General features: G+C 37.9%; 2 protein-coding genes across 2 annotated transcripts in view; both read left to right on the top strand.

Annotated features, from left to right (window-relative positions):
* LOC121294872 (tyrosine 3-monooxygenase-like) overlaps positions 1 to 13,478 on the top strand; it is a 21,131-nt gene extending 7,653 nt beyond the window's left edge. The window contains exons 4-13 of the mRNA XM_041219021.1: positions 598 to 686; positions 1,258 to 1,325; positions 2,947 to 2,997; positions 3,616 to 3,761; positions 6,838 to 6,973; positions 8,308 to 8,377; positions 10,045 to 10,101; positions 11,892 to 11,987; positions 12,672 to 12,805; positions 13,114 to 13,478. Of these exons, the coding sequence (XP_041074955.1) occupies positions 598 to 686; positions 1,258 to 1,325; positions 2,947 to 2,997; positions 3,616 to 3,761; positions 6,838 to 6,973; positions 8,308 to 8,377; positions 10,045 to 10,101; positions 11,892 to 11,987; positions 12,672 to 12,805; positions 13,114 to 13,273 (1,007 nt within the window). The 3' untranslated portion in view covers positions 13,274 to 13,478. The remainder of the gene's footprint in view (positions 1 to 597; positions 687 to 1,257; positions 1,326 to 2,946; positions 2,998 to 3,615; positions 3,762 to 6,837; positions 6,974 to 8,307; positions 8,378 to 10,044; positions 10,102 to 11,891; positions 11,988 to 12,671; positions 12,806 to 13,113) is intronic.
* Positions 13,479 to 23,251: 9,773 nt separating this feature from the next.
* Positions 23,252 to 63,969, top strand: LOC121295123 (39S ribosomal protein L23, mitochondrial-like). The gene is made up of 5 exons (XM_041219536.1): positions 23,252 to 23,394; positions 25,056 to 25,178; positions 38,257 to 38,339; positions 40,421 to 40,494; positions 63,604 to 63,969. Exons 1-5 carry the CDS (start codon positions 23,378 to 23,380, stop codon positions 63,766 to 63,768), a joined length of 462 nt encoding a protein of 153 aa, XP_041075470.1. The 5' UTR covers positions 23,252 to 23,377; the 3' UTR covers positions 63,769 to 63,969.
* The last annotated feature ends 8,120 nt before the right edge of the window (positions 63,970 to 72,089 follow it).

Raw genomic sequence — 72,089 nt, 5'->3', positions numbered from 1 at the left:
CTCTAATTGTTGCTTGTTATTAGACAGCTAACACATTCCGGAGCTCTCGCCAGAGGCCAGCACAAACCCAGAAGAGCACTGCACTCATATCACCATAAATTGTATTTGCACCACATGCATTCCACTGAAAAACACTTGGTCATTAAAGGGTTAACAACAGTGCATGTGATTCTGTTTAGTGCATTTCTGTACTAAATTAGTATTAGTCATAGAGTAAGTATTGCAATTTCATTGGTAGAGGTGCATCCACATGTTGCTGCTGTGACCCATGGGAGACTCAAATGATGAATTGCAGACCTCAGTGCTCCCATAATGTAAATAATTGTTTAAAAAATGGGATCATCCATCAAGATTTATATATTTTTACAGACATGCGTATATCTTGACCTACATGCAGTACACAGTTAAAGGCACTTTCTTAAATGTTTGTCTTCTTGACTTAATTTCTTCTAAGTTTTCATACCTTGGTACACAAAGGGCATTAGATGATCTACAACTTTTTTCATCACTTTCAATAACTGCTTTATACTTGGGTCTCCTACTATAAATTGCTGCACTCATAACCTATAAACTCTTTTTTTTTTTTTTTTTTTTCAGTTCACTGGTTTCCCAAAAAAATTGCAGAGCTAGATAGATGTCACCACCTGGTAATGAAGTTCGACCCAGACCTTGACCAAGACCACCCAGTAAGTGAACAGCTAGGATGTATTTTTTCACTGATTGTGTGTCTAACAGAATATTTTTCTATTTATTATCCCATGATGTATGTTAAATTTAAATGACAGTCTCTAAGCTAGCCTGTACAAGATGGAATTCAGGATATCAAGTAGAACAAGACTTGATGCATTTGGCCTCTTGTCTGCTGTGCTTAGTGCAACAATTGCCTGATAGAAATTTGAGAGCGATCAGAGACTCCCACATATACAGCATAAGCCTAGGGGCTACTAGAGGTGGAGAAGGAAGAGATGGAAGGATGATGCTGCATGAGCGCTGCATGCTGACTGGAATACTGGGAACTACCCTGAGGGAAGTGATGAAGCACAGGGACTCTTCCCTAACTGATGAACAAGCACCATTTTCTGAATGATTTTGCCAAGAAGCAGAAGAAACGTAAATGTTGTTGAAAAATGTTTCAACAACTTTAAAGCTCGGATGGCACAATAACAGATAATACTTATGGTAGGTTGGGAAGAAGCTGTTGGCCATTAAAATTTGTTTTCAATGTTTCTAAATATGTTATTTAATTCATTTATATAGGGATTCTCTGATCCCGTTTACAGACAGCGCAGAAAAGCTATAGGTGATATAGCGTTCAACTACAAACAGTAAGTGGCCTGCCGCCTGTTTTTCTTTCCTAGCAGAAACCATAGTCTTAGTTTCCAAACTGCAAGTTAAAAGCAAGAACTATGCAAGGATAAGGATGGATTTCACACATATAATTTTGTGCAAAATGTGCATGATCCTTGCAGTCATTTTTTCTTACTTTTTCTCAAATTCATTGGGTGATTTATTCATCCCATGCATTATCCATGCAAAACCCTTTTTTTATTATTAAAGACAATCCTTCCTTATCCTGGAGTCACACTTGCATTCTTGCTTTAAATATACATTACCGGTGCTGCATGTCTAGCTGGCACTTTGCATGAATCTTATGTTTCTATTGGTCAAGGTCGCTTTTAACAAGTATGGATAGGGTGCAATTGAAACACTGTTGCTAAACGAATTGTTGCCTATGTCGCTCCATTTTTATAGAACCCTTTAAAAAACAAAAATTGTGACTCCAGTTGTTTACTAGTTCAATTCATATTTTCTTTTTGCCTATAAAAATCTAATTTCTAAGTACATTTTTCTATCCATTGTTTTTGGAAGTAATCGCCAGCCTTGCTTTGCAAACCTCATTTTGCACAGTGTAAGCAACAGGAAACGCAACCACTGAAGGGTTACAAAATTTCAGCAAAGTGCATTACTGTATACAAATATTTAAGATGAAATGCATGTTAAACAACATGAAACATTACTCTATGCAAACATATTGGACAACATTTTTTAATTCTTTTTTTTCATGTTTATTCTCAAGTCATGGGACATAAATTAAGTGGCAGATACAACCAAAAGCGGGTCTTAATTTATTACTTGGCAGCGTCCCACGTGGGAGAGGATTTGTTTTTTGTTATTACTGCTCTCTCCTGCTGCATTGATATGGAGAGCCAAAACTTGAGACATTGACCACTTTTGTGGGCAACAATAAACAAGTCCTAGTCACCAACTACTTTTAAAGTGCACTTTTAATAAGTTTAGTTCAGCACTGCTGGAAGTGCACTTTTCTTCTGTTCTAACTATACCAGACAGCACTGGTCACAAAATCCATCAAGCATAACTATTAAATACTTTTTCTTCCAAGTCTATATGGACCCAGGCCATAACCTCAACACAGCAACCAAACAGCAGCCTGCAAAACAGCGTTTCCCTTCCTTTTTATGCAGTGGCTAAGTGTGCACAGGGGTTTCAATTAGCTTGATAATTACCCCTTAGTCGCATTGAACAGTTACCCCAATTACATTCCCAAGAGGGCTGCCTTTTGCAGCCACCCTCACCAATGTGAATTTGTTTCCGAAACCGTCAGGATCCTAAAGCCTCCAAATTAGGGTCGGGAACACCTACGCTAAGATAAAGTGATGTATAGTAAACACTGAAAGATGTTATGTAACCCTGAAACTGTTGTTCCAGAAAAAGTGAAATTATGACAACAGTTTTTGCATTTTCATTTTTCATATTGTAAAAGAAAAAACTCAAACTGGTTAAGATTTATGGGCTGCCACATTGATATGGAGAGCCAAAACTTGAGACATTGACCACTTTTGTGGGCAACAGCACAAACTACTTTCATTGCAATAAAGGTTTTACAGTTTTTTTTGTTTGTTTGTTTTTTAATGGTTTTTCTCTCAGCGGTGACCCAATACCACGTGTAGAATACACAGAAGAAGAAATCGGCACATGGTCAGTGTGTTTTTATGAATGAAATGGACAACTTGATATGGTTTAGATTCCCTTTGATGGCAAATTCTGACAAATGTTTAAAACTCTAACACTCCCAGTAATGTCACCTATGAAAGTATCCCACAGTAAAAACATTCAGAAATGTCATGAAGCATAGTGAAAGCATAGGTAAGCATGTTAGAGTATAGCGCTAGTATTTAAAAACATGGCAATGTATTTAAAAAATAGTTTAACTTTAGGAAAAGCAAGATAATAGGCCTACTGCAAAATTACCATGCAAATGTAATAAATATTTATAAGGGATGTCTAAATATATCAAATTTCAAGGTAATTTAACAGTGAGGTAATTAATACATTAGGGACTGGAGATGGGGGGCCTTGTAATAAATATTGAATACAGGCGAGGTTTAAAATTGTTGGCTTTTCCTTGCTATCAATAGAAGCAAATTGGAACTGTAAAAAAAAAAAAAAAAAAAAAAAAAAAAAAAAAAAGGCCTTAACTGTGAGGAGCTCTCTATATGAAAGGTAGCCTTAGTGTGGTTTTAGTGTATATCTGGGATTAAGTTATACTATTTACATTTATTTATTTATTTAACACCTTCCTGTGCATTTCTGTAGGCACGAGGTATACTCAACCCTGAAGGGCCTCTACCCGACGCATGCCTGCAGTGAACATTTAGAGGCCTTTAGGCTTTTGGAAAGACACTGTGGCTACAGCGAGAACAACATTCCCCAGTTAGAAGACGTGTCGCGCTTTCTCAAGGGTGAGTTGCTTGAATTTCCTGGTTCTATATTTTGAAGGTTACACGGATACAGTGGCTTGCGAAAGTATTGACCCCCCTTGGCATTTTTCCTATTTTGTTGCCTTACAACCTGGAATTAAAATGGATTTTTATTTGGATTTCATATAATGGACATACACAAAATAGTCCAAATTGGTGAAGTGAAATGAAAAAAATAGCTTGTTTAAAAAAATTCTAAAAAATAAATAACGGAAAAGTGGTGCGTGCATATGTATTCACCCCCTTTGCTGTTAAGCCTCTAAATAAGATCTGGTGCAACCAGTTACCTTCAGAAGTCACATAATTAGTTAAATAAAGTCCACCTGTGTGCAATCTAAGTGTCACATGATCTGTCACATGATCTCAGTATATATACACCTGTTCTGAAAGGGCCCAGAGTCTGCAACACCACTAAGCAAGGGGCACCACCAAGCAAGCGGCACCATGAAGACCAAGGAGCTCTCCAAATAGGTCAGGGACAAAGTTTTGGAGAAGTACAGATCAGTGTTGGGTTATAAAAAAATATCAGAATCTTTGAACATCCCATGGAGCACCATTAAAGCCATTATTAAAAAATGGAAAGAATATGGCACCACAACAAACCTGGCAAGAGAGGGCCGCCCACCAAAACTCATGGACCAGGCAAGGAGGGCATTAAGCAGAGAGGCAATAAAGAGACCAAAGATAACCCTGAAGGAGCTGCAAAGCTCCACAGTGGAGATTGGAGTATCTGTCCATAGGACCACTTTAAGCCGTACACTCCACAGAGCTGGGCTTTACGGAAGAGTGGCCAGAAAAAAGCCATTGCTTAAAGAAAAAAATAAGCAAACACGTTTGGTGTTCGCCAAAAGGCATGTGGGAGACTCCCCAGACATATGGAAGAAGGTACTCTGGTCAGATGAGACTAAAATTGAGCTTTTTGGCCATCAAGGAAAACGCTATGTCTGGCGCAAACCCAACACCTTTCATCACCCCGAGAACACCATCCCCACAGTGAAGCATGGTGGTGCTTGGTGATGTTTTTCATCGGCAGGGACTGGGAAACTGGTCAGAATTGAAGGAATGATGGATGGTGCTAAATACAGGGAAATTCTTGAGGGAATCCTGTTTCAGTCTTCCAGAGATTTGAGACTGGGATGGAGGTTCACCTTCCAGCAGGACAATGACCCTAAGCATATTGTTAAAGCAACACTCGAGTGGTTTAAGGGGAAACATTTAAATGTCTTGGAATGGTCTAGTCAAACCCCAGACCTCAATCCAATTGAGATTCTGTGGTATGACTTAAAGATTGCTGTACATCAGCGGAACCCATCCAACTTGAAGGAGCTGGAGCAGTTTTGCCTTGAAGAATGGGCAAAAATCCCAGTGGCTAGATGTGCCAAGCTTATAGATATATACCCCAAGAGACTTGCAGCTGTAATTGCTGCAAAAGGTGGCTCTACAAAGTATTGACTTTGGGGGGGGGTGAATACTTATGCACGCTCGTTTTCTGTTTTTTGTCTTATTTCTTCACAATAAAAAATATCTAGCATCTTCAAAGTGGTAGGCATGCTGTGTAAATCAAATGATACAAACCCCCAAAAAATCAATTTTAATTCCAGGTTGTAAGGCAACAAAAGAGGAAAAATGCCAAGGGGGGTCAATACTTTCGCAAGCCACTGTATGTAATCTTTGTCAATGTCTTCTAACAAAATAATTCAATTTAAAACATATCTGGTAACACACAGGGCTTCAACAAATCTGTTTGCAGGCCTTGCTTTTACTGGACTTTCCTGGTAATTTCACCTCGAGAAATTGTCCACATCCCTTCAATGCCTTCTTTCCTGTTAATAACCAACCAGCTGCCTCCTTTAGGGACTGAAATGCTTTGTAGCCTGTAAGATTATTAGAATTATTATTATTATGTAATTATTTGGCAGATGCCTTTATCCAAGGTGACTTACAGGTGTTACAGGACAGTACGGGGTTACAATACAAGATTCATATTTAAATACAATACAGTTTACAGCAAGTGCAAATAATACTACTAAAATGCAATTAGTAGATCGAGTAACATGGTGCGTAGGTCAGGCAATTCCAATGCATATAGGAGGGTTAGATCAAGAGACCCTGATGACACTGCTTAGGCGAAACGACCTAGGAAGTACACATGCTACAGACTACAGGTACAGGTATTTCTTTATTTGAGATTATGAAATATTTGTCAAGCTAGAATTAATCCATCACTGCTAAGATGTATTCACATGCTACTTACAAGAAAAGTTGGTTGCGGGTTTAAAGATGTTTGTTTGATAGTTATCTAAAGTACTACCAGTATGTGTATATATTTTTGGTCCAGTTCTGGTAATGGTCCTATGAAAAGTACCAAGATGGTTCACCTCTTGGAAAATGAAGGAGAATAGGAATTGCACAGTATGTTTTTTGCATTGTCTTACAGATTCCCTGCCGTATCTTACAGAAGCTTTTAAGTTTAATGGAATGTGATTTGTCCTCTAGTCAGAGCAGGATGTACAGTATTATAGTATCCAATCAATTGAATAAAGACTTCTCTAGCTAGCAAAGATTTATGAAAATAAATGGGGGGCCGGGGAGGACTATGAACTGCAAATTGAAATCATCAGTAGCAAATGATGATATTTTACCATGGCACAGCAAAACACATAGGCCATATTTTTAAATAGTTTTCTCCAGTCTTTAAATTTTATTTTCTGAAAGGAAACACCTATTGACTTTACAAAACTATATCAATGATGAAAGTCTCTTGAGCACTCTCGTTGTTTGTTTCTTAATTTTGTACATTGCTTCTGCATTTTCGTCTTTCAAAAAGTAGGATTTAAAGACTGGAGTAAACACTTTGGAAAATATGGGACTATTCTCAAAGCCCTTCACAGAAAAGAGGGTTGAGAATGTGGCCCTTTGTGGTCATGAAAAAGTTTACATTCTATGCAGCTGACCAATAAAAAAAAGGTTATTAAATGTTTTATAAGCACTATTAAGTATTTTATCGACTGCTCATTAAATCATTGGATTGTCTTGATTGAGTACTTGTTTCCTGCAGAAAGAACTGGGTTCCAGTTGCGCCCTGTTGCCGGCCTCCTGTCAGCCCGAGATTTCCTGGCGAGTCTGGCGTTCCGTGTATTTCAGTGCACGCAGTACGTGCGCCATGCCTCCTCACCCATGCACTCCCCTGAGCCGTGAGTACTCGCATTCACGCTCCTCTAATCACCCATTGTCACAAAGACGGCCGGAGTGGGTGGCGTCAGACCAGAGCCAGGAAATAAACAAAGAGAGAGGCGGAGTTTGGTGGAGTTGAGAAAATGGCTTTGCTCAGCATTTAATGAGTGAACAGAACAGATAGAAAATAAACGGTGGTAACAAGCAAAAACACAAGGACACGGCACATTTGCCAAAACAAAAAAGATAAACAAAACTGACTATCACTAAACAAAACACGGTGAGCTTCTTTAACGATTATTATTTATTCTCATTACCTCCATCTCCAATCCCGTTTTCTACTCGCCGAACACACAACCCTGAGTATGAGAAAACATGCTGCTTTTATGCAGTTGTACCGAGACTCTACCTTCAATCATTCAATTGGAGTCGCGGTACAACTGCACGTGAATTAATAAAGTACAATTCCCTGTGCTCACATATTACATTTTACTTGCACGTGAAGTGCTGTGCAATCCTCGTGCCTAAATAAAAATATACATTTTTTAAAAACTCATGTTACACAGACCCATTTATATCCTGTGGACCAATGACTATACACCAACATTAAACACAGGGGCAGGCACTTCACACTTCACATATACTCCACAAGTCTATACAAGTCTCCAATTAAAATACTAGTCTATTAAATGGAAGAAACGGTAGTAGAACCATGAGCAGGCCACAGCATTGCACAGGGAATATTCAGTAAACAATATGATTTTGTTGTGTTAAATTAGGTCCCCTTGGTAGGGATGAATGATGTGCTTCATGGGCCAAGCGGCCTCTTCTCATTCCCAAACATTTCTTATGTTCACTACTAACAAAAACACAATGGATTTTGAATAAATATTTCATGGTGGAATTTCTTAACAGTGATACTGCTATGATATGAAGCTCATGCAATGGGTTACCAGCTTGCAATGGTTCCTACTATTATAATAGGATTGGTACAAAAATATGAAAATGCTATTACTGCAGTACCATTGTACCAATAGTTCAATGTTGGGCCAATTGGAGCACAGATAGCCAAAAGCACAAATCCAACCCAAGCCATTTAAATATACCCTCAACCACGCAGTTAAACTACAATAGTGTAATCATAGTCATGCAGTTATACTGCAGCATTATTACATTTGATACCCACCATGGCACTGGTCCTTTGACTTGCATTTGCAATGTGTAAATATCCCCTCAGTAACCAGGAACTTCTGCTTCATTATTCCATATGTAACACAGCAGTTGCAGATTTATACTTCTGTCCACCCTGGCAAGACAACTTAACTTACCTGGTATTTCTGTTTCTTCTTTATAGAGACTGCATTCATGAGCTTCTAGGCCATGTCCCCATCCTGGCTGACAAAACCTTTGCACAGTTCTCTCAGGTAATGCTGTTTTATTTGTTCTCCTCCCTTTATATAATGCTGTTTTTCATTAAAAGGGTAATAACCAAGGCTTAAACATGGTCCCATTAAGAAAACTTGTTATGTAGCTTCAAAAGCTGCCACTTATCTTTATAAAAACAAAAGCACTTAAGAAATTTCAAATGTTTGTTCATGACAAGTATTGGCACCTTTACATTAAGTCTGTCAAAATCATAGAACTAATTTAAAGATATGAATTAATTGAAAACCATTACAAAATAACTAAGCTGCATTATAAAGTCAATAGCCTGAAAAAGAAGTAATTATTTCCAGTATCTGTCGAAGAACAATGTTTTGGCAACACAGCAGATGATGGTCAAGAAAAGGAGTCAGATTCACATTTACGAAAAGCACTTGTAGCACACTACATCAAAAGAAATGGCTACAGAATAGTGTCAAAGAAATATGGAACACAAAAATCCACAATCCGAGCAGTAATAAAGAAGTACCACAGAACAAATTAAACTAAAATACTTGAAAGAAGTGGACATCCTAAGAAAATTACAGGTACAGCAGGTAGTCATCCAAGCAGCTAAAAAAAAATCCAAGATTAACAGCAAAGGCTAGAAGCGTCAGATGTAACGGTGCATGAAAGAACTGTACAAAGGCACCTAGACACAGAAGAGTAGTAAGCACGTAGACCTTGCTGCAAATCATATTTAAAGAAAATTCATAAAACAAACACTGTAAAATTTGCCAAGAAGTATGAACGGGGATCTGAAGAACTCTTCAGCAAAATTCTCTGGTCCAATGAGTCTAAAATATAACTTTTCCCCAAAAATGAACCATAGTATGTTTGGAGAAAAAAGGAAAATGCTTCAGTGAAGTAAACCTTGTTCTTACAGTTAAACATGGAGTTGTTTTGAACATGTTATGTTTTTTTTAGCAGTTCGGGGACTGCAGACATTCATGTGATTGAAGATCGAATGAATGCAGGCAATTATCAAAACATTCTACAAAGTACAATGATACCATCTGCTCATAGGCTGATTGGCAAACAGTTTATCTTCCAACACAACAATGACCCAAAGCATATGGCTAAGTCAAATCTATAGTTCTTGAAGAAAACAAAGGTTAAAGTTCTGGAATGTCCTTCACAATCGACAGATCTTAATCCAATAGAAATGCTTTGGACTGATCTGAAAAAAGATGTAGCCAAGCATTGTGTATCCAATCTGTCTGAGCTGAAGGAAATATGCAAGACAGAAAGGGTCCAGATTTCACCAGCAAGATGTACTGGTTAAGAATTATCATAAACATCTTAAAACCAGAATAAAAGCAAAAGCAGAACACAAAATACTAAAGCAGGGTTGCTTTTACTTGTCCTGAATAAATACTTTAAATGAAATACATGTTTGTTTTTTTGATAGATAATTTGATAAATTATTAGAAATTGTATTTGTTTGTTTTATCAGAAGGTGGTTAAAGTTAAGTAAATGCTTCTCCTTATCTGTTACCTTGAATTGTGTTATAATAAGCGTAGGGCACCAGTAGTTTTGTCTGTAACTGCACATGTTCAATTGATCCTATTAAAAATTACCAACAAAGTATTTTCTTTTAGAAAATCGCATCTGGATCTACAAAATTATAGCAATGTTGATGATGATTTTATTTTTCTATATTTTAAGAACATTGGTCTGGCTTCCATGGGAGCAACTGATGAAGAAATTGAAAAATTATCAACAGTAAGTACTGTACAGATGAAAACAGACTGGGCCAACTGCTGTCCTTTAGCCAAATGGTTTTCATTATAACTCAGGTACTGCTATTCTTATCATAGCTTTAAAGACATACCAGAAAATAAAACAAAACTAACCGATGAAGACAATTGACTTAAATGCAGTTCTATTTAGTTGCTGTTTTGTTTAGTAATTATTTAATTCTGCTAAAAGGGTAGCACTGCTGTAATTGAAATGTATTCCCAGCCTAATATTTCCCTGTTAATAGTAACATCCAATCAACTTTACCAGATATGTGTTTTCATCAAGGGCTTATCAAATGCTACCACAAGAAGTTTCCTATTTGATTGTATAACCCTGGGTGGTAAAGTGGTAATTAGTCAAGCATGTGTACTGCAGGTGCGGTGCTTGTGCAGTAATCCCAAGAAACCGACAGTAAAGTACGGATGAAATGGTTTGTTTAATGGTTTTATAATCCAATGGTCTGAACAGTCAGTAATAGTCTGATGACAGTCAGTAAACAATGAGCTTGCAGTACACAACAATGTGTATTGCACAGTGGTGAAAAGGCTTGCAGTCCCGCAAATAAAAACAATACTAAAACACACAATTAGGCACACACACGATCACAGGTCCAAAGTGAGTGCTGTCAGTGCTTGTGGTGAATTACAATATAAATATGTGCTACAGTAGTGAAGTGTTATCCGGGTTTATTGCTGGCCTATAGCGACAGCTCCGGAACATGTTAGCCATCTATAAACACACTAGTAACAGTTATAGACAAGACAAACAAAACAAACACTCACGAGTATTTATTTCGCGCACTGCACGGGTCCTTCCAGGTTAGGTTTCGTAACCAAAGCGAAGGAAAAGATTTACGATTCTCTGACCCCTTTTTATGCTATCACACATGATCCCTTGGTAAATGATTGCAGCTGTCTCTATTGCTTACAGCTGCTACCTCATTTACCTTCCGGTTCAACACATTCCTGCAACTGAGTCTCGCCTTCTTCCAGGCTGACCGACTTCCCAACCCAGGAAATGAACTGTCAGGCCAGCCCATCCAAAGACTTCCCCTTTCGCTACTTAGCGCCCTCACAGGTAGGGAGGGCGAGTTCCAATTAGAACTCATTATATTTCTGTCACACCCTGTAATAGGGGGTTGTGGGTTATCTGATGACAGACCAAACACACAGTTGCGCTTGAACACGTTTTGTCATAGTTCTTTTTTTTTTATGTAGTATCAAGGTGCATCTAGGGTGGACTGAGGCAAGTAGGGAACCACAAGACTGTGCCAAGTCCTGGGCACAAACACAAACGAGACTGTACACAGAACTAAGATACAAAACAATGAAAACATAACCAAAACATAAGCTGGCCTACAGGCGGCCAAGCGCTACCTCCACTGAAGGAGGACCCCGCTCCAGAAACACTCCAGGCTACCTCCACTGAAGGAGGACCCCGCTCCAGAAACACTATGCGCTACCTCCTTCCTATGTCTTCATGTTGGTCGAACAGCACCATAAAATACTGTGACAAGGGTGATTAAATAATTTTTCTTTTTTTTAATTTATCCACCCCAAAGTGGCATTTTCCCATGAGCAATATCCACATATGAAAAAAATACACTTAATGAGGGGGTTATTGTTACTGTAAATGGAAATGATATACCTTATCACAATTCCAAAATAAAAATGTTCTCTTGAATAAGATTAACAGTCCAATACTGTAACGGTGCACTGTTTATTTTCACCCGTGAAACTGTAGTGATTTTATTTGCCTCTCCTTGATTTCAGCTTTACTGGTTTACGGTGGAGTTTGGACTCTGTAAACAGGGTGGCGTTATTAAAGCCTATGGGGCCGGATTACTGTCATCATATGGAGAGCTTATAGTAAGTGACCTATTTTTTAATCACAACTTATTTTATTGAAAGTTATTGCATACAGTGGAATCCACAAGTATTTTATGTTAAATATTGTAACACTGGCATGGAAACATCAAGGTTCTTGGTTTAATTGTACACAAGACGACGTTTCCAATCGCTCTGTGTTTTGTTTCTCATGTTACTTAATGTGACAGTCTGACAGCCCCCTGTGGCTTCCTTGATAAAATCACTACCTCATGGTACAGGGGGAGCTGCTGATCTTGGCTGGGGATGCTGCACTGGGCTTTGTGCTCTCACAGCTGTTGTTTTCCCTCACTCTAACCCCTACTGATTAGGCACCAGAGGACACCAGGCAGAGGCCAGTCTGCCAACTACCCCCCTCTACCCCCAGTTCAGTATCTTGGTAGCATCCTGCTTAGGTATGGCAGATGAGAAGAGAGAATTGGCTAGGCAGCAGGAAAGGGGGTCTCTCCCAGCATCAGTTCACATGAAAGACAACGGCAGAGTGGTAGCACCATGTTATTCTGACTCAAAAGAGGGACAGTGAAGAATAAGCTTTAAGTCTGATCATGAGAATGTTTGTTTGTAAAAGCACATTGTACTGTATATGTACTTGAACACCTAATACTTTATAGTATAATGGTTGGAATACCATTCTTCTTGTGATCTTATTGTGATGTTGCTTCCCAGCATTCTCTGTCAGATGAGCCAGAGCTGAGGGAGTTCCATCCCGATGCTGCTGCTGTTCAACCGTACCAGGACCTGCACTACCAGTCAGTGTACTTTGTGTCGGAGAGCTTCACTGATGCCAAGGAAAAGCTCCGGTATGGACTGACTTCATTAAAAACACTGTTTTATTAAAGATCAACTTTGTATGAGTATCAGTCATTTCAACTTGCATATTCTTCTTCTTTAGATTCACTTTGTAAATCTGTTTCAGATCCTGGTGACTAAGTCAGCAGTAAGTTTACAAATATAACGCTGCAATACAAGCAACACGGGACACAGCAAAGGGAATGTAATATTTCTTGTAAACATGCAGGGTGTTCTTTAATCCAGTTACAATGTCTTTGGAAAATGGCTTCAATTGTGTGAGCAGCTTATTAAATATATATATATATTTCTCTTGTAGAGCCTACGCTGCCAGTATCAAGAAACCTTTTTCAGTGCGATTTGACCCTTACACCAACAGCATGGAAGTCTTGGACAATCCTCAGAAGATCAAAACTGGCTTGGAAGTTTTAAAAGAGGAATTAAGGGTTCTTACTGATGCTCTGAACTTTGTAGGATAATGTGCAAACCACTGTGCCGAATGTGCTGGTTTTCATATAACATGAATTTGCTTCTCTGTATTGCTGCTACACTGTTGTGGGGTTGGATAGGCTAGCTAGAAAATAGCTAGATTTAAATATATGGCACTAGATTAGGTTTGAATTTCACATCTGTGTTTTTATGTGCACACAGTATTATCTGGATTCAAGCAGTTTAAGATTTTATGTTCAGGCTTTTTATATATATATATATATATATATATATATATATATATATATATATATATATATATATATATATAAGACTGACATAAAATCTTAAACTACTTGAATCCAGATAATATTGTGTGCAAATATATATATATCAGTGGTTGGAAATCCTAGCCTGTGATTGGTTAAAACCTCATCATTGGAGCAAAAATAGATTGAACTATTGCCCTGACATCCATACACTGCCAGGCAGTAGTCTCCACCTGTCATGTGATTGGCTCACATCACTGTCAGTCCCGCCCCTTTTCAAAGGAACACCCTTCTCTCCCCTGCATTCACAACAAGAGAAAACAGTGATTCTGTGATTTAACAGAAAATTAAATACAAAGCATACTACAATAAAAATATGCTCCAGACAGTAAAATGGTGATTAAAATATCACTGTCACTGTTCTGACTCGACGATGTCAACAAATATGATGGCCGGGATATAAACTGAATATCCCATAAAAGTCATAACACTTTTATAACAACTGTATGCAGTATGAACTCCAAAAATATTTTTTGTTATTTATTTCTGTTATTTATTTAATTATGCTGTATCCGCTGCATTTAAACAAAATATATAAAGTTGTATTTACTATCCAACCTTACCTCACTTATTCTCTTGACTGATTCATTTATTAAATATGTACTGCAGACTCAGCCATAGTGGAAAATGAAATGCCCCTCTGGAAGACTACTGTTACCGACGGAGCTACAGCCACAGTCAAAATAATGAGTGGCATTTTGGTAACAAATATTTATGGCTTTACAGTATTTTGTTTAAACACGGCCTATACAGCAGAAGTAAATAACATACATAAATAACAGGACATGATTTAGAAGTTCATACTGCAAGTATCTTTCTTCCTTGTGTAGTATGTTTTGTAATTCATTTTCAGTTTTTTCATTCAGCCATTTTATCTTGTTGTTTAGGAGTGGAGGTGGAGGGCTCCTCCTTCCTTGAAAAGGGGCGAGACTGACAATGATGTGAACCAATCACATGACAGATGGAGACTATTGCCAGGTGGTGTAAGCTTGTGAGGGCAATAGTTTAAATCTGTTTTTGCTCCTATGATAAGGTTTTAACAAATCACAGGCCAGAATTTCCAAGTGTGTGTGTGTGTGTGTGTGTGTGTGTGTGTGTGTGTATATATATATATATATATATATATATATATATATATATATATATATATATATATATATATATATATATATATATATATATATATAAAATCTGTAACTCAAAGATTTAAAGGTAATTGGAAATTCTGATGAATGTAATCACATATGGAAAAACAATATCCCATTGTTGCATAAGGAGTATCATAAGCCAGGGGCGTACAGCATTTTGGTGTCAGTAAAGAGGATACACCATTAATGTTAATGGTGTACCGTAGTTATTCCACCAATGAGGATGGCCAGATAAAGGAATATGTACAGGCACAGACAAAAGCCAGTTTTTAAAAAAAATTAAGTTTTTTATTTAGTCAGTTAAAAAAAAAAAAAAGAAAATCCACAAAGTGTTTTTAGAATTTCTAATTGTTCTGTAGAAAGATATAAATTAAAGCAGAGAATCAGCTTCATAATAAAACAAATTATTACATAACATGCCTAAAATGAAAAATTATATGCAAAAACTAATTTCAAAGAATTTGGGCAATCAGCATATTTCGTATGAAACCCATTCATTCACAATTATCATGATTGAAGACCAACACCTGATGATAATTATAGAATAAATATACGAAATCATCAAGTGCTGAAATAACTCGGAAATTTGTGTTAAAAAAAAAACAACAAAAAAAGTTAAAACTAAAGAGTACAGCAATGATCTCAAAATGGCAGTAATACCACTGAATGAAAAAGGAGAAGCTACCAGAAAAATAGCAGAAAGCACTGTGTGGGCTTGTGACAGGGTATTCCCCGTCCCTGTATGTATTTCATGTTTTGTGGTGTTTATGTATGTATTATTATTCAAATGTACTGTTTTGTGTTTATTTAAAAACACAGTTTTATTGTTATTATTGTTTACAGCCTGGATGCCCCATCCAGATAAAATCGTGAGAGTGCGTGGTCAGCAGCAAGTGATTATTGACAAACTGGCTGTTGACCACGTGTATGAGAACCTCTGTGCCAAATGTGGCAGAGGGATAAACTAGTTAATTACTAGCCAGTTAATATAATAGCCACAATATAAAAACCTGCAACTTTGGGTGAACGTAGAGTGTGTTCAGAAGCGGAACTAGGCGTGAGTGAAAGAGAAACTAAAAACTTAAAACATAACAATTGCTACGCGTGCTGGTTGTACACCAGCACAATACTTGTTGCCGTGTTCTATGTCTGTTTGTTGTTTTGTCTGTTTTGGGCCATCGTGCCTTTTGTTTTGTATAAGTGTTTTGTTTCCTGTTTTGCTTAGACCTTTTATTTTACAATAAATCTGTGCACCAGCGCATTCATTCATTACTCCAGTGCTGACTGTTTGTCTGTCTTCTGGATCTGTGACGTCACACCACACAGCCAACCTGCCACAAGGCTATTATTGACAAACACATAAGAACAAGAACTACTGTAACTAGCTCCAGGTGTGGGAGACCCAGATTTTTTCCAGAAATTTTTCTTGAAGAGGAATCATTCCAGCAGCCTGGAAAACCAAGATGCAAACATTTGTTATAATCAATACACAAAAGCAAGCAATTGGCTTTCCATTGAATACTTTAAGAAGCCTGATGATTTCTTCAACCAAATCAGATGAATCCAAAATAAATATTTTTTTCACCAAAAAAGCAACATTATGTTTGGAGGAAGAGAAAAGAATTTAAATAAAAGTTAATCATGCCCAGTGTTAAACATGGTAACCTTTGTATTGTAGAAGGATCCATGAATGCTGCAAAATATCGAGACATTTTGCACTCTCATTTATTACCCAGCGCTAGAAGGCTTATTGGATGGAAGTTTGTATTCCAGCAGGATAATGACCCTAAGCATTCTGCAAAGTCTAGAAAGGAATTTCTGAAAAAAGGAAGATTACAGTTATGGATTGGGCATCTCAGTCCCCAGACTTGAATCCCATCGAGATGTTGTGGGTTGACTTGAAGGCTGCAGTTGCAAAAAAGAAACCAAAGTCGATTGCAGAACTCAAAGCAGCATGTATTGAAGAACGAGTAAAAATATCTCTGTAAAGATGCCAGGAACTGGTTTCAAAATACAAAAAGACTGCAAGCTGTAAAGGAAGCAAAGGGTGGGCACACAAAATATTAATGCAAGGGTGCCCAAATACTTTTGTTAAAGGAAATGAAAATAGTTTTTGCATGCTATCTTTCATTTTATGCATGCTATGTAATAATTTTTTGTTTTATTATAAAGTTGAATCTATATATCTTTCATAGAACGTTAAATGTAGAAATCACTTTCTTTGTGGTTTTTCTTTTTTTAACTGCCCAAATACCTTTGTCCTGTGTGTGTGTGTGTGTGTGTGTGTGTGTGTGTGTGTGTGTGTGTGTGTGTATATATATATATATATATATATATATATATATATATATATATATATATATATATATAATGTTTATATAAGCTATAGAATGTATAGAAAATGAAAGTATAAAAGCTAAATTTAATAGCTGTTTCAGCATATATGCAATTATTTTATGCTAGACCTCGCAACAACAGAAATGGTTCAATTTTTGTGGTAGTTTCTTGTAGGTATTTCTATAGTTTAAATCATGTGTGATAAATCAAACATTCACCTCTAAGTGTTTGTCAAAATTCCAGTATATCAATCTTGACTATACATGTCCTGCGTACATCACGTCTCTGATAATAATATCCCCCTACACATTTATTAACATATATTCTATGTTCTATGGGAAACAGAATTTTAAGAAAAATCTTTTGTAGCAAAAGTTTTGCTTTTGTGGATGAGGAAAAAAAGTTACAATAAATAAATGTCTACAATTATTTATTTCATTAATTAAATATGTTTGCAAAACTCCAAAAATGGTAATTCAAAAGTATTCATACCCTTTGATGCTATGATGGTATTGTTTACAAGGTGCTAGAAATTTCAATATGATAATGCAGAATCTAATTCTAGAAAAGTCTAGAAAATGCTGGATTGTAGGTGAACATTCTTGTAGAATATAAAAGGGTTAGGCATAGAACGATTGCTGTCATTACCAATAAGTTAATATGGGAAAAAGTAAAGAGCTATCTGAACACCTTAGACAGAAAATTATTGTCATAAAGCTGGAGAAAGATACAAGAAGATTCCCAAGCATTTGAGTAATCCAATTTCAACTATTTTTTTCTATTATCAAGAAGTACAAGACTCTTGGTACTGTCACAACACTCCCTCGGTCTGGAAGAAAGAAGATTCCTTCACCAAGAACAAGTAGAAGAATTGTGAGGAAGGTTAATAACAATCCAAGTTTAACTGCCAAAGATATTCAAAGTGAATTAGCTGCAAGTCGGACTGGGGTTTCCATTTCAACCATAGGTTGAGTATAGCATGGTGAAGGTCTCAATGGTCACAGGCCAAGGAAAAAGCCACTCTCAGGAAAACGTCACAAGGACAATTGAGTAAAGTTTGCAAAACAGCTGTTGAATGTTGGAGTTCTAGTCAAAGGTTTTGTGGAGTAATGAAACAAAAATTGAGCAACTTGGTCATGCTGATAGTGGTTTGGAGAAAGTCTGGTGAGAAGAAAAGAACACCACACCTGACTCAAGTATGGAGGTGGTAATATCGTTCTATGGGGCTGTTTTTATTCTAATGGCACAGGTAATTTAGTTCCAATACATGGTAAAATGGATTCCATAACATACCAAAAAATATTGGCCAATCATCTAAAACCGTCCACTACAAAACTTGTTTTAAAGCGCAACTGGATGTTCCATCACAACAAACAACCAAAGCACACAAAATCTACTTCAGAATGGTTAAAGAAGAATAACATCAAGGTTCTAGAATGGCCTAGTCAAAGTCCCGATCTAAATCCGATTGAGAATCCTTGGCATGAGTTGAAGAAGGCTGTGCACGAGAGAAGTCCTTGAAATTTAAATGAACTTGAACAATTTCACATTAAAGAATGGTCAAAGATCACTAAAGAATCATGCCAAACGCTCAATTATAAATATCCTAATCATTTAAAAGAGGTTGCCTCAAGTCGCCTCAACTAGCTATTATTAAAATTTCCCTTGTCAGGGTATGAATACTTTTGAATTAGCATTTTTGGAGCTTTGCAAAAATATTGCTGAAATAAATTATTGTAAACATCTATTTCTTGTAACTTCCTCATCCACAAAATCAAAACTTTTGCTACAAGAGTTGTCCTATAATTATTTGTTTTCGAGATATTTTGGAAATTATAAATTTCAATTGGGGCTTGTAAACTTTTGACTACAACTCGATATGCTTGTAATGATTATGTACATACGTAGGCACATGCAAAAAACCTATTCCTGTAATATACGCGTTCTAAGGTCATAACTGGCGCTTTATTTAAAAACAAACTGCTGCCATTATCACTCTCACTACAATAATCACAAAACAACAGAGAAGAAATAACACCTTTAAAAAAATACATGGACCTTCAGCCAAACGATGACATGAACGCAGAAACAATGGGGGCCACACAAATAACAGAAGAATTAAGGAGATGTTTTTAAAACAGCAAGAAAATGAAAATACAAGGAAAAAACTCATTCTGATATAATCCTCAGAGTCATACTTGTATTCAATGGGAGAAACAAGAGAAACAAACTAAGATAACAATGCAACATATCTGCCATACATGTGTATCTGAGAGTTTTGCCAGCGTCCCGTTTGATAATTTCACTCAGTAGACCTATAGCCTGTCAGCAATATCGCTAGCCGAGTGGTCCAGCAACCCGTCCCTCAGTTTCAGGGTTAAGGTTTTTTTATACTTTGAAAATATACGTTATTTCAGCAGTTGATTAATAATAAATAATAATAATAATAATAATAATAATAATAAATACTGTAGTCTACACTTCTTGTTAATCTATAAGATTTGCAACATGAAAAACTGTTATGTTTTAATTTTAAAATTTTTACATACTTTTTGAAACAGAATATATAAAATAACATATGGGTCAGAATATATTATGACACAGCATGGGTCAGAATATATTATTATCACGCAATAATATATGTTTCTTGTTGGTTTTGTAATAGTAATGCATGAGGCTCAGGTTGATGAAAAACATGAAAAAAGATTACTACATTAGTGGGTAAAATAACTAAAGCACAGCGGTAAGTTAGGGGACTGCAAAAATGAAATGCAGTTAAAATTAGGATCTGGGGTGCCATTTGTCAGCTCTGTTGGATATAAAATTAAGGGGACCAGAATTAGGCTCAGACAAGATAGGGAGGTAAAAACAAAGATTATTTTATAATTAACAGCTTTGTTCTGAGTTTAATTGTGAATTAGCTCTGTTTGTTTAAAGGGACATCATTTGATTAAAAATAAAACCTGAAAACCTTAAGCCCTATGTGTATGTGTGTGCGCATATTTACTTTTTCCAAAATACTTGTTTTTTTCTTTTTAGCAATATGTACCTCTATTAATATAGAGCATAACAGATTAATGTAAAATAAAAAAAAAACAGTGCATGGTGGGTTACTATCGTATTAATTTCCACTGTCCATTGCACTGTAACCGGACAATATGAATAGTGTTTGTACGCATTAAACCAAACTAAACATGAAACCATAACCGACACTGAGCTGGATTAATTAAAAAGTTTTTTGAATATGGTTCTCGAGATCGGTTATGTAGTGTGTACAGGGCCAAAGTGCTGGTTCAGATTTAGTAATCGAGTCAGAATCTCGATACCCATGGAGGTGTGCTTCACGCTTTCCAAACACTGGCTCACCTTGCAAGGTACATATTAAGTATAGTGATCAACGTTTTGTTTTGTTGTGATCCTAGTATTTTCTGTTGTCAGGACTATAATAACACTATGTAACACAATTTTTGTTCCTGGGTAGTAAGTGTTATTTCCTAATTGCTTATGTCTCAAAAGTATAGAAAATGGCTATTATTCCCCACAAACTTTGCTTTTGTGACCAGGACAGTGATATTTGAAATTTACCTATTTCCAATGAGAAAACGGGCGAATTTGTGTCTTTTCGTTCACATAAAGTCAGAAAAAAACAACATATGAATCCAAATTAACATGTATTTATACTAAAGTAATACAAAAATGACTACAAAAGATTTAGAAGTGAGTAGTTTTTCGAGATTTACGATTATACTGTAAATCACTTTCACGAATCAGCCCCCAAATGTAGTCTCCCATCATGTTCCCGTTATACTGTCCTTGGTAGCGGCGTTCAAAGTCCAGTATATCCTGGTGGAAGCGCTCGCCTTGCTCCTCCGAGTATGCTCCCATGTTCTCTTTGAATTTATCAAGATGAGAATCAAGGATATGGACTTTGAGGGACATCCTACAGCCCATTGTGCCGTAGTTCTTCACCAGAGTCTCAACCAGCTCCACATAGTTTTCGGCCTTAAGGTCTTGATGCTGTTGTAATCCTCTTTGAGGTGCACCGAGTGAGCCAGGGGAAGAGACGGGTACTTGTTACCATTATGGAGCAGCACAGCTTTGAGGCTCCTGGATGAGCTGTCAATGAAGAGGCGATTCCGATTGCCTCGAACAGACTGGTCACATTGTGGCAGAAGCAGAGCCCATCTTGACGGGTGAAGAAGCTGGAAAAAGGTTGGTGATGCTTCCTCTGATCTGCGACTTGCACACTTTCATCCAACAAGTTCCATTGCTTGAACCTAGACATCAAAAGCTCGGCAGACTTGGTGAGACCAAGATCTCTAATCAAGTCATTGAGGTCTTTTTGGTTGGGGTAGTATGGGTTTCTCTCCTCAGTTCCACCTCTGAAATTGTAATCTGGATCTACAACATCTTCCTCGCTCTCTGACTTGCTGCTCTCTTCTAAAGACGGCTGCTCTCTCTCCGGAGGAGTACGGGGAGCTCATGGCAGTGTGGTACTGAGGCAATGGATGAAGGAAGGTCCGGATACGTGGTAGCAGGTGCATTCTTGCCAGTCCAACGTTTGGAAGGGTCCACCATGCAGAAGTAGCAGAGTGGTCAGTGGGTTCCCGCCAAATTCTTGGGATAGCGAAGTTCATGGCTCTCTTTTCCCCTCTGTACCATCCTACAAAAATATATTTATTTCACCCATGACTATTGTGTAAGAGATTCTCGCAACATTTTTCATATATGATATATTTTTTCAATAACATTGAAAATTGTAAAACATTTTAAAGTTAAAAACTTTTACAATTTTAAAAATGGTTAACACATTTTTTCACATAAAATTCCGAGCAACAATTGTCCATTTTACCTTCCAGAGTTTTTTTTGCAGTGCTCGCAGATGCAATGAGGTGCCCAGGGTTTGTCTTGATCCCCAACAGGCATGCCTTGTAGGCCTCACACATCTTAGCAGATGCCTCCATGGAGTACTTTTTCGCTCTTGTCTTGATAAATTGGCCGCAGACATAGCAAAATGCGTCTGCCGGATGCTTGTAGCCTCTTGATGCCATCTCAGAAAAATGCAGATATGTATCCACTTAGGCAGCTGGAACTAAACTGAACTGGTGGGCTTAAGGCCCCTATATTTATACTACTATTTATAATACTGGAAAGTTCTAGAAAGTTCTAGAAGTTACACCAAGTTTACTCAGCACTGAATCTATCTGGAATGTTCTGCAAAATAGATAAATTTCAAAATATCACTGTCCTGGTCACAAAAGCAAAGTTTGTGGGGAATAATAGCCATTTTCTATACTTTTGAGGCATAAGCAATTAGGAAATAATTAATTTAACTCAAATTTAAGGAATAAGTAAACCACAGTAAAGATATTACTTTATGAAAATGTGTCTTTTGCCAATTTATTTATTTAGCCTTCAGCCGTGAATTGAATAAATGATTAAGTGTGTGTAAATTGGGTGATCACGGGTGATAAGGAGGTTATTGTGTTCGGAGGCAATAAGACATGTCAGGGGGGGGCATGTCCCTAAAATCAGAATCTTAAAATCTGATATAGATGGATGACCTTGGAGCTATTTAAAAAGAAAGACGTCATTTGTGTATTGTGCTGTGAAAATATTTATTAATATTATCTCGACAATGGCAGTCAAGCGTTTGATACTTCATTCTGCAGCGGATATATTTCCTTAGTATTACTGAGCCATATAAACCACTATTGGTTATCATAACCACTGTACATTAAGGAGTGGGCTGAAAACAAAAAAAAAATAAATAAAAAAAAATAAAACAACAACCATGAAATAGCTCTGTAAATCTTACAAGATTAGCTACATAAATGCTCAATTTTTCAGTTTTGAAAGAAACACATGTTATAGCAAACATTTACTTTAATTTTAAAACGTGTTATCTGTTACTAAAACTGTACTGTTTACAAAAACGTCCAATCTCAAAAAGATGTGTTAAAGAAAAAAAAAATGGCAGACAATATAATTTGGAATAACTCCCTACCCCATATTAATGTCAGTGCATACAATTTACAAAAACTGAATTTACTACAATCAATAACTATATTCATGGATACAAACAGCAAGCAAAGAGTCAGCTTGGAGTAAAATGGTCATGTCAATGCTCTGTCAGTATATTTAACTTACATCAGAGGGCGCTGTAGTTTACAAACGCAAGTAGAGTGACCGAATGTGCTTCTCTTGCCATTTCTCTTCGTGTCCTTCGCATGATCTTCTTGCCTGGAGCAGGAAGCTTGTGTTGACCCTATGTGAATGTTATAAGCTTGTTCTAAATGTCAGTTTATTTATTCATCGCCAGGCGTTAACAAAACACATTATGGCAAGAAGAGTAATGTAAGTAAATGTACGCTTCAGATTAAATCTGCAGGGACTCTGAGCTCGTCCATGTATGAAAATCAAATGCACTGTTTACATTATTTTGTTATTTCTTCATGTTGCACATTTCATTTTGATACACTTATACGTCCAAGTTGTAGTGCTTAGTATAACAAAACTTCAAAGTTACCATGCGAATTTCCTATGGTAAACTCCTGAGGATGAAACCCTTTCAGTATTCTCAGTACAGAGAAGACCGGATCAAATAAATGATATTTATTCTAAAATACTGTCAAGGGTTTCAAATTTAGGCAACGTGTGATAATAGTTCCTGTAGTAAATAAATGGTAATATATTAAGAGTATAAGCTCTCTGAATATAGTATAACTATTTCTTCTTCAAAATATACGATGATAATAATAGTAATCTACTTTTAAATGACGCATTTGAAAGCAGCTGAATCGTTGGTTGTTTTTCTTTTCACTGTTGATAATGGTGTAATGGTGTTCTAGCAGACTGCTTTTGAGGTCGGATGCTCAGCTGACAGTTGATTTCGTAATCGTTATTGGTGTACAGCGGTCTTTCCTGAAGCGCAGACCTCTGCATTTTCTCCGATTGCACAATCCCTGATGGTCACGTATCCAGAGCAGTTTACACTTCTCTTGACTAGTCTCATTCATGCTCATGGGTCATACACACTATGGCATCCAGGGGGCATGCCACACATTGTTATGAGAACACCTTATCGTTAAGTGCAGTACGTCATTTATAAGTTTAACGGTGTAAAATAATTTGAGGCTATATGGAGGCTCTATGTAGTGTATGTCACAATTTTACATTTTGCTAACTGTTAATCCAATTGAAATAAAACATGGCAAGGACTTTCTTTAGCATAGGTTTGTAAGAGTGTTAGCATCTGACAGTATCTGGAAGCTGTGTGACTGTATATCTTTCAACGTATTCAAGGTATCTTCCTGATACTTGCTACACACACATAACTGCTCTTGTAGTTTAACAGTGTGCCAACATATCACCTATTAGGTACCACAGATGTCAATGCAATGTAGAACAAAGTACAATGACGGCACAAAGAGTGCCATATTGTACTTGCGAGAACCCCATCTGTCCAGGTTATATAACCACATCAAAGACTATAGGCAGTGTCTGTATTACAGTGTGAATGGTTACCGAGGTGTGAGCCCCCAAAGTGGAATGTAGGCCAGACATGGCATCCTTTCAGCATCCCAGAACTCCAAAAGAGCCCATAACTTTCAAGATAATAGTTGCACGTAGAGTTAACATTTTGGGATTCTTCATAAAACAGTTGCAGGTATTTTAATATGTGATATCAAAAGCATCTGAGACCGTGAGGTGGGGAATGAACCATGTATGTATGTTGCACTGTAGTTGACAGCTTTAATTTGTATTTAGAGGTTTATTGGGGATATACAGTTTGTTACTGACATTTGTTTCAACTGTTGGAGTGTGCCATACTGTAGTAAAAAAATCTCTATGAAAATGCAGATTCTTCTGCCCCAATGGTAGTATTCATGTGTTGCCCATCTTTTGGGGGCTCATCCTGTTATTGCTGTTTTAATAAAAGTGGTCTACTGCCCTTGATGTAATGTGAACCCTGAGATGGTGATTGATTTGAAATGTGCTTGTCTGTGCCTCTCTAGATACCCACTCTATCAGCTCGGGAACCCCCAGTTGAGGATTTTCCGAACCAACTTCTTCATGACCCTGGTGAAACCGGGCAAGGAACAGCCGTCTGACACCGTGCAGTTTCGGATACCCATGGAGTGAGTGCTCAATACTGTACACACTTTGCCACTGGGTAACAATAAGTTTACATTATTTATTTATTTTTTTTGTAAACGTGTAAATTACCTGCAGTAAACTGCAGGTAACTTACTCAGTAAACTCAAATATTATTTTGAAAATAACACAAAATAATCACATGAAAGGACATCGTGCAATCCTGAAAGATATTTTCATTTCAAACACACTGGGGTGCATTTGCAGTCCTGCCAGGCAAGTATGTAAAGAAAAAAAAAAAAAACATTTAAAGCCAGTCTTTATTAATGAACTGGAATGCCATTCAGTCAGTATGCTATTGCAACATAATTCAGAAATAGAGCGTGGATAAAATGATACAGACTTGACTGCTCCTTAACACTAGTTTATAGTTTATGGGTTTTCTAACGTTTAGTACCAATAAAATCCATGTGTTTACACGTTTAAAGGCCTTACCTCTAGCATAACACAGGACCAACAGGTAAGTAATAAACTGCAGAGGGCATTGAGTACTTTCATAGGACCCTGTCAAGTGAATAAGTTATACTAACGTGTGTGACTGTGGTGCAGGGATGGAAATAAGACTCCTATTGCATAGCAGTTTCATCCGTTCCAGGTTTTACTACAAGCTTGATTAGCCACAGTGTATAGGTAGCAAGTTCAGATGTGTCTTATTAAACACGAAACAAGTAATGGATCAGACTGCTATGCAATTGGAGTCTTATTTCTATCCCTGCTGTGGTGTCATAGACAACACAGAATCCAGCACAAGTACCATGTTTCCTGTAAACACTGCAGGGGGTTCTGGAACACCTTCACATTGCTGTAAGAAGTTGATAGTAGATTTTGCAGGAGGCTATTTGTTTGCATTCCAGGCATCTGGTCAATTAAACCGTATGGACTAGATTCTCAGAGCTATTTATCCAAATTGTCCTTAGCACAACTTTTTCAGATGGTCAAAATGTGCCCAGTGGAGTTAGCTAATCAGTGATAAGCAATTCGGACAATTCATTTAGGGACAATTTGTTTGAGAGGGAAGGGAAGAAGTTGAATAAATAAATATTGTTAAATATTGAATTAGGTATGTATATTTTATACTATTGTAGGGGAAAATAACTCAGGTGCCCTATAAAAACCTGTTAAAGAAAGAAGAGAAACTCTTCTGTATTGTAACGTGCATTTTTTCAGATGTCATTTATGCTAATATAAAGAATATCAGTTATGGCCATTTTTGCAAACATCATTTATTTCAAGAAGATGTGTGTTTTGATATCTGGATATTTGTCCCAGTACTACTACTACAATTTATTTATTTTAAAATTGTAGACTTTTTTTAATAGATTTGTATTTTTTATTGTAGCACTTCAAAACACACCTCTAGAGGGCATGCAAGTTCCAATAATTAGCTTTTCTAAATCAGAGAAGCTCTTGTAGTGCTTTCCCTGATCAATTACTGTTTTAAACAGAAATTATATAACGTCAATTGAGAATGATATTTGATGACTAACGTAAAAGCATTGACCGTTTCCCTAGAAAGACACCTTTATGCTCCCAGTGTGACAGCAGGGCTAAAAGAAAGTTTCCAGAGCATTTGTGCTGGTGAAGAAACCAGCCAAGTTAAAATGGATAGAAACCAACTACTGGGGCTCACTAGTGAGTGAGCTTTATCCCTAGCTGTTCTTACATTCATACCACACTTCAGTTTCACTTAGACCTATATACATCTACTTTTCCAATTGTGATACAACTTGATAACCATATTCTTTACATTATTGAGAGGACAGGGGTGTGCAAGTCATATTGCCAGACGCCCGGGTCGACAAGTTTTACTGTTCTACTTTGCCTGTCGGAAAAGTACTTTTTTTTTTTTCTTTTGTCACAACGTTCAGTTACTAGAAAAACTCCTACATTTTTCTAGGGAGCCACGCAAGGTCCTGAAACCTTTAAACTGCGTCATCAAAGCAAAAATATATACAAAGTACACAAATACAAATATCTTCTAATTCACAAACCAGTCACACACACACACACTAACAAACGTATTTAAATGAATGTAACAATACTATTGCATTGCCTTTGTCTGCAGTAGGAGCCCATTCAAGTTTGACCACCAGCTCTAAGAAGAATATTTAACATAACAAAAATTACAAAAACCTATAAACTGTTGTATATGTAACGGTATAGCAATGTATTAGTTTTTTTCAAAAGCTGCTTAATCCGGTGGTTGGCAGTAGGTTTGTAAAGCTATAAATTGACTTAATTATTTTTATTACAGCTTTGCGCTGTGACCTACACCCACACAACAAAATTATTTATCTTGATCTAATGACCATATAGGAAACCAAAATGTGTTAAACAAACGTCATCGCCTTTCTTCTGGGTATTGTAGTTTAGAAACCAATCCCATCCGCTCCGGTGAACATTCTACCTGTTTCAGGTCTTACTGACATAACGTGACTTTCATCTTGTGAGTCAGGACAAATATCCGCTGAAAGTATACCATATTATACCTTTCTAAACACCTGTAAATCTGAAGATTAGTAAGAGAACGTTTTCACTGAATGCAAAAAAAAAAAGGTTTTAAAATGTACTGGGAAATTCATTTCTCTTTAGAAATGTCTCTAAAGTCTACAGACACTGTAAAAATATCAGTGGTAGCCATAACTCTCAGGAAATATGATATTTGATAAGTACCTTGTCTGGTTTTCATTTTACACCAAACTGTTTGACGAGTGCATGTGAAGAAGTTCCCCATCAGATGGCTCTATAAACTCATCAACATCTGTAAAAAAAATAAATATATATTTCGGGTCGGTAAGCATTCTTGGTTATGTAAAGTATGCTCTTCGGTAATGCGGCGTTTTTAAAATCATGGTATATACGGTAATCGAAATTAATACCTAAAATACTGAAGTGCTGCACCTCCTATTAAAAGCTATCTCTATTGGCCTGGTGTGTGGAGTCTGACTTGCCCTGTATAATGCACAAAAATGGGCTCAGTATAGGCAAGTATGTTCTGAATTACGTTTTCTTTATTTGATTTCATGAAGCAAGAATTATTATTAATCACAAATTGATTGATTAATAAAAGCAAAATTCAAAATTTTATATTCTATTTGTCAATGTGTTTTGTGTAGATTTTTCTAGCATTTTGTCCCATAGACAAGAAGTTTTTTCCAAAATTGCACACCCCTGGAGGTACAGAATCAAGGATATATGGAGGAGTATATTCTTACAGTATGTCGTATTTACGTTCAATGCACCGTTGATGTCTGTAATCATGATTTTCCATGATAGTGATAGCACTAATTTTGTTGTAGTCATCACACGGATGCAGTGTTGTAGTCGAGGGTATTCGCAGGTAAACTGCATTTATCCACTTTTAGTTTGGGCAATGTAGCGTTTACCCACTTCTCATATAAGGAATACAGAGTTTACTCATTTCTACTCTCCTGTGATATGCAAATCCTGGGTTAAGGACAAGATATTTTAATAGCGAGCATCTCTGTTGTGTTGCTGCACGTGAGACTGACAGCTGAGAGCTCTCATTCATAACTGCGGCGTGAGCAGGGGGGGACGTGGCCACTGGACTGCGTGTTCTCTTTGTGCGTGTGTTCTGTGATTGGTTGTTTGTTTGTCATGTTGAAGTTCGTTGTTAGCAAAGCTGGACTTGAAGGCGGTGCTAGTAGCCTTCATCTTAGCCCGTGAAAGGATGCACACAGAACAGTTCATGTGAACAGCACCTAAGAGGGGAAATAACTCTCAGGTTAATCAAAAGCTCTTTCAGCTGTTTTTGATGTCAAATTGGTTTTCAAAATTTAAAACAGAAAAATCTAATTGCATTTTTGCAGGCAAAGGGACAAATATACCACTAATGCATGTTTTTTGGGTTTTTTTTTTTTTTTTTTTTGCATATTGCAAGACTCATACCAGTGTATTATACAATTAGACACAATGTAGAAATAATAAAGTAATGTAATAAGAGACAGACCATTGTTGTACTTCTCATTTCCCTGGTGTCGTCCCCCCCCCCCCCCCCCCCCCTCCTTGTTGTTGTGGTCAGTTGTAAATGGCAAATCACATGCGAATAGAGCCACAGCTCATGGATTTCGAAATGAAATTATTGAATCAACATGTTGGCTTCAAAGCGACCAAGATGTTTGGCAGCATTTTAAAATGAAAAAAAAAAACACTTCCAGGGTTAGAAACTAACTTTTTAAGGAGGTGGCCACTCGGACCACCAGTCAAGAATATCTGGTGGTCCATTAGAGATTTTGGTGGCCTTACATTTTTCTCGTTGAACTTAAAACAATAAATCTGGTAAATAACACAGTGTGTGAACAAAATAATTAAAGCAAGCTGATGTTTAATTTTGACAAAAATCTAAAACCTTTCAACTGAATGACAGAGAAAGACAAGTTTAACCACTTATTACTTAAATGATAGACACTTTACACAGATATTAAATGTTGTTCCTTGTCTTTTTCAGGCATAAACATAAAAGTAGAAATTGTGTTTAAAAGAAAAATCCCTGCCACTATCTCTTCTTCACAGTAAACAAAGTGACACAAGACACATTTTCAACAAATAGTTACTGAGGTGTAGTTATGCTTTTTATTTGCTGAAAAAGTAAGTGAAAACTGTCAAATTTAACCCAAATAAACACTTCAAATAACATGAATGTAGAAAAGGTGACATTGTACAATGGAAAAAAAATAAATAAATAAAACTCACCGTTTTGGTTCTTGTTTATAAAACAAAAACAAATTGTTAACCACCATATGTAATATTCCACGTAGGGCCCGTGTTGGAGTGTGGCGAGACATACCTGCATCTGTATCCCCCGATTCTAACTCGCTTCCCAAATCTGAAACACTCGCTTGAGCTGCTAGAGATCCCTATTTGGCAGCTTGGATTTGCACATGCTTATCCAGACTGCATATTCTTGGTGACAAAAGCCTTTTAAGTTGTGGATCATGAGCAGCTGTGCTTATCGTCTGTTTTAGGGTTGTCAAATTAATAAAATGCAGTATTATAAAAATGTAGCCTTATTCAAAAAACGTTCATGAGCCACATTTCAGTTCCACTGGAAGATTTAAGTCTGACTGACAGGTGGGTGTAACTTCATGGAACACACATTCCCTATTATTATTAGCTCCTTAATTTAAGTAGCTTTTGAAACCACCAATGATAGGGGAATTTAAATCAGAGTATTGCCATGATAGTAATTCAGCTAATAGAGATTGCTATCATTGAGGTTTTCCATTTCTTTAACCCGCAAAATTTGAGATGGCATACCAAAGTTCTCATTTAGTGTGCTGGTTTATTATGTATAGCCAATTACTATAATCCATATAACACTATGGATAAGGTCTTTCCACTTGAATTGAGTTAATATGCCGATAAAATGCAGCAACAAAGTAGTCAGACAAACTAATTTCAATACATGTACAGTGAATTAAGCAACCTTATTAAAAAAAATAAACTGAGCTGCTCACAGAAGCATCTAATTTAATTTACCATCCAGATATTTGTCTGCAGTATCCCTTTGCTTGTTTTACAGCTTTGCCCAGTTTACTGCTTATTCCAGTTTCACAGTGATCGGACCTCAACTAAGATTGCTTTCTTTCAATAAAGCATTTGGCTGCTTTAGTCAGTTTAGCATCATTATTAATTTTTTTATTTGTTCTACTAATTTTAACAGACACGATGGACTGAACAGCTTTGTTTTAAATTTCCAGCTTCAGCTGTTCACTTGTTAGAATGAGCTTGAAGTTCGGGTACGCAGGCTGTTGTTCATGTATGCCTGCTCTTACTAGCACAGCACCTTTCATCAATAAACCCGTTTAGAAACCTGAAAATAAAACAGCCCTGGACATCTGAACACCCAGACTTAGGTTAGCCTTATTCAGAAGTCCTTCAGTTTGAGTACTTTGTTACATAATGCGTTTCTCTGACTAGTATTACATTCAAACGATGTGTGTGTGTGTGTGTGTGTGTGTGTGTGTGTGTGTGTGTGTGTACGTATGTATATATATATATATATATATATATATATATATATATATATATATATATATATATATATATATATATATATATATATATATACACACACACACACACACACACACACACACACACACATGACTACACACAAGGTATTCCATTGGTTTGTATGCAATGTCGACAAAGATGTGAGGACATCTTTTGAAAACAAGACCTTGTAGCCCCCATAAGCATTGTACTTTTTAACCATTAGACAAAATATTTACATAATACTTAAAAACTGCTGCTATAACCATGATTCATTTATTAATAGCATTTTAATTAAATTATACTAAATTACATTTTTTATAAATATGAAATATTCATTCATGTACCATTTAATTGAATGTAGGTTCTGAAATGAAATGTATTAACAAAAACTACAACTTTCAGTACAGGAAAATTCCGCATATTTTAAGACACCAAGCTACTGTATTTTTCACCCAATTTAAAATGCCTGAAATGCTACAGCAGACTCTAAGAAAGTGGATGTCAGTAAAGAAAGCACTATGAGCCGCATTCTGAGTAGTTCTGGTTAAAGTAAATAAATAAATAAAAGTAGTGCTGGATATTTTAAGAGCCGTGAGACTTTATTCTCTCATGTGTGATTCTCAGCTGCTATCTTTAAGGATTATAGAAACTCAGTACACTGCAGTAAGTTTTGAAAAGCAAAGACAATCTTAAGTATATCTAAGTGTTTTGCAAGAGGTGACTTTCACTTTAACTCTTAAAACTCAGCCATTGCACCGAAGGTTACGCACATATTACTCGGGCACTGTGAAAGCCACCTAGATTAAAAGAACAGACTCTGGGCTTTCCAAAGATGTATTCAGTGTGTATGCGGTACTCCTAGCCGGAACTACTACTGCCTGAAGTTAAGCCTCTCATCTTGTGACAGAGTTCACAGCTTAGGAGTCTATTGCTCCGTCATTGTAGTAGCTAGACTGAAAGGGGCGGTATTGTTGGAAAGCTTAGAAGCTCAGTATTCCATAAGTCTTTACTACACTTGGTGCATTAATCAAAACAAAAAAAAAAAAAGTTTGGATTAGAGAAGAGTGTGGTAATTGCCAATCACATAAACAAAACTACAGTAAATGGTTGTATTGTGTTGTTGGCTCTGAACATCATCTCTAGATCTTCGACCAGAACGACTGTCTTGCAATATCTACTAAGTCGTTTTTTATATTGTTAGTGATTGACGTACACTGCTTGGCCACTTTATTGGAACCTGTACCTAATGATCTCGGATTTGACATGGCATAGACTTCATAAGGTGTTGGAAGTTGTCTCCATTTAGTCATTGTATATCGTATTATGCAATTGGTGCTGATAGGTAGGAAGAGAATCTCAATATGCTCAAAAGGATGCACATAGTTTCTGTCATGGTGGGTAGGTGTGTTATTGTCGTAAAAGTAGCCATTGCCATCCGGGTACAAGGGCACGATTGCTGGGCTGATCTACAACTATGCTCAAGAAAATGATGTCAGCTTTATAGGGCAGGGATCACATTGCATGATCGACTTAATTTGTGTCTCTAATTCAAATCAGATAATATGTCAATATTAAAATAGTGGGGTATTTGGATCTGCCAGTGCTTAGACAATTATCAGTGTTTTCAAATGTTGTTCAAATTTGGTGTGATTGTCGGAATTCTTTGTTTGTAATTTTGTCTTCTCAGAAATCAGTTGCATGTCAGATTTTATATTTGTTACATTAAATGTTATGCAAAACATGACAGTGGCCAAAACTTGAACTCATACCTAATGTGGCTGCCAGATGATGAACAAAAACCCCTTTTGAAGTATTACTTTTCAAATGATTTCACAGCTGAATTTGATTCATACAGTGAAGTTTGAAACTGTTCTTTGGGGACATGTACTTTAACCTCTGGTTATAGTGATGATGGACTACTGGCTCAGATACATTTGATTATTAAAATTGTCAGCAATTCACCGTTCTGTGGCCGTGTCATATTTCAGAAACCTTCAGATGTATTCTTCATATATACTTCACATTCTTCATGCTTACAAACAATTCAGGCAGCTGCGCTAATCCCCCAGGGGTGCCAGTCAGTGGTTCATTACTAGCTCCCAGGCCTAAGATCTAAGGAATAAATGTTGTATTTACAGGCCACAATGCTTTTGTTTTGTAGTTCAAAAGCAATTTTTAAATTGCTCTTGTCTCCAGTTTCTTGCGTGAATATTCAATTTGTGTATGTTTTTTTTTTTTTTTTTTTTTTAAATTGCTGCAGCATTTTCTTGATCAGCATTGTGGCAAAGTGCTTAATAGTGTGCAGGTGATCAAAGAACAGACAGACAATTGTAATCCAGGTGCAAAAGGCTTGTTTTATTTTATTCCTTATGTCCAGTGACTGACGGCAGAACAAACAGTAAATAATAATGCTGGTAAGTAATACAGTGGTGTGTATTACTTACATTTATAATCCCTGGGCTGATCCCGAAATAATAGTCCCGTTATTGTATCCCCACATTAAACACAAAACACATACACGAGTCAGTTTTAGTGCATGAATAATGATTGTGGTACAATAGTTTACAGTGATACAAGTGAAAGTACTGATGCAGCTTTGTGCTGGCCCAAGGCAACAGCTCTGGATACATGTTAGCCATCTGGTGGTTTATAAACACAGACAATTACTAACAGACACAAACAAACAAAACACTCACAAATATTCTTAACACAGGTTTATTTCAGCAGTGGTTACTGCGTCTCTCACGGTCCTTCAGGTTCAAGTTCACAAATCAAGCGAAGCAACAGATTACGATTCTCTGCCCCCCTTACTTGCTGTCACGCATGACCCCTTGGTAAACGAATGCAACTGCCTTTACAATCTGCGGCTGCTACTTTGTTTCCCTTTCAGGTCTCGACCTTTTTCCAGACTGACCGACATCCCGACCCAGGGAAAGAACTGTCAGGCCAGCCCGTCAAAAAAAACTTTGTCCTCGCTTAGTACCCTCACAGGTCGGGAGGGAGATTTACAACCAAGGTTCATTGTATTTCTGTCACCAAGCGTACTTTTTTTTTCTTCCAGCCTACATGTATAGAAAATATAATCCTATGTGAAATCTGGACCTCTTTTAGAGCTGTTAATTCTGCTAGTCGGTTGGTACAGCTGTTAAGGTGTGTGCTTTGTGTCTCAGGTGGCACGTGCAATGTCTATCAACTGTAAATAGTAGAGTGAACATGCCTTTGACTTGCAGTGACTTGGTGTTTATCTGGTTATAAGGGAGGACATGCGTGTCTCTACAACAAATCAACCAGTTTAATACTCAAGATCTACCTGAATAGTTGTACTGAACAGAAATATGTAAATAGATATGCTTCTGTGATAAATCTTTGTTTTGTGTTAGAAGATGTTTTAATCATGCCATCAGGACTTACACTTCTGTTTCCAGATGGTTTTGATACTGTGCGAAATGGAGGCACCTACAGCAAAATAATAAAAAAAAAAGAAACTTTAAAGGTTATATTTGTGGATGGAAATATAATGTTTGTAAAAACATATGTTCGATTGCAGTAGTATAAATTTCCACAGTGTTTACAGAGTCTGCTGCACTGTTTATAGCTGGTAAAAGCTCTTGTAAAGACACATTGAAACCAAAAATAACTTAACCAGTTTTTTTATTTACAGCTACATCTGCCTTTGGGTACTGCAAACAAACTGGATTGTGAACAAGGACTTCTGTTTAAAAAAGATATTATACACAGATGGCTAAGCCAGTGGACTAATAGAGTAAATAGGCATATAGGGTTAATCTTGTACTGTAAGACTGTAGGGTAGTTTTAGCTTACTTTCTCTTTAAAGATTTCCAGGTCTTTAATCAAGATCTACTCTCTAGTGATTTGGCAAAGCGTGCCTCTTTAGCTCTACACTCACATGTCCGGCAGCCCACATCTCTGCTTTCAAGGAATCCTTCGTTTAAACAAAAACACAGGCTAATGCTTTCTGCAGTGCTTCATGGCAATTACATCACAGACGCAGATGGCTTGGAGGCAAACTAAGGTAACTCAAGGTTACATTTGTTTTCCAGTCTCTAAGGATGCCAGCTTAAGAGTTTGAAACAGTTGGTGGATTCAGCCAGATGAAAACAGTCTCTTGATTGAGCTCCCACCAAAGGTTTTCTTAAAGTTTCCTTTACGTGATTAGAATTAAATAGGCTGAAATCTATTAAGGTTATAAGGATTGTGAGTACTGGGGTCTCAAAAACCTTTTACTAAATTAATAATTATCTATCAACAAATGGTTCAAATCTATTTTAAACTCCCACGATTTTTTAAATTTATTTTTCACACCCAATGGATACAGATTCTGGTTTCCAGTGTCCTCCAAATAATTACTAATCTCTTCTTTCAGATCTGGTTTAAAGTACTCCTTATATATATACAATATGGTACAATTTGGACTTATTTTGTAGGGCCTATTATCATTTTAAACTTACGTGATAACAGAATCAGTTAATGATACAACAATCTACTATTCCTTTCTATCTAAACCTTCAGACATCATGGCATTGAGTCTGTTTAGCCATTTATTTTCCTTTATTCTTGTGCATTCTCTAATTTTATTCTAAAACTACAAAAAATGAACATAACATGATGACCTGCTAGTTTTGCATGATAATATATTTGCATTGTTTACATGTACAGGTTTTAATGTCCTTTTAATGTGTCTATGATACATTTATGTTTACTGGGTTACTGCTTGTGACAGAGACAGAATGAGTCTTGGTGATAAATCTGCCTCCTGACCTATGAGGGTGTAAAAGGAACAGAAGGGGGCGGAGCTACGGTACACTAAATCATCAACCCAGAAGGGAAACAATGTGGCAGCCGCGGCTTGGAGGAGCGGTTGCAATCATTTACCGGGGGAGTGATTGGTATATAAGGGGAAGTAGCAAGGTGATCTGTTCCTTTGTTATAGTTAATGTTGAACCGATGTTGTTATCGTGTTTTCAATGTTTGTTGTTATTTCGGGACCAACCTGTGGATTTAAATGCAGCAATACTCAACACTGTAATGCCTGTTATAATTATTCTTTACTGTTGTCATCAGACTTGGGATGACAAGCACTTTGTTACAGCAGTTTGTTTTTTGTCCTTTGTCTTGAGCACTGTGTCACCTCTACATCTGTATTTGCATTTGTACCCAGTGTTAAGTACTGTACTGAATAATTTTCTGACTGGATAATTTCATGAAGCAACTAAAGATTTAAGTAATGGATAAACGATAAGAAGTGTTACCGATTCAACAGTTTGAGTTTATGCCACTTAAAACATTTCTTCCTACTTGATATTTGTTCGCTAATGAGATTCCGTTGATTGTTAATTTGATAATTGGATTTGTTTCCTTTTGTTTCTGTTACAAAAAACAGTTAAAATTGCGGCAATGTTATCATGCGCTCCTCGGAGTTAGTTTGAAATTCCACCTTACACAAACACAAGTGTCTGTTGCAAGAGAAGAGGACTATGTTTTAGATGTTGAACATGAAAGTGGCATTAGAAAAAAAAATGCAAAAAACAAAGGAATGTGAAGCAGGAACAGAGAGAGAGGTTTTTTGCCAAACCTACAGATGCAGACTTAATGTTAGTGCAAGCGATCGGTTTTCGAGAAGTACGTAAGTGTAAGCTTATTTGTTAAAGCCAGGAAAGTAATGCAAAAGCTGAGTTTAAAGCTAACTTCCATGTAATTGATGGAGGTTTACATAGTGATGATGACATTGCTTTTGTTACTGAAAAAAAAGATGTAGTTCTTGCTGTTTCAGAATCAGGTATCAGAAACTACATCTCCCAGAATGTCATAGCTATCCCAGAACACCAATTGACTGACAATTGTTTAAACTGATACACCTGTTTGTAATTTAACAAGCCAGGTAGGTATAAAAGGACAAGTTTCAAATACAATAGCTGTTTGTGGCAATGTAAGGAACTGTATATATACCTGAATGCGGTTAACATCTGAGTTTTATTTTCCTTTTGGATTGTTTATTAAAAGAAGCCATGTTCCCACTGGAAAAACACATCCTTTGTTGTCGAGGGTGCTTTAGTGTGTTAATAGCGTGGGGTGTCCTCTTGATTATTATTTTATTATCAGAATGAATTGTTGTGATTGTGTTATTTTAACTGGAAAAATTGACCTTGCCTGAGTAAAAGCAAAAATAGTCTGGAAAAAGATATATAAATAGAAGAACAGCAAGTGTCATGTGAGGGATACTATCTGTAAAGTAAAAGGCTATCCGAACACTTTATGCTGTATACTGCTGTCAATGTTTAGTTCAACTCATGGCATTGTGCTAATGTGGCATGGCGTGCAAGATGTTTTAATTGTCCCTTCCAGGCTCGTCCCTTCCTAGCACACCATTTGCCCCTTCCAAGGGGAAGGACTCACAGGACAGAATCCAGTCTTTTTTGTTATAGTTGGCTATTCCATGCATTTATAGCTGCCTTTATTAAAATGCTTATCTTCTAAACTGATGCAGCTGCAATTTGTGACCTTTCATCTGACTTGCTGTGCTAATTTTAAACTACAATTACCTCTCCTTCTTTTTTCTAGGATTATTTTATTCTTTTAACCTCCTAGTTCATGCAGTTCGGTCCTAAGATTAATCTACTTGCCCTTCTGTGAACCTTCTCAAGTACAATGCTGTATTTTCTGTAGTGAGCTGACTGAGAATGGTTATAGGATTCTAGGTGGGGTTTAACTCAAGCATTATTACAGTAGTCTTAGGATAACTTCCCTAGTTTTGACAATGGCAGTGTAATCTACCATTCTATTGCCATTTAATTGCCTCGCCACATTGGCGAGGTATTTTGATCTTATGTAACACAATGTGCCTGCAACTGTAGCTTTAAGATTAGAATATACCTAGAATTTTTATGGCTATTTTGTGCACGTGTGGAAGGTTGAAGTACTACAGCGATTATCTACTGTACCATGGGGTCAGGCTGCCATTTACATGTACTCTTCTCTTTGATAAGGGGATTTGCCAACCGTTTTATTTCATTGTGTTTTCTACAGGATGACCAAGTGTGATGTAAAGAACTACCTTGAGAAGATATACAATGTTCCAGTGGGAGCAGTCAGAACTAGAATCCAGTACTGTAAGTATAAATTATTATTGTTGTATAAATGTATTGTTGTGTTATTATCCCCTGCTAGGTATGCCTATCCACATAAAAAAAATAATTTGATACTTGTGTGTGAGATTTTGATCCAGCTGAACATCTAACTTTGAAGAAACAATTCGCATTGACACAAACTCACAGGTTTTTTTTTTTTTTTTATCTTTTGAAATGTAAAAGTTCTTAAAAGTGAGCTAATCCCTCTGCTAGATTGGCAGCACCATGCAAAGAATGTCCAGTAGTTTTGTTACAATAAATGCCAATGCAATCCCTCAAGAAGACCTCAGAAATAAACAAAGCAGAATACTGGCACCAAGGAGACAGAGCATTTTGAGAAAGTAACTCAGTAAGGATACCTTTTTGTTTGCAGTTAAAACAGATACTTTTTTTTTTTTTTATCTTACTATTTGAGTAAGATAAAAGTTCACTTCCTGTTTTACAGGTAATAGGGACCCCATTTGAGGCCAACATTCAAAATCTTTGCTGGAAGCAGGAAACAATGTAACACAAGAGCTCCGCAGGGAGTGGACTCCAATTGTGTTTGGAGTCTGAAACAAGCCTAGAGTGAACTCTGTAGCTCATTTAGAACAAAAGCTATTCATCTGTAATAAAAAAATAAAACAATTAAGGTTGCATTTTTGACCAGAACAATAGGACCTCTTATCTTTAATTTATGAGTGATTGGAGATCTACAGTCCAGTGTGTTTTGGCTCGCGGAAGTTGCACCCTTCTGTATTGATTTTGAACAGAACAGTACTCTGTCAAATGTTTCATGAGTGGTAAATGGTTATACTGTAGGAGACAGTAAAGATTGGTATGGAAAGTACATACAGTAACGAAACCCTTTCTTCATCAATGCTGGGTATTTTGGAAGATGTTACTATAGTTACAAATTTCTAGGAAATTTTATTTGTTCTCAGTGTTGATAGCTACATTCTCAAACACAAGCTTATAGTTGAGGGAACATAAGAATTAAAAAAGGACTGGTGGTTGAGATGTTTCCATAATACTGAGAAGAAAATTACAGTTGTGTGGTTAGCCCTTTACAAATTGACTGGAAACAGAGGCCATGGTGGAAGAGGAGATCAACACTTGTGGAGTTCTTTATACTGCTGTCACCTACACTCGTCTTTGTTCCCTGCAGTCTGAGTGGAATAACAACAAGTTTTCTTTTTCCTATGTTCGATTCTTGTCCCGGCAATACAGAAATGGGCATTTGAAAGAAATAAGTTAGGGCTTTGGCAATTGCATTGACACAAACATTTTATCAAAATTTACAGCAGTAATAATGGTACATTTGGAGGTCTGGATAATACAGTTGTAAATTGAGCTAGTACATGAAAGCTACTACATTTATTAAAATGATTGTGCACAATTCCCCACAACATATAAACAGCAGAGGACAGTTTGCAGTCAGATTTCACAATCAAAAGAGTTGATGTTTGTTTTCCATCCAGTATGCAACAAATCAAAAGCCATCTGTTTTTTTATTTCTTTTCAGCAAAGCTCAGTCACACTAGAAGTTTAGTAATTTGGTGAAGACACAAAGGAAAAGCAATAGTAATCAAGCAATTTAATATATTCCCAGTTTGGGAACTGATTTTTTTGAGTGTAGAACAAAGAAGAATTAGGGGAGGCTTGATTTGAAGTTTTAAAAATCTTACAAAGAAAAAAATATATTAAATTAAGCATAGGATAGAGGGTAGGAGACACTGCTTTACTCGGTGGTGAGAGCATGTGACGGGTACCAGGCTGTGTTGTTGATGCTGAATTATTGGGACCCATTTTGAAAGCATCACCTCTGGGATCCGGACAAGCATTATTTGGCCAAATGGCCTCCTTTTGTTTCATGCGTTAGAAGGAAAATTACTTTAAATTACTGGAAAACAGGATTTTTGAATTAGTCATGGAAAAGTTCCATCTCGGTTAAACCATATTCTGGAACAGTGTTTCCTCCACAAGCAAGCCCCTTTAACTCTGACACATACCCACCAATGGAGCATTTTCTCTGATGAGTGGAAGAGTTGTATGTTATGTGTCCTCTTTCTGATCTTTCCCAGGTACGAACAAGAAAAGAAATCACCTAAGCCAGAGGGTGAAGCGGCCTGATTACAAAGTAGCATACATACAACTGGTGAGTATAAATTAAGCAATACAAAGTGGACTGCAAATAGTCACCCTCATGATGTTTGAGTAAGTAGCTTCAAATGTCATTTTAATTGATTCCTTGCATTTCGTAATTGTTGTCTCTATCCCTCTGTACCTGGCTCTGAGTTTTATGTCTCAGTGCCCTGCACTAGACAGACTTTCTCATTTCATTCAATAGTACCTTTCAACACTGCTGGCCCACCTACTCTACAGGCTGCCTAGAAAAGCAAACAACGTGATTTTACTTTATTTCCATAAACGTGTGTGTGTGTGCTTTAACTTTGACCAGACCATCTTGTTCCATCTAATTGAGTCCCTTTCTCATTAATTCAGCCAATGACAGTCCCATTTTTTTTTTTTTTTTTTTTTTTTTTTTTTTTTTTTTCTTTTCACTACGTAGAATTTCACTATTTTCAGTGGGCAGTAGTACACTATGGGGCTTAAAACTGAGGTCTGGTTCCAATTTAACATCCCTCTCTCAAATTTGATAGGTGTCCGCACCTGGTTTGGGGGACTGATTGTATTATTCACATATTTAGAGTTGAACTCTCCTCTGCATTACATCACTTTGCATGGGAGATTCTGGTGAAAAGGAGCAAATGGAACCTACTCATTGCAGCGAGCCAGGACTCATTAGCGTTTGTATATACGCTAACACAAACTGAGGGGCGTACCACGATAGTTAACCAGGGGAGCATACCCATTGGGGAAACCATTTAGACATTTTATATTTGCAGGCTTATAAATGTATCTTATGAGAATTAGGTACAGGGCAATGAGAGTATGTGTCTTGTGATAGAACTCCCTGCTTTGTTGTCAACTACTCTCAACACCCCTCTGGTATTTATTTATTTTCTTTTTCTCTCACAAACTCTTACTGCTCTCCCGGGACAGAGGTCTGGGAAAACAAGCAGTATTCAATTACATGCCAGACTTTTTAGAGGAAATAAAGTGCAAAGTACTGTAGTTTATTGTCTAGGACAGCTCGTTTCACATTGTGATATATTGGAGAACCAAAATAATTGGTAGGGTTTCCAATCAAAAAAATAAATAAATAACTGAAGGAACATGGGAGATTACTACACTGAACAAAAATATAAACGCAACATGTGAAGTGTTGGTCCCATGTTTCATGAGCTGAAATAACCATTTTCCATACACACAAAAAGCTTATTTCTCTCAAATTTTGTGCACAAATTTGTTTACCTCCCTGTTAGTGAGCATTTCTCCATCGCAAAGATAATCCATCCACCTGACAGGTATGGCATATCAAGAAGCTGATTAAACAGCATGATCATTACACAGGTGCACCTTGTGCTGGGGACAATAAAAGGCCACTCTAAAATGTGCAGTTTTGTCACACAGTACAATGCCACAGATGTCTCAAGTTGTGAGGGAGCATGCAATTGACATGCTGACTGCAGGAATGTCCACCAGAGCTGTTGCCAGAGAATTGAATGTTCATTTCTCTACCATAAACCGCCTTCAGCGTCGTTTTAGAGAATTTGGCAGTACGTCCAATCGGCCTCACAACCGCAGATCACGTGGAACCACCCCAGCCCAGGACCTCCACATCCGGCTTCTTCACCTGTGGGATCGTCTGAGACCAGCCACACGGACAGCTGATGAAACTGTGGGTTTGCGAACCGAAGAATTTGTGCACAAACTGTCAGAAACTGGGTCTCAGGAAGGCTCATCTGCGTGTTCGTCGTCCTCACCAGGGTCTTGACCTGACTGCAGTTCGGGATCGTAACCGACTTCATTGGGCAAATGCTCACCTTCGATGGCCACTGGCACACTGGAGAAGTGTGCTCTTCACGGATGAATCCCGGTTTCAGCTGTACCGAGCAGATGGCAGACAGCGTGTATGGCGTTGTGTGGGCGAGCAGTTATGGGGTTATGGTATGGGCAGGCATAAGCTATGGACAACGAACACAATTGCATTGTATCGATGGTAATTTGAATGCATAGAGATACTGTGATAAGTTCCTGAGGCCCATTGTCGTTACATTCGTCTGCCGCCATCACCTCATGTTTCAGCATGATAATGCACGGCTCCATGTCGCAAGGATCTGTACACAATTCCTGGAAGGTGAAAATGTCCCAGTTCTTCCCTGGCCTGCATACTCACCAGACGTGTCACCCATTGAGCATGTTTGGGATGCTCTGGATCAACGTGTACGACAGGTTGTTCCAGTTCCCGCCAATATCCAGCAACTTTGCACGGCCATTGAAGAGGAGTCGGACAACATTCCACAGGCCACAGTTAACACCCTGATCAACTCTATGCGAAGGAGATGTGTCGTGCTGCATGAGGCAAATGGTGGTCACACCATTTACTGACTGGTTTTCTGTTCCATGCCCCTACCATTTTTTATTTATTTATTTTTTTAAGGTATCTGTAACCAACAGATGCATATCTGTATTCCCAGTCATGTGAAATCCATAGATTAGGGCCTAATGAATTTATTTCAATTGACTGATTTCCTTATATGAACTGTAACTCAGTAAAATATTTGAAATTGTTGCATGTTGCGTTTATTTTTGTTCAGTCTACTTATTTTGTGTTCACTTCACCCCTGGCTCGTGGTGCTGTTTACTGTATTTTGTTGCATTAGAGGTACTGTGCTATTTTATTTTGGATGTTCTTAAGATGTATAAACACATCAGAACTCTTGAAAAGTTCGATTTAGTTTTCAACAAAATCTAAAAGCCCAGATAAACACATTTATCTACAAAAAGCTAGAAAGTGAAAACTGAACGCTGAAAAACAGAAGCCTGAGTCATACCCTTCTTACTCTCCCCAACAATTTGTTTCCCCCAACAGTGCCTCTTTAGCTAATTACCAGAGTTATTTATATAACTTTGAAAATATGAGATTCCATAGTAGATACCACTAAGGGGCAGCATTATTCTATGAACGGTTTTGTTGTTTGACATTAGCCTGCGGACCTGTGTCTTTTAAATAACATATATTGAGTTTCAACAGTAGCTTCACATACTTCAAGGTGCTTAAACTCATAACCCATGACAGCAAGCTGCTGTGGCATTGCTTGCTCAGATGTCAAGTTCTTTGGTGACTGAGGAAGAGGAAAACCAGACCAGGAGATGTTAAGAACTGGTTTAGTTCACACATGCTGTTAGCCTAAAACATATAGGGCCAGACAGTTATCTGAGTGGGGGTTGATAGGGCATATTCAGTGCTATCTGGGCTACCTTTTGTACTATCCTATATTATCTGTCTCAGTAGCTGATTTTTAAAGAGCTAGGAGCTTAGATTTTCTATTTATTCTCCCTATCTTGCCTTTTATTTATGTCTTAAATACATTTTCATTTTTCACATTTTGCTTAATATAAGGGCTTCAGCTCTAAATGTCTGTCATAGATATATGGAACCAAGGCTTGCTCGGCCAAAATGTTTTTGGAGAAGTAAGAGCCAGGACCACCTAGTGATCAGGTATTTTGCCATATTGTTTTGTGGGTGCAAACCAGACATAGCTCTCTTTAGAATGTGAAGTCTGACTGCAAACTCTCCTCTGCTGTTTATAGTATGTGTGGAATTATGAATAATCGAAAGTGATTTTTAATACAATTTAGTAGTAACACAAATAGTATATTTTGTAGTTCAATTTACAGTTGTATTACCTACATCTTCAAATGCACTGTTATTAATGCCCAATACACATTTAATTTTATTCAAATGTTTAAAATTTACACAGTGTGATATTGAGAAATATATATATATATGTATATATATGTGTGTGTGTGTGTGTGTATATATATATTGTAAGGTAGGGAGGGGGTTAAAATCCTTCCCTGCTAAAAACCTTGTGAGAATGCACATTTGGGTGTTATGGGGTTTAATTGTAATTGTTTTAATGATTTAGTTAATCCTCGGCACCTGATCGTAATTATAAATTAGAGACAGGTGCAGGGTATTTAAAGAGGCAGCCAGACTGATCGGGGCTGCTGAGTGAAGAGCCCGACTGCGTGTGTGTCCAGTCGTATTGAAGAGAGTGCTGAGAGAAGCCCGTTTTGGTGTTTGTCAGGTAAACGGCTTAGCCGTCCTGTGGTTTAGTGAGGAACCAGTCTATGTTTAGTCAGAGCTCCAAGAGGGAGCTAGGCATTTGTTTTGTTTTCATTTCTGTGTTTATTAAAAAGTGCGCGTCAGCGCCGTAAAAAATCAATTTTTGTGTCCTGGGTCTGGTCTTAAAGGGGCAACGAACTCCGTGAGTGCGAGGATCGTTTACATATGGTACCAGAAGTGTGTGTGGGCGCCCCTATGACCCAGTAAAATGGAAACCCTAGAGGAATTGGTCGCTTTGATAGAGAGAAACACTGCTGCTCAGATTGAGCAGAATAAGAGATGGAGATTGGAACTTGGATTGCCAGAGCCAGAGCCGACGGAGCTGGATCTGCTGCTCCAAAAATGGGAGCAGGCAAGACAAGCCCAGCCGCCGCTCCCAGAGCCCAGAGAAGAGGAGCCGCCGCTCCCAGAGCCCAGAGAGGGAGGAGCCGCCGCTCCCAGAGCCCAGAGAGGAGGAGCCGCCGCTCCCAGAGCCCAGAGAAGAGGAGCCGCCGCTCCCAGAGCCCAGAGAGGGAGAAGCGATGAACAAAGAGGAGGAGGTGAGGTGCCCACCTCCATCACCCCAGCGAACCAGTCCGGCACTGCCAGTTGCGGTCCCTTGCCCCTTGCTCCTGGACACCCTGCCGGTCTTCCTAGACCTTCCTGCGCTGGACCTGGAGCCCAGGAGTCTGCAACATTGGCCACAGCTTTTCCCCTGGTTCCCTGCTCCGCTCTTCCCGAGCACCCAGACGTCGCTGGGCTGCTGCCAGACGTCGCTGTCTCCCCCTGTTAGCTGCTTCGCTCCCCCTGGGTGATCGGACATCGCTGCGCCGGTCCCCAGTGGAAGATCTCTGTCCACTGCTGCATCCTCCTGTTCCCCGGTCGTCACTTCGGTCGGCCCTGTCATCCCGGTGGGGTCCCTTGTCGCCGGTTCATGGTCCCTTCCCGGAAGTGCCGGAAGGTTCGACCCACCCTCAAGTCCGCCCGTGGAAGAGGGCGGAAATGGACATTTCGGGACTTGAGTGTGGGTGGTTGTGTTTTAGGGGAGGGGGTGGCCTTGGTATGGCCGATCAGTGTTTCACACTTGAGGGGGAGGATGTGTAAGGTACCAGGGAGGGGGTTAAAATCCTTCCCTGCTAAAAACCTTGTGAGAATGCACATTTGGGTGTTATGGGGTTTAATTGTGTAATTGTTTTAATGATTTGGTTAATCCTCGGCACCTGATCGTAATTATAAATTAGAGACAGGTGCAGGGTATTTAAGAGAGGCAGCCAGACTGATCGGGGCTGCTGAGTGAAGAGCCCGACTGCGTGTGTGTCCAGTCGTATTGAAGAGAGTGTTGAGAGAAGCCCGTTTTTGTGTTTGTCAGGTAAACGGCTTAGCCGTCCTGTGGTTTAGTGAGGAACCAGTCTATGTTTAGTCAGAGCTCCAAGAGGGAGCTAGGCATTTGTTTTGTTTTCATTTCTGTGTTTATTAAAAAGTGCGCGTCAGCGCGTAAAAAATCAATTTTTGTGTCCTGGGTCTATCTTAAGGGGGCAACGAACTCCGTGAGTGCGAGGATCGTTTACAATATATATATATATATATATATATATATATATATATATATAATATATATATATATACACACCACACATACTCACACACTAATATAAATTGCTTTAAATTACTGTAATTCACAAAAAGTAACACACAAAAAACCTTCCTTTCATGGAATGTTTTACACCAGGGCATTTTATAGTTTATATTTTGTAATACTATTACAAAAGCTAAAAAAAGTTATAGCAATTTTAGCTTTATATCTATGACAATCAGAATTTTAAAACTTTAAAAGAACACCCTAAAGTTGTAAAATGTTATACTACCACAGTATGTATTCTGTTATTCAGATCTATCCTTTGGTCAAAACACCTTGGTGCTGTTAGAAAAATGTTTTCTGGCACACCATTAAAAATGTATTTAATACTAATGATTATTAAAAATATGGAGTTTGTACAGAACTAATTCTTCACTTACATAAGAGTTTCAATACTATAAATAACAAGAATGAGTAGACTGTCCTACTGCAGTCGCTTGTCTCTGCTATTGAGAAACTTGTATTCTGTGTCGTTGACAATTTCCTTCAAAACCATTATTGTAGGACAGTATAATCAGTTCACAAAAAGATCTTCCTCAGACACTTTGGTAGGGGTGCAGGTAGCATCACTTGGTTGAGAGGCATGTTTGCAGTAGAAACATGCAAAGACAACACCACGGTGATGATGGTGACTGACAGCATATAGATGGAATGTTCCGGTGTGAGGCTGGGCGAGGAAGCTGAGCAGGGCGTTGAATAAGAAGGTGTTCATATGCAAATGCCCTTTTCCTTCATTTTGATGAAAGGAGCACGAACATAGTGTTAACTGTTGTATACAGTAATTACAATATTAATGCTGTAGGATAATGTAATGGACCTAAACCTCGGTAAACCACAAAACCAGTATACCCACTTGCCCCTAGTTGACAGTTCTCCAGGTACTATATATTTCCAAACCCAGTGTAAGAAGGAATGTCTTTTTATTGTCTATTTTAGTTTTGCTTCTTGTCATTCCAGTGAACCCAAGAATAAAATCATATAAAATCCCCCCTTCCCTCTCCCCAAATAACGCTTCAGTTGGACTGCCCCGTAATGCAAGTCCTCACATGTTGCAGGCATTTGGTTGTGACAGCTGGACCACCCCCAACAAATCTCACTGAAGACTAGCACAGTGCTGCATGTTTCTTACTTGGAGGGTGATTCTTTAATCTCGGAGAGTATACAACTTAATCACAGAGAACTGGGTTAGAGGCCCTCCAAAGCTTACAAAAATACATGTTTAATATATTGGCACAAATCTATTCCTAGTAGCTGATTGATCTGAGAAGTTTGTCTAGTCTTGTCGTTAACCCTTTAAAGACCAAGCGTTTTTCAATGGGATACTCTCTCAGGACCAGGTTTGTTTTTACTGTATGACTCTTCCTATAAAAATCCACTTTTTTTTTTCAGAACACACTGGCGAACACCATAATTTTTTTTTTTTTCAACACTATATTTAGTTTAAAACAAACCAAAAAAAAAACAACATTTTTTATAAAGTATTCTGCTTAGAGTGTTATTCTAAGGCCTTGGGGACCTTAAAACAGTTCTTGAAAGCACAGTTGAAAAATATTGACGTTTGGGCAAATTACAAGACATCGTTTCACCTGAGTGATCTCTTTTTACACATTTTTAGCTGACTTTACCTTTCTATCTTTGAAATTCATCAAAAAAATATTTATTTATTGGGGTTTGGGACAATAGAGAATATTTAATTAAAACACTCACACACACACACACACACACACACACACACACACACACACACACACACACACACACACACACACAGTGACAATGTGCCTATAGAATGCCCACACCCCCTTTTTCACATTTTGTTGTGTCAGTGCCTCAGTTTCGTGCATTTAAATTAGTATTTTTTTCCACTTATCTACACACCGTACTCCACACTGTTAAGGGGAAAAAAGTTATATATTAAATACAAAACTAAAAGATCATAATTGGATGGGTCTACACCCCCTTGAGTTAATACTCGGTGAAAGCACCTTTGGCAGCAATTACAGCTGTGAGTCTGTTGGGATAGGTCTCTACTAACCTCGCACACCTAGATTTGGCAGTATTTGACCGTTCTTCTTTATAAAACTGTTCAAGTTCTGTCAAGTTCCTTGGGGAGCGTTGATGGACAGCAATCTTCAAGTCATGCCGCAAATTTTCTGTTCCTTAGCCACTTCAGTGTAGCTTTTGCTGTGTGTTTTGGGTCGTTGTCGTGCTGAAAGGTGAACTTCTGTTTCAGTTTCACCTTTCTTGCAGAGGGCAGCAGGTTTTCCTCAAGGACTTCAATGTACTTTGCTCCATTCATTTTCCCTTCTATCCTGACAAGTGTTGGGTTTGCGCCAAACATAACGCTTTGCATTTAGGCCAAAAAGTTCCATTTTAGTTTCGTCAGACCACAAAACTTTTTGCCACATGGTAACAGAATCTCCTGAGTGTTTTTTAGCATACTTCAAACAGTATTCTACGTGTGCTTACTTGAGCAATGGCTTCCTTCTTGCCACTCTTACCATACAGTGCTTGGGATATTGTTGTCACATGCACACTTTGACCAGTCTTGTTTATAAAAGCCTGTAGCTCTTACAAAGTTGCCATTGGCCTCTTTGGTAGCCTCTCTGATCAGTCTCCTTTCTTGATCACCCAGTTTGGACGGACGGACGGATCTAGGCAGGGTCTTGGTGGTGCCATACATCTTCCACTTAATAATCGTCTTGGCTGTGCTCCAAGGGATATTGAAAGCCTTTGATCTTTTTTATACCCATCCCCTGATCTGTGCCTTTCAACAACTTTGCCCCAGTTTTTTTGAAAACGCCTTGGTGCTCATGGTTGAGTCTTTACTTTTGAAATGCACTACCCAGCAGAGGGAACCTACAGGAACTACTACTGAATTTATCCTGAAATCATGTGAATCACTACAATTTAACACAGGTGGAGGCCACGTAACTTGGTGTGTGATTTGGAAGGCTATTTCAGTTTTTATTTTTAATTAATTTTCTACAAATTTCTAGAATGTTTTTTTTCGCTTAGAAGTTGTGGGTAGGACAGGTAGATAAATGGGAATTTTTTTTTTTTTTTAATTAATGCATTTTAATTACAGGCTATAAGGCAACAAAAGGTGAACGTTCTGAAAGGGGATGTAGACTTTCTGTAGATACTTGCTGAAGCGGTTTTTATGTTAGCCAACGAGGTGTTCACTTGTGGCTGCAGTAATACACTAGCAAAAGTCACAAGGCAGTGACGTCAGCTCCCTAGCAACAAACTCCTATATTGAGAATGGATTTCTTTCAATGCAGCGGGTTTGGGCATTTAAGAAAGGAGACTGAAGTAGATGAGAAGCAATTATCCTCCCCAGTAAGAATTAAAACGGTGCCCTGCTTTTTATACTAAAATGAGAAAAAGCAGGTACGTAGAGGACTTATACTGGACCCTGACGCCCCCGATAAAATGAGGGAGTGGTTGTACAGTATTTGTTTTTCTATGGGTCTCTCACTATATCGCGGCCCTCGATATATAGCGGATTTGTATTGGACCCCGACACCTGCGATATATCGAGTCTATATGTCGCATATACACACTCGCAGACAAAAGTATTTGGGCATTTAAAAATAAAAAAATAACAAAAAAAAAACACAAAGAAAGTGATTTGTATAATTTCTAATTGTTCTATTGAAAGATATAAATAAATGTAGAGATTCAGCTGTATAATAACAGCAAATGATTACATAACATGCATACAATGAAAAATAACATGCAAAAACTAATTTAATACATTGACAAAAATATTTGGGCACCCTTACATTAGTATTTTGTATGCCCATTCTTTCCTTGCTTTATAGCTTGCAGCCTTTTTTTTTTTTTGTATTTTGAAACCAGCTCCTGACATCTTTCTGGAGATATTTTTACCCGTTCTTCAACACATGCTGCTTTGAGTTCTGCAATTGACTTTGGTTTCCTTTTTGCAACAGCAGCCTTCAAGTCAATCCACAACATCTTGATGGGATTCAAGTCTGGGGACTGAGATGGCCAATCCATAACTGCAATCTTCCTTTTTTTTTCAGAAATTCCTTTGTAGACTTTGCAGAATCCTAATAAGCCTTCTAGCACCGGGTAACAAGTAAGAGTACAAAATATCTTTATTTTGCAGCATTCATTGATCCTTCTACAATGTCGCCAATGACTGAGGAAGAAAAACGAGCCCATACCCTCACACAGCCTTTGTCATGTTTAACACTGACAATTGTTGCTTTCTTGGTGAAAAAAGTTATATTTTGGATTTGTCTGACCATAAAATTTGGTTGAAGAAATCATCAGACATCAATTATTCAATAGGAAACTCCAATCGATTTATTTTGTATATTGTTTTTAACAAAGGTTTGCATCTTGGTTTTCACCCATGGACATTCATCTTGTTAAAGTATCGTTGAATTGTTTGCACGTGAATTTCTTGACTTCTCTCAATTGTTGATGGCATAATGACTTCAGAATGGAATGTTAACTTCAAGAGGTTCCAAAGTGCCTAGTTTTTGCTTCCTGGCTGCATTTGTCACATAGCAGTGATTTATCCCACAAAATTATTTAATCCTAAAGGTATTGGTGATAGCACACACACAAAAACCCTTTGTTGTACACCTATGCTTTATGAGAAAATGTTCCAGCAAAACACAGAACCTTGTTTAACTACACTTCATATTTACTTAATTTATTGTTATTTGGTACGACTGAAAAGGTTAGTAGCCTTCTGTTACTGGCTGTGTTGAACCAGCTACCTGAACAAGAAATACAGTGGCTCTCAAAAGTATTCACCCCCCCCTTGGACTTTTCCACATTTTATTGTGTTACAACATGGAATCATAATGGATTTAATTAGTTTTTGCCATTGATCAACACAAAAAAGTCTATAATGTCAAAGTGAACAATAAAATATGCAAGTTGTTCTAAATTAATTACGAATACAAAACAGAAAATAATTGATTGCATAAGTATTCACCCCCTTGAGTCAGTATTTGGTAGTGGTACCTTTGGCAGTAATAACAGCCATCACTCTATTTGAATAAATCTCTACCAGCTTTGCACATCTGGACACTGCAATTTTTGTCCAATCTTTGCAAAATTGCTCAAGCTCCGTCAAGTTGGATGGGGACCTTTGGTGAACAGCAATTTTCAACTCTTTCCACATATTCTCAATTGGATTGAGGTCCGGGCTTTGACTGGGCCACTCCAGGACATTAACCTTTTTGTTTTTAAGCCACTACAGTGTGGCTTCGGCTGTATGTTTGGGGTCATTGTCCTGCTAGAAGATGAATCTTCTCCCAAGTCCCAGCTCTTGCAGACTTCAGCAGACACTTTACTGCATCCATTTTACCCTCTATCTTCACAAGCTTTCCAGGCCCTGACGCAGAGAAGCATCCCCCTAGCATGATGCTGCCACCACCATGCTTCACGTAAGGATGGTGTTCTCAATGATGTGCGGTGTTAGGCTTGCATAGCGCTTAGCGTTGAGGCCAAAAAGCTCTGTTTTGGTCTCATCAGAAGAATCTTTTTCCAGTTGGTCTCAGAGTCTCCCACATACCCTCTGGCAAACTCTAGCTGAGATTTGATGCAAGTTTTTTTCAACAATGACTTTCTTTTTGCCACTCTCCCATAAAGGCCAGTTGAAGACTGTAACTCCTTTAGAGTTGCCATAGGCCTCTTGGTGGCCTCTCTGACTAGTGCCCTTCTTGCCCAGATACTCAGTTTTTGAGGATGGACTGTTCTGGACAGATTCACAGTTGTGCCATAGTCTCTCTATTTCTTAATAATGGGCTTTACTGTGCTCTGGGGGATATTCAGTGCCTTGGAAATGTTCTTATATCCTGTCCCTGATTGGTGCTTTTGAAGAACCTTATTCCGGGTTTACTTTGAATGTTCCTTCATCTTCATGATGTAGTTTTTGTTAGGAAGTGTATTTTCCAACTGTGGGACCTCACAGAGACAGGTGTATTTAAACTGAAACGCCTTAATTGCACCCAGGTGGACTCCATTCAACTAATTATGTGACTTCTAAAGACAATTGGTTACACCAGTGCTTATTTAGATGTGTCATAGCAAAGGGGGTGAATACTTATGCAATCAACTATTGTCTGTTTTATGTTTGTAATTTAATTTAGAACAATTTGTAGATTTTATTTTTCACTTTGAGATTATGGACTTTTTTTGTGTCGATCAGTGGCAAGAAGTCCTAATTAGATCCATTTTGATTCCATGTTGTAACACAATAAAATGTGGAATAGTCCAAGGAGGGTGAATACTTTTGAGAGCCACTGTATTTGCAATATGGGAGCTTTGTCATGGCATTTTCTGGTAAAATCGATCAATGTTCCCTTTATCCTCAGTGTGGTCCAACATATCTTTCTCTCTTAACGGCAATATTATTTAATATTACATGCGTATACATGGTGATACGGTTTATGCGTACAATTACGCGGGCATGTAGTTGCATAATTCCCGGGGTTGCAATTATAAACCTCAAATACAAATCTGTTTGGTTTATAATTTGCACTCACATTGTGTGCTGCATACAAGAACCTTTGTTGGGGACAGGTATGCTCCTATTACATGCAACTCAACAATCTGGCATGGAGTAACCCAATTACCATGCTCAAGCATGCAGTGTCGTGTCAGTAACCATTTCATTTCAGTAATTTTACAAACCCTTTCAAAGCTTCGTATCACAGAGACTGGGGCGGTTTCATAATTGTAGGGTTTTATTAACACTGCATGATAAATTGTAGCTGCCCTTTACATTTAAACACTATGTACCAAATGAAGGTAGACATCAGTCTCTCCTACTTTCATTCTAAGAAGAGACCTTTGAGGTTTTGTAAGCGTGTGATTTAGTTAGTCCAATAAAAGGTATTGCTTCTCCTTCTTTTGTCTATCATCACTGGACTGATATGGCTACCATTTCATCTATCACTTAATTAATTTAGAAAGCAAAGGATTTTTTAATTGACCAGATTTTATTACCTTGGAAGAAGTCCAATTGTACTGTCACGACACTACGTGCTTGAGTATGGAGTGACCCAATTACCATGCTAGCTTGTTGAGTTGCATGTAATAGGAGCTCACCTGTCCCCAACAAAGGTTCCTGTATGCAGCACACAATGTAAGTGCAAATTATAAACCAAACAGATTTGTATAATATGTTTATAGTAGTGAGAGGAGTGCTTTTGATGTACACTTCAACTGTGACCAAAGATGGTTGCCAAATTGACGTCATTGTAAATTTCTAGTTGACAAAGTCCTAAAGCTTTTGAAACACAATATTTCCTTCATTCGTCGTTCTATTCTGTGATTTCCAAGTTCAAGTTCCATTGTGGGTGTCGTACAAGATAAATGAACCATTTTGTTTGTTATTTTACGAACCCTTTCGAAGGTTCGCATCACAGAGACTGGGGCGGTTTCATAATTGTAGGGGTTTTATTAACACTGCGTGATACATTGTAGCTGCCCTTTACATTTAAACACTGTACCAAAGTCAGGGTTATATGTTTGTCTCCAGAGTTATAGATACATTTAGTTGCAGTTGTTATGCTCTTGTTGTGTGATGTGGATTCAGTTTAGGTCTTCAATTCTCATGTGTATTGAGTAAAGTGTGTTTCAGGAATTCGTTTATTCACTAATTAATCCAAAATACAAGCAGGTTGGTGGGTGGCATGGATGTTTTGATATCAAATGACCTGATATCGAATGATGAGATATGCTGCCGTTGCTAGCCACTAATGTAATTGCTTTCTGATTTTGGAGAGGGTATACTTTAGGTACATGACATAGTTGACACTGAAGCTATTTGAGTTGTAGTTGTCAGATTTGAGCAGAGGAGAAGTCCTTTCATCACACTGCAGGAGGAAGGGTGCCTTTGAATGGGTTAACGCCCCAGTACCGGATGGACAGCCACTGTTGGTATAGAACTATGATTTGTGTTTCCTTGTTACAAATGTTATTTATAGTGATTTTTGGCAGTTGTATCAATCTACAGACATAACTACAGTTCTGCATAGGGCATGGACAATTTATGTTGGGTCAGTAATACTAGTGTATGCTTTTCAGTGTGTTTTAGTAATTATTATTATTATTATATTATTATTATTATTATTATTATTATTTATTATACTATGGAAATTGCTTCACCCTTTAATGGAACTGCCATGCAGTATACAGTGGCTTGCGAAAGTATTGACCCCCCTTGGCATTTTTCCTATTTTGTTGCCTTACAACCTGGAATTAAAATGGATTTTTATTTGGATTTCATGTAGTGGACATACACAAAATAGTCCAAATTGGTGAAGTGAAATGAAAAAAATAACTTGTTTAAAAAAATTATAAAAAATAAATAACGGAAAAGTGGTGCATGCATATTTATTCACCCCCTTTGCTATTAAGCCTCTAAATAAGATCTGGTGCAACCAATTACCTTCAGAAGTCACATAATTAGTTAAATAAAGTCCACCTGTGTGCAATCTAAGTGTCACATGATCTGTCACATGATCTCAGTATATATACACCTGTTCTGAAAGGCCCCAGAGTCTGCAACACCACTAAGCAAGGGGCACCACCAAGCAAGCGGCACCATGAAGACCAAGGAGCTCTCCAAACAGGTCAGGGACAAAGTTGTGGAGAAGTACAGATCAGGGTTGGGTTGTAAAAAAATATCCGAAACCTTGAACATCCCACGGTGCATCATTAAAGCCATTATTAAAAAAATTGGAAAGAATATGGCACCACAACAAACCTGGCAAGAGAGGGCTGCCTACCAAAACTCACAGACCAGGAAAGGAGGGCATTAATCAGAGAGGCAACAAAGAGACCAAAGATAACCCTGAAGGAGCTGCAAAGCTCCACAGTGGAGATTGGAGTATCTGTCCATAGGACCACTTTAAGCCGTACACTCCACAGAGCTAGGCTTTACGGAAGAGTGGCCAGAAAAAAGCCATTGCTTAAAGAAAAAAATAAGCAAACACGTTTGGTGTTCGCCAAAAGGCATGTGGGAGACTCCCCAAACATATGGAAGAAGGTACTCTGGTCAGATGAGACTAAAATTGAGCTTTTTGGCCATCAAGGAAAACGCTATGTCTGGCGCAAACCCAACACCTCTCATCACCCCGAGAACACATCCCCACAGTGAAGCATGGTGGTGGCAGCAGCATCATGCTGTGGGGATGTTTTTCAATCGGCAGGGACTGGGAAACTGGTCAGAATTGAAGGAATGATGGATGGCGCTAAATACGGGGAAATTCTTGAGGGAAACCTGTTTCAGTCTTCCAGAGATTTGAGACTGGGATGGAGGTTCACCTTCCAGCAGGAAATTGACCCTAAGCATACTGCTAAAGCAACACTGGAGTGGTTTAAGGGGAAACATTTAAATGTCTTGGAATGGCCTAGTCAAAGCCCAGACCTCAATCCAATTGAGAATCTGTGGTATGACTTAGATTGCTTTACACCAGCGGAACCCATCCAACTTGAAGGAGTTGGAGCAGTTTTGCCTTGAAGAATGGGCAAAAATCCCAATGGCTAGATGTGCCAAGCTTATAGATACATACTCCAAGAGACTTGCAGCTGTAATTGCTGCAAAAGGTGGCTCTACAAAGTATTTACTTTGGGGGGGTGAATACTTTTGCTCGCTCAAGTTTTCTGTTTTTTTGTCTTATTTCTTGTTTGTTTCACAATAAAAAAATATTTTGCTTCTTCAAAGTGTAGGCATGTTGTGTAAATCAAATGATACAAACCCCCAAAATCAATTTTAATTCCAGGTTGTAAGGCAACAAAATAGGAAAAATGCCAAGGGGGGTCAATACTTTTGTAAGCCACTGTACTTGCATAAATTCACATTTCTATTGATAGTCTTTTGTTTTTTTAAATCTGTATCACATTCTATGTAGGCTCACTTCATTTAAAGTCACTTCAATTTTTTATTTGACTGCCATCTTGAAACAAGGTCTTTTATTTTTTTTTTGGTATCACTTTTCTAATGCTGAACAACATACTGAAGATTGAAGTTGTTTAAAGATGGTGCCTCTTGTAGGCAACGTTCCATAGTAAGCATTTCATTGTGGTTGTTCATTGTAGGTAGAATTTCTGTCTTTAGTTTGGCATTACTACTTTAAATTATTCTCATCTGAAATGTTACTTCAATGCAGATTAACATTTCATCCGTGCTTCTTGCCCTGGAATTATATTGTTCTAAGGACTCTCTTCTCATATTGTTCAGATTCTTGATACACTTGGATGAGTTTTTGTTTAAAGTGTGGATTTTGTATTCCCAGAAATGGAGTTAAATCAACATCGTCAGAGCTCTGAGGCTCTCTTATTGATTTAGGAGCTTCTGCTAGTAGAGAAGAGAGAACAAAAAGAAGTGCAGCTTGTATGGCATACCTCGAGGATTCTTGGAAGACTTGTGTGTCTGAGGAAAACATTATGCTTCTCATTATCCGTGATTTGGATTTGAATCCTCCTGTTCTGGTAAAGCAGTTATACAGAAAAAAACTCTGTGTGCTTAATTGTCAGGTGTTGCAGTAGATTCTTCTTGAACACATTCTGTACACAAAATAGAAGGGTGTTATTTCACAAAAAAAAAAACAACAAGGGTATTGCTTACAGTACAGTATCTGGGGAATATATGAAAACATCTGTCTGTATGCCAGACTTGTTAAAATCGGTATGTGGGTTGAGGTGATTTATTTATTTATTTTTCTAGCTATGGTTGTAGATGTATCTTACTGGTATACTTTATGAAGCCCCCACTTTATAAGGCAGGACTTCATACAGATGAACCAGTTGTATAGGATGGCATGGTTGTGGCTCCCATTTGGTTAAACGTATCCTTTAGTGTGAGAGCTAAATACAGTTTTAGTAAGCTGTGAGCTTCTTTGATTGTTTAGTTATCAATGGTTTTTCATTGGGACTGCCAAGACTGAAAGGACACTACAGAAATCAATTTTCTGAGGTAAAGGGGAAAAAATGACCCAGTCCTTCTGCATTGATTTCTGTAATTTAGGTCACTAGCATCTCAGCTGCTTGTCATAATAGGTGGTGCACATCTGCCCACTCGACCTGCTTGGGAGCTGTTCTTTGTAGTGGTGTTTTTCTGCAAACATTCCGTTCCAGGAACCGAATGTTATGTGGACACATTGGTAAATGCAGCGACATCGTTGATGGAGGATTCAGTTGCACAGGCACGGAGAGCGGCGAGCCTTCTGCTTTCCTATGATTGTAACTCAGTGGCTGATAGCTTCTATCGATCTAGTGGATCACATGGCATATCATACTAGACTATGAGATGCAGACAAGGGGATTTCCTAATTTCACTTCAATAATTTGTTGGTCAGTCAGTTTGCAAGTCGTGTCAGATCCACTCAGTAAAGTTCCAATAACGTGGTATCCAGTAGAAGTTAACCTTTTCACTGTGATTTTGTTTCTACCTCTGGACAATGTCAGTGACAAATATATTCTTCACACATACATTTTACTTTAGGTTTACAAACCACTGGACATTCCCTGTTGAAGATGCCCCCTGTGGGGCTCTGTTTTTGTTCACAAAAACTCCCATTTTTAGTTTGTTACAGTTACAGCTGGATTGTTTGCTAAATCTGTGAGGAGAACTCTTCAAATGCAGTACGCTGTTCACCAAGCATTAAGTTGCCCCTGCCTCTGTGCTGGGGACTTAATAATGAGTAGTACAGTACAGTAGTACAAAAAAATTCTAAAAAATAAATAACGGAAAAGTGGTGCGTGCATATGTATTCACCCCCTTTGCTATTAAGCCTCTAAATAAGATCTGGTGCAACCAATTGCCTTCAGAAGTCACATAATTAGTTAAATAAAGTCCACCTGTGTGCAATCTAAGTGTCACATGATCTGTCACATGATCTCAGTATATATACACCTGTTCTGAAAGGCCCCAGAGTCTGCAACACCACCAAGCAAGCGGCACCATGAAGACCAAGGAGCTCTCCAAGCAGGTCAGGGACAAAGTTGTGGAGAAGTACAGATCAGGATTGGATTATAAAAAAATATCCGAAACTTTGAACATCCCACCATTACCATTAAAGCCATTATTAAAAAATGGAAAGAATATGGCACCACAACAAACCTGGCAAGAGAGGGCCGCCCACCAAAACTCACGGACCAGGCAAAGAGGGCATTAATCAGAGAGGCAACAAAGAGACCAAAGATAACCCTGAAGGAGCTGCAAAGCTCCACAGTGGAGATTGGAGTATCTGTCCATAGGACCACTTGAAGCCGTACACTCCACAGAGCTGGGCTTTGCGGAAGAGTGGCCAGAAAAAAGCCATTGCTTAAAGAAAAAAATAAGCAAACACGTTTGGTGTTCGCCAAAAGGCATGTGGGAGACTTCCCAAACATATGGAAGAAGGTACTCTGGTCAGATGAGACTAAAATTGAGCTTTTTGGCCATCAAGGAAAACGCTATGTCTGGCGCAAACCCAACACCTTTCATCACCCCGAGAACACCATCCCCACAGTGAAGCATGGTGGTGGCAGCATCATGCTGTGGGGATGTTTTTCAATCGGCAGGGACTGGGAAACTGGTCAGAATTGAAGGAATGATGGATGGCTCTAAATACAGGGAAATTCTTGAGGGAAACCTGTTTCAGTCTTCCAGAGATTTGAGACTGGGACGGAGGTTTACCTTCCAGCAGGACAATGACCCTAAGCATACTGCTAAAGCAACACTCGAGTGGTTTAAGGGGAAACATTTAAATGTCTTGGAATGGCCTAGTCAAAGCCCAGACCTCAATCCAATTGAGAATCTGTGGTATGACTTAAAGATTGCTGTACACCAGCGGAACCTATCCAACTTGAAGGAGCTGGAGCAGTTTTGCCTTGAAGAATGGGCAAAAATCCCAATGGCTAGATGTGCCAAGCTTATAGATACATACCCCAAGAGACTTGCAGCTGTAATTGCTGCAAAAGGTGGCTCTACAAAGTATTGACTTTGGGGGGGGGGGGGGGGGGGGGGGGGGGGGTGAATACTTATGCACACTCAAGTTTTCTGTTTTTATGTCTTATTTCTTGTTTGTTTCACAATAAAAAATATTTTGCATCTTCAAAGTGGTAGGCATGTTGTGTAAATCAAATGATACAAACCCCCAAAAAATCAATTTTAATTCCAGGTTTTAAGGCAACAAAATAGGAAAAATGCCAAGGGGGGTCAATACTTTCGCAAGCCACTGTATCTTAAACTTTTGAATAAATGAAACTCTTACATTTTAGCTGTGCTTTAGGTGAATGCACTCAGTAATCGTAAAGCTTTGGGAATACTAAAATAGTACCCAGATCTGTGCACTGCAATGCGAGTAGCACTTTAAAGAGTAGAGCGAGCATCCTGGATAGTGCTTTCTCCATAAGTGTGCCGAAGTGCCCATGCATGAACTTCGTTAAAGGAACTTTTATTTTTTGTTTTTACTTATTAATGTATCTTGTACATGAATGTCAAAGTTTTCCTTTAATATTTATGAATCAGATTTTAAAAGCAACAAGGTACTGTGTGATAAAACCAGAGATCTTGACATATGTGTGGTTTATTTTTTGGGATGTGAGTTTTCTGTTATCCTCGTAGAGAATGAATATATGTAGGCAACCAGTACGTAATACAAATAAAAACAGATACAGTAACATTCATTACAAAAGGCAGTTTTCTATTGCTTGAGCTACTTTTGCTGACATGTTACATTATTCTGATAAGAGTGCCATCTGATTAGCTGTCCAACTTACACCAGTTTGACTGTGGCCAGTATTTTTTGACCCCTTCCCTCAGAACTAAATGCACTAATTAGGACCGGGGGGGGGGGTCATAAAATGGATTTGGTCAGAATACAATTATTACAGTTAATATGATATTCCCAGTTAACAATCACAGTACAGCTTTTTAAATATTTTATAGTACTATTCTGTTATACAAAAGTGCTGGTTAACTTATCCATTAAGGCAGGAGGGTAGAAAAGCATGGTTTGCAATGTGATGGATTACCAGAGGTATTTTCAAAACTCCAGCCCTTTCATTAGTTCTATAGAGGGAAGCTAGCCTTGTAGTTTGTGTTATAAAAATGGTTGGAGTGTGAAAAATGTGCATGTTTTTGTGACATGTTATACTGCAGTTGACACAGTGGACAGGCATGGTAGTAATTTACAATGTGGAAGGCTACATACACAGAAGTATTATGGATTTTCTTGTTACTGCATCTTGTAAAGCACTTTGTGATGGCGGTCCATTATGAAAGGCGCTATATAAAAAAGATTGATTTATTTATCCGGGGGGGGGGGGGGGGGGGGGGATGATCCAGTTATTGGATGTATGTCTAAAAAAAGAGAAGAGAAAACAACTTAATTAGGATGTGTACCAACAAATATGCATATAGGTAACTCTCCAAGTTCTCCTAGTTAGTACAAATGGACAGCATACAGCTAAGACAAACTTCACAGACCATGGTGATTACCCCCCCCCCCCCCCCCCCCCCCCCCACCAAGTAACATTAGTATAGGACAAGACAATTCCATTTTTGCTTTGAATGCTTAGCATAAATTGGAAAATTAACAGTGTAACAAAATGCTGTATTTCAGACTATAATTGTTTAATGAAGGAATGGGGTAACCAAGAAAAATGTCATAATCCATTTTTATTTTGTGTTATTTATGTCTTCAAATTTTACCACAAGCAACTTAAATAACTAGTTAAATGTTTGTTAAATATAATTTAATACAAGTAGGAATGTTTTTTAAATACACGTTATAACAATTTTAAATGTCACAGTCTGTCCTATACATAGGATAGCCTTGTTGTCAATCAAAAAATATTGTAAAAAATACAGGATGTTTGTTAATACAGTCCATTAGAGTCGGAAGGTGTATTAAAAACATCTTAAGCAGAAGTTAAGCATTGTTAATCAACAACGATATACAGCCAAGTAAATTCCTAAAGTCTCTTTGGCGCACACTGCTGCAAAAAGAAAGCATTGTGTTTACACTTCACGCTGCAATGCAGATAAGCACAGTAGAGATTGACTTGTCTCGAGTTGCCACGGTCTTACCTTGGTACCAGGTAACTCTTCAGTGGGGGACCCACTGTACAATTACTTTAACATGGAAAAATGGAAAAAGCAATAGACACCTGTGACAGGGTGCTTGTGTCACATGTGTGGATAGCCGCTGCTTAAGCAGTACAGAGAGACAATGGAGGTGGAGTTGAAATGCCAGCACAGGTGCGCAGGATTTATTTACACAAACAGAAAGTAAACAAAGAGATCATGTGACATTACCAGCGATAGTAACGCACAGAAGACATATACAGCAAGCTGTACAAAATGCAAAATAAAACAGTACAAACAATACAAATAAAAGGTGCCACACATGGTGAGCGCTATCCTTATAAACGATGCGTCCCCCTCCAGGAACCGGCTACACTACGTAACCCTCACTGTACATTACGTGGGATCACCAGCCCCCAAACTAACCTACTTATGAGCCGGTACAACTCTTACGACGACTCCTGCTGCTTCATATGGCATTGCCTTCACAAGCACCGCTTGCAGTTTCAGGATTGCATAGCTGTAGTTCCTACAGCGGGGACACACTCCTGAGTATACACGGCTCCCCTCTGAAGCATGGCTTTGCAGCCACCCAGAGCCATCTCCACCGGATGTTTTTAAACTGACGGACCCTTGGTCAAGAAGAAGACCCGCCCACCTGCTGATTTGAGGAGCAGCACAGCCATTCACTCGCTGTCCTTCCCCTCATCAAGCCTAGCAGGCAGCCTGTTTCAACTTAGTGCCTGTCTGTAAACAGTAATTTAATCGCACAAATCAGTTCCAATAAACCCATTTCCACATACAAATTTCACCAACACTAATTCCCCATTGTGCAAATTCCAGCATCCTAAAGGTATGGTTTAAATGCCTAAGCACATTAGATGGTTTGTAACTGTTAACCAAAGAAGCATGGTTATGAAACAACTTGATCCACTTAGTTTCAAAAAGACAGCTGTGCCTCGCTGAGGGCCAGTGTTGCACAGTGAGAAAAGTAAACAGGGTACATGGGAAACATGTGCATTGAAGAATCTCCTGGAAGTAACACAGTTAGAGGAGATTCATTAAAATCGTATTGATCCTACCTGAATTCTGCCTCTGCACTTTTTTTTGTATCTTGGGTCCTTGCTTGCTGTCATGAGTAAGAGCAGGTTGATTCTCCTTCCTAGAATCCTACTGGAAAATGGTGACATACACAGTCGAGAGTTGACCTCTAAATATGTGCATAATACAATCAGTACCCCAACCTATGACCATCTCTGGTACGTAAATATTTGAAAGGCCAGAAGTACACCAGTACACTAAAGATTCATTTTCATAATTGTGGTCTACAGTTTGTCAATATAGTTACAGTTACGGATACTCAACTAAAAATGGTCTTAAACCTGTTCCCCCCCCAGTAGTTTTTGAATTGACTAAACAGCATTATCTTGACAATCATGCCACTCTGTGCTATTGTCTTATTAATATTGACTTTACACAATTTAACATGTATGCATGGACATTTTATTGCCTGTTGATTACTGTTGCACATTAGACTTAAAAAATAGGGGGGGAGTAAGGGTATAGCAATATATTGTGTATCGATGAATTGTGATACTTTGTTTACATGATGGGCGGCAAGGTGGTTAACACTGCGGATTCACAACGCCAGGGTCCTGGGTGCGATTCCGGCCTAGGGGTCTGTCTGTGTGGAGTTTGCATGTTCTCCCCGTGTTCGCGTGGGTTTTCTCCGGGTACTCCGGATTCCTCCTACAGTCCAAAGACATGCTGTTCAGGTTGATTGGTCACTAAATTTGCTCTGTGTGAGTGTGTGACTGGCGTCCCATCCAGGGTGTAGTCCTACCTTGCGCCCTGTGTCTGCCGGGCTAGGTGCCGCTCACTGCAACCATGTAAAAGGATAAAGCGGTTAATCATAGTGGCTAGATGGATGTTTACATGATATTTTATTGCAATAGAGGTATGTATCATTTCTATTGAGGGTTAAGACCAAAAGCATGATATTGCTTGTTGTAGTTTGCAAAATTGTTGTTTCATAGAGTGTTTTGTGTTTATAGATATGAATAAATAATGCCCCCATCTCAGATTTTATTTATGTCTTTTAGTAAAACAGCCAGCATTTAAATAATCATTTGATCCTATTATGCATCATATAAGTACCCTCATGTGTAACGTGAGATACCTACATATCATGATCTGAATTGAATCGTGGTATTAGTGGATCGTTACACCCCTAGAGGGCAGTCTGTACCAACAGTCATTTTCTTCTAGCTGTTGGCTAATGCCAACATTGATTTCGAGTCCTAATGGTATATATGTTTTTTAGGCTCAACAACAGACGTTCCAATTCCCGGAAATATTCCCACAGAAAGACACAGCTCTTGAGCCAGGCTCCGTGGAGGAAATGCAGGACCAGTTCATGCAAGACGAACAACAGAGACAGAAGGCTGACCCCAGACGAGGAGGGGTGACAGAGTGGTTTGGGCTTTGAAAGGGAGAAAATGAAATATACCAAGAAAAAGCACCAAGAAGTGGAGCCAGGTGGAATAGCGGATTGTGTTCCAAATTATTCTGGAAACTTAATGCACTTGATATGTTAGTCAAAAACAAGTTCTCCTGAAGACTAGGTCAATTTCCATGAGACTTTTGTGTGTGCATTTTTTGTAGCATTTTAAAAATAAAATGTAAATTGTCTACATTTGATCTTCCAGTTGATTAATTTTAATTTTGCAATTCAACAATATGTATACAATAAAGTGCATTCCATTGTAGCCAGCTCCACCTACGTGAAAGGCAAATATTCATTCATGCATATATATATATATATATATATATATATATATATATATATATATATATTATATATATATATATATACACACACACACACACACACACACACAGTGGTTTGCAGAAGTGTTCACCACCCCTACCAATAATGTCACATTTTGATGAATTACAAATAACTTTTTTTTTTTATTCAAAGCTGTAATGGTTGAACTGAACACTGTTATATGAGGAGGTTAAATGTCAGCCAAACTAGTAAAGAAAATGTACAAAATGAAATTTACTGCTTGCATAAGTATTCAGCCCCTTGAGTCAGTACTTGGTACTGCTATCTTCAAGACTCGCCATAAATTTTCGATCGGATTCAAGTCAGGCCTTTGACTGTGCCATTCAAGAACATGAATTCTCTTCTTGTTCAAATGCTCCAGTGTGGCTTTGGGTCATTGTCCTGCTGAAATGTGAATTTCCTCCCCAGGCTGACTAAAACAGGTTTTCCTGAAGGATTCGCCTGTACTTCACACCATCTATTCTCCCCTCTATCCTGATAAGCTTACCAGTCCCTGCTGAAGAGAAGCATTCCCATAACATGATGCTGCCACCACCGTGCTTGACAGTTGGGATGGCGTTGACTGGGTGATGTGCAGTGTTGGGCTTGTGCCAGACACACTTGGAATTTAGACCAAAAAGTTCAATTTTTGGCTTGTCTGATCACAAAACCTTTTTCCACATGTCTGCAGTATTATGCAGTAGAATGGCTTCTTTCTTGCCACCTGTCCGTATAGGTCAGCTTTGTGTAGGAATTGGTTTATTGTTGATGTGTGAACACTGACTCCCATCTCAGGCACAGAACTTTGCAGATCTCTTAAGGTCATTATTGGCTTCAGAATGACATCCCAAACCAGTTTCCTGCTTGCCCGGCTGCTCAGTTTGGGAGGGCGACCTGATCTGGGTAGTGCCTGGGTGGTATGATGCATCTTCCACTTCTTAATGATGGACTTCACTGTGCTGAGAGGGATAATCAGCTTGAACGTCTTTATATACCTGAGGGAAATTATCTACAAGTTAAACCACTTTAAGTACACACAGTCTTAAACCATTTCACTAATTTTGTGACCTTTCAAACAAATCATTTGCTGATTTAAGGCTGCAGTAGCAAAATGGTTGGATACTTACGCAACTGAGATGAATCTGTTTTTCTCCATAAATCTTACTTTTTTATATGCTATATACATTTTTTTTTTTTTTTTTTTACTTTATCAATATGGAGCAGTTTGTGTAGATTCTACATGTACAGTCTAATTTGAAAGAGCAAAGTATGCTCAGGTTCACTGAAAAGGTTTTCGTGCTGTGTCTCTGTGTTTTTCCATATTGGAGAGAGCCCCATCTGTAGGGTGACCTTAGCAATAATTTCATACATACTCAATTTTAAAAAATATATAACATTTCTAAGATGGAAGCTAGATTGGTAATAATTCAAAATGGTCTGCAAGAGTGGCCTGCGCTGGAAAACTAAAGACTGCAGGAATGAAGACGTACCTGCTCTCCTCAAAAGATGTAACCAGTCATTCAAATACTGTCTGTGGAGTAGAACAGCGTTCAGGCTAGCTATGTTCTAAAATATAGTGAGGCTGTAACCACTTTGAATCACGGTTGTTATAAACGTGTGTCTGCAGTACAAAGACCTGTAGTCCAGACCAGTCAAGATTAAAAGTAAAAATAGGTCAAATAAAAAAGAATATCTAGTGTACACTTATGCCAGTCAGAGTGACAGGTATTAGAATATTGTAGCCAAAGAAATAATTATAATATACATGTATTAAAAAAAAAAAAAAAGTGATATGCTGTTCTGTTTTAGTTCTTACTGCCATAATATACAGAAATATACCTTTAGGTTAGGGTTAGAGTTGGTTTCTATGTTAATATTTCAGTTATTACAGTAGCATGACCGTAGCTGAATGAATAATTACATAGCCTGTATACACAAGCTGTATACAATAACTTGGGATTTGGGGAACTCTTGAGTGAGAAAGATAAATAAGTGCATCCACTGATTTTTTTCAGGTGGACTGTGCTGCATTCAACCTGTAAGAAGAAAGACGCTAATTCCGGGACGCTATTTCAGGTTATATGTGAAGATCGGAAACACAGCAAGAACTATTTAACTTATTATATTATACTTTTTAAAACTTCTATAGATATGTTACTAGAGAGATGCATGTGACTAGCCTACTTTTGTAAACTAAACTTAATTTGGAAAGGTTAGTACATCACTTTGTTAACAGAATTCCTTTGTAAAGGTTTGCCATGGTATCTTTGTAGTTTTACCCTGGGTTACCATGTTTATTAATATGATTTACCATGTCTTACTATTTTTTACAACACTTACCTATGTTTACCATGCTTTATTACGCTATGACATGCTTTTACTATGGTACACTCGTATAAGGGTTATTTCTGCAAATCAGTAAGAAAAGATGCAGTAGGCAATAATATTCACCCCATTGTCCAAATGTTGCACATTATATTTGGGTCCAAGGATTTGGACCCAAGGACTGCTTCAAAAACATGTGAAAGGTAACAAGAGACCAGAGGAGGTGGATGTAAAATTCTAGACTGATTTCATCACTTCCAAGTTCGACCCCCCCATGAATGTTTACCAGGCAACAGCTGGACCCCCAACACATTCCAGTAAATCACTGGACACAATGCCTCCACTCTGCTTTAGCAAACAGATGGCATTGATTTTCTTGTTTGCTCATAACATGTTCCTCCAGTCTAGCAAAGACCCGATGAAGAGTTGAAAAGATGTTTAAAAAGCTGGACACAAACGTGAATGCATTGTCTGAACATGACACCTAAAAAGGAATTATTTTGAGAGAGGAAAAGATGAGCCTTAAAAAAAACCTTTTGTACTACTGCACCAAAGTGTGCATTTGTCTTATTCCATTCTGAGTGATTTTAATGGAAGAAAAGTAAAGATTTTAGAACTTCATTGCATTCCTTGTTTTATCCAGGTCCAAAGAAATAGCCTTTGTATTGAGAAGTATCATGCTGTTTAGTTCAAGGTTGTAAAATGTAACAAGGGATGACGCCACTGCACGCCAGAACATTCTCTTTAGCCATGAGGCCAAAACAGCACATAAAAACTAAATAACGTTATAAATTGCAGGCAGAAAAAGGTTTAGATGGATAGGCTGCCATCAGGAACTACCTGTGGAGAGAACAATGAGAAAGGTGTGTTTGCATTTATACTGGGATAGAGTGCAAACAAATACAAAGCATCCTGGCTGTGAAATCGTTTACTTAATAGATACACAAGCCCAGGAGATTGTGTTAAAATGTTAAGGAGCAGTAATGATCTGGAAATAAAATACATGTGTTTTACAGTAAATACAAAAAGTGGCAATCTTCCACAGCCATGTTCTTTAGTAATATTCATCACAAATGCAAATATCCAAATAATGTTATGGTTTCAGCTGAAAGCTGCAAAAGTCAGGAAGTTAATTAACAAAAATAAATACATTGGGGTCCCCAAGTGATTCACCTGGTCCGACCACATGGAGCACAGGGTGAGTCTAACAGTCACGGGAGAGCAGTATTGGTTCTGGTGCACCTGTACGGACTGTTTCTCCTGATCGCACTGCAGCAGACTACTGACCAAGCGCCTGATGAGCTGAAGCAGACACCTGCAGGGCTGGCCTTTGTCCTCCCCTCTCGAGTTCCTTGGTGTAGAGGTAATTGGCTTGGTTGTGGGATCAGACTTGCACTTTCTCTGACCTGTTGGGGTTTGCCATTCTAAATTGGGGAGAATACCAGGGGTAATATAATTGGGCACACATAAATAAGTAAATACATTAAAACAGTGTTGAACTTGAGCTCACAAAAGTAAAGAAATTCCACAGTACACAGAGTTGTATCTAGGCTTCAACATTAAGGTGGCAGTAAAAAAATGCAGATTAAGCCAATAAGAGGTAAGAAAATTAATTTAAAAAATTTACCACCACCTTTAACAAGGAAAACTTCCATGAAAAAAGGGAAGCAGTACAACATTCTTGCTAATTTAACTTACTGTAAACTTGACAGAAAACCTGTTTGACTGTCCAGATTTTTAACATTCCATAAAGACCATTTTCAAATCTGCTTTTTGTCTACTATGTTTTTTAGAGATTAGAGATTATATATAAGATATTTATGCTTTTTCATGAAGCTTAGTACAACCAAATAACCTTAAACTGTTGCTGTAATATCAGAGATAAAATATAGATTTTGTGCAATAAACAACATTTTTCGTAAGTCTGCGCTGTGTAACATCCAGGTCACTTATAAAATAAGTATATACCAAATGGATGCACATCAAAATACAGGTGAATTGCATGTACTTACAGTGTAGTACCCATTTACAAATATCTTCTACAAGCACACATTTCTGTGAGCGTGAGCGTGAACATTAATGTATTTCAAAAGTTATTTTCCCAATCACATCATTTTTTTGGAAGTGTATGTATGTTACCTAATGTAACACAACTATAAGTACAGTGCAGCCCAGGTACCTATATTTTAAAGATGTTACATTGTGATAAAGGTGATTTAGAAAATTGAAGGGTACTTATTTCAGATCTGTCATTACAGTAAACAAACCACATCTCCAACTGCAGTCCACTGAGAAGAAGATAAAATCAATGTATTGGTTAATTTGATCAACCCATACAACACTGGGATAAAGCCCACAAGGATTTTAAAAGGATGTGGAATTCCCCTGGATTGCATCACCCTCTTCTCTGGGTATCCCCAGAAACCTTCAAAAATCCAGGGGTGGCTTATCTATGGCTGGTTTAGGTTGATCAAATAAACCACTTAGTGCTTTACTATTTGTAAAAATAAGACACAAACCAAATTTTGAGATTGCATTTATACAGTGTAGGTATTGTTGTTTCAAAATTATTTAAAAGGCCAGTTTCACCTCTAAATAAGATGTATTGTATACCTGTAAGACGTTTTGAACCTCGCTATGCTGTTTCCTACACATTTTATGTTGTATACTACATATTTTTCATGACAACACCAATTGCAATGTAAACTCTTGCTGGCAATAGTCATCTGGGATACCACTAATGAATAAACTCAATAGAGTTTTCAAGACCGCAGTGGTTGTGACCTGAGGTCAGAACCACAGTGTTCAGCTGTCCTCTTGTGCCCTCTTCTTAACCAGAAGCCTGGTCATTCTGAACTGTAGAACTGGCAATGTGGGAGAATGAGCATATTGCATATATAGGCTATTCATTCATTCATTAGGCTACTGTAATAGCAGGAAATAATACACACATCTGAATGATTCAACTATCAACCCATTTTTGTAGTAAAAAATCAAACATTAGGACTACAACATTATAATCGCTATTGCTCTGACAAGCATACGTGTACAATATGCATTCACTTTTATATTTTATTTTGCCTATATTTATCCTTTTATTCTTGGCTGTGGACAGGATTAAGGATCTTGAAAATGCAACTCAGATAATTAATTTGTGGATGTTTATAACAAACACGATTAAAATAAATGATATAGTCACTCTTCATTTTAGAAAATAGCTACTTGTTATAAATCTTGATTCCTGTAGTCTTTAGTTAGCAGGCACAGACCCACACTCACAGCTACTCTGTATTAATTGTAGCACTTTGTAGTCTGGAATATTATTTCCAGTTTTTAAAGCAGCAGTGTACAAAAGGTTTGCTTAAGCCACCTGATAAAAAGTTTGTCTCTCTTATGCACAAAAGAGAGATCACATTTTTTTAGCCTAGCCCTTCAGAAGCAAGTCAGGATTAGGCAACAGCGACCTCGTTCCTTGATGGCAACTTTGAAGGCCTGGGAGGTCTGGCTCTCCCATCACCCAGGGTTATTGCTGACAGAATCTGAGTTGCCTCAACGCTACTAAGAATGCTTTGGAGAGATGAAATTCGAAAGGTGTTTGTCCAGGTCTTTTTCAGGTATCTCATAAAATTCTCTTGTTTCTCCCATTGAATGCAAATACGACTTTGTGAGGTTTATGTCAGTGTGTTTTTCTTGTTTTTTAAAAAGAATAAGAACAATAATTATGTTATGTGGCAGTGTAGTCCAGTGATTAAAGTCCAGAGCTTGTTACCAAAAGGTCACCGTTTGAAATCCCATATCTGCCACTGACACTGTGTGACCCTGAGCAGCAAGTCACTTAACCTCCTTGTGCTCCATCCTGCGGATGAAATGTTAAATCAATGTCCTATTTTAAGTGACTCCGCATATAATGCACAGTTCACAGCCTACCTCTTTAACGCGTTGGGTGATGCTGGTCCACTATGAAGGTGCTATATAAATATATTATTATTAAAAGCTTTTTTTTTTTTAATTCTTCTGTTATAGGTGTGAACCTGTTTATTTTATTTTTTTTAATTGTCCATGTATTTGTTTTGAATCTAGCTTACTTTCTGCTTTACAATGCTTGTTGTAATTAATGATAAATATGGCAGCTGTTGACATTAAGCGGCAGTGCAAAATATTAGTTGCGTTCTGACGTGTACATAGAAGATATCAGGATTTGGTTTTTTCCCCAAGTTAGGGGTCTGTGGCAATGTGTATATATATATATATATATATATATATATATATATATATATATATATATATATATATATATATATATATATATATATACTAGTGTTTTCTACTATTGTAAAAACCTTGACTTGCACAAAGAAGGAAAAACATGGAATGAAATAGCTCGCATGTTGTGTTGTGAAATTACTGTTACAGCATTCTACAGTTGGCCACTAGATGGTGTAGTAGTATTCTTAGAGAGTGAATACTGCTAGGGAGTGTGTTGTTGGTTTGCTAAGATGGCGGAATAAAGTTGTTCAGTTCCTAAATTGCTGCTCTCATTTCTTTTATTAAAGAACCATTAGATATAACATCGCATCACTCGATTTTCAAGCATAATCAACAAATACACAGAAACACCATCTGTAATTGACAAACCCAGGACTGGAAGACCCAGAAAGCTGTCTAACAAGGATGAGCAATAGTTGGAGATAATATCCTTGAGGAATAGAAAGAATCATTGAAATGGCAACAGAACTGGCAGAAGGCACAGGTGGTGTTGTCCATCCATCAACAGTCCAAAGCACCTTTGACCATTGTTCAAGTCCAATTTCTGTGTTCTTGTACATATTTTAGCCTTTTAGTCTTGTTCCCCTTTATTAACAGAGGTATTCTTACTGCAACATATCCTTTAAATCCTGATTTCAAGAGTGACCTTCGTACTGTTGATTTGATGGACAAAAACCTGTGCCTTCTGCCAGTTCTGTTGTCAATTCAATGCTTGTCTTTCTATTCCTTAATGATATTATCTTCACGTATTGTTCATCCTTGCTAGACCGCTCTGATTACAATGCACACGAGTAACTTTGCAGACACATGTTTAAATTAACATAGATAAACATTCCAGTTCCAAATACATATATACATCCATAGCACACTATCAGCAATCCTTGTACAAAACAAGACAATTATGATTTTTACACAACTTTAACCCATTTTTATACAAGCATAAAATGACAGTGTCCTACCACTTCCAATGAGAGAGGGTGCTTCAAATCAGCACTTCCCTAAATAGCATGCATTTCTCTCTCCACCCAGAATACACTTTTAACCCTTTGCAGTCCCAGCGCTTGTCAGGTCCAATTTATTTTCACACGCGCTGTTTATTTTACATGCACTGTTTATTTTTTTTCTTTTATTGTAAAAAAAGTTCAAAAGGCATTGAATCTAAAAAAAATCTACTTAGTACTGTATCTGCAGCCAAGCCCCACCCCTTGTTCGCTATATTTTTCACCTACCTCTTCATAGTTGTGACCTCATAAATCCTCTCCTGATCACTCGTTTTATCACCAAGCTCCTCAATAATGTGATCCAACCCATTATTTTATTACTATAACATCTCAAAAAGCTCTGCAAATGTCTGTGACATTTCTGAGCCCTGGATGCAGAAGCAGCTA

The sequence above is a fragment of the Polyodon spathula genome, chromosome 19, assembly GCF_017654505.1.
Source record: "Polyodon spathula isolate WHYD16114869_AA chromosome 19, ASM1765450v1, whole genome shotgun sequence".
Taxonomy (NCBI): domain Eukaryota; kingdom Metazoa; phylum Chordata; class Actinopteri; order Acipenseriformes; family Polyodontidae; genus Polyodon; species Polyodon spathula.
Note: the sequence above shows the minus strand (reverse complement) of the source record. Positions and strands in the feature narration are given on the sequence as shown.

Excerpts from the sequence above, each read along its gene's own strand:
- LOC121295123 (XM_041219536.1), top strand. Across the intron at positions 38,340-40,420 it reads CAGAACTAGAATCCAGTACT|GTACGAACAAGAAAAGAAAT; the intron begins GTAAGTATAAAT and ends GATCTTTCCCAG. Across the intron at positions 40,495-63,603 it reads AAGTAGCATACATACAACTG|GCTCAACAACAGACGTTCCA; the intron begins GTGAGTATAAAT and ends TATGTTTTTTAG.